Raw genomic sequence first — 72,089 nt, forward strand, 5'->3', positions numbered from 1 at the left:
CGACGGGTGGACGGACGGGCGGTGGGTGGCCGAACGGGCGGCAGCGGATCTAGCCAGGACAGAAGGGGTTAGCCAAAGCATGGGGCGGTGGAGCTCGGGACGGAGGGCGGCGGCGGGAGGAAGCGGGGGTCGTGCGGCAGCGGGTGGCGCCAGAGCCTCTGTCAACTCGTCCTCCTCCTGACACTCCTCTGACGGAGACGCGCGTTCATCTGTCGGACACCGGTGGCTTAGCAGGGATGCTCGATTTTGAGCCACATTAGATACATGCTGAGCTGGCTTGGTTGAGCCACTCGACACGTGCTCCAACTATGAGAGCCCTGAGAAATGAAGCATGACAGCAGCGCCTAGGACATGGGTGTCCATTGGCGGAGACAGAGGGTGGTACCGGAACCACTCAAAAAAAATCTTAACTTGATCTGTGCATGTATATATGTAGTAAATATAAAAGAAAATTATTATTATTAACATATGTAAAATACACTTTTGATTAATTTATATTTTTATTATATATATCGTATATTATATTTATGACAATTAAAAAATTACGTAAGTTGGACCACCCAAATAAAAATCCTAGATACGCCACCGTGGGTTCCTATCTGCTAGGTCCGTCACCACTAGCCAGGCGGCCACTGAGGCCGAGTGATCGAGCGGCGAGCGTCTACTGATATGCTTATGCACTTGTTCAGCTATGCCAGTCGTGCGCCTTCTGCCGCCCATGGAGAAGAGGACTAGCGTTGACCGATGTGTTGGGGGGGGAGAGCTAGCAGCCACGGGGCACAACCAATTGGGTAGGCACCAGTCGACAATACAGTTGTGTGTGGCCGCAAGACTAGCAGCACTCAGGGGATGGGGCGAGTATTGGGGCTAGCGATGTGCAGGCAACAGGCTTAGCGATGCAGCGAGGCAAGCGGCGAGCGCTGGCTGAAGCGGGGAACAGGGAGAGGTCACGTGAGTTAGAGGAAGGAGAGAGAGGAAAAATAATTATAATGTTTTCTGGATTCTAGGGTGTTGCATGTAAATTTTGGTACTTCAACATCATTCGATAAAATATAAGGAATAAAATAAATAATGGTCAATTGGTTACATGAAAAATTAAAGTCACTCACCAGACCAATTGCACTGTGGATGAAGACTCATATCTCCAGTCCACGTGGCACGATAGGATCACTTAAACGACTAGCTTGCACCGTGGGTGGCCTAACCAAACCCCATGTAATCCTCGACTGCGGTCAGTGCACAGCTAGCTTCCACACGCGCGTCACAGTAGTGCCGAGCGTACGTGCAACGTAGGAATTTTGGTCTTAAGAAAACATTTCTTCGATCTGTCTACGATCGAGAACGAAGGAAAACGTATGTACTGGTCAAGAGTAGGGGGAGATGTAATTAACATCGTGGCAAACGTGTCCAGCAGATGTAAAAAGCTCCATTTCTCGCTTACGTTGCTACACGCCACAGAAGCAGGTAGGTATCAAATAGTAAAACGCAAGAGAGAAGAAACGAGTTGTGGTCTTGTGGAAACAGCTTGCCCCTTCTCTTCAGCATATATATTAATTAGGCTTAGTCCTCAACTTTTGTTAGCACGTTTTTTAAAAAATAATAATAAACAGCATACTTCGTGAGCAAACTTTGTTGTTTTTTATAATAAAATATATATTTATTTATTTTAATTTTTAGTAATTAATACTTAATTAATTATATACTGATTATATTTATTATTGTTTTAATCGTGCCTAATTGGCTAATCGGAACCTCTCTTTGCAACGGGGCCAAAAGCCAACGGTGAATCATCCAGCCGGCGAGGGCGACCACGCAGATAATACTGACGCACACCTATGGATCGATCACCAGCGGCAGCATAGCAAACGGAAAAGGAGAGGTGAGGTATAGCAAGAGAGAGAGCCAGCGTCACGATTTGTCTCCAAGTCACTAACTATAGCAAAACATGTGTCCTCGAACAGTGCGCGGCGAGCGTGACACACGAGGCACCCGGCAATGAGGGCTGACCGGCTGAGCCTGAGCGGTTGAATGCTGTGTTAATTTGAAAATATTGCGTCACAGTATCGATCACATCTGCAGCGTATAGGAATTTTGTTGGGAAAAGTTATGTCTACGAGAAGGAAGGGAAGAGAAGAAACGTATGCATGTGATGGGAGGACACGATGCTGCACGCTGGTTCAACGTAAGGGCTGCGGGCTGCCCAAATTCACACTATTATACATGTTACTTCCTGTATTTGACGGCGATGTCTTCTTCGTGTTTCGTGTTGTACATGTTACTCTTGATTCGTTATTTTTTTGTTGGGTTTAGTCCCACGTACAACGATAAAGGTAATAGAGGATCCATGAATGAACCAATTTAAAAGTTAGATGTAGTCCTTACATATCATACTAGTATTTTGGGTTGAGCAAGCCTAGGACCTAAAGTTGAGGCTCCGATTCAGTCTATAGGAAGGTAGGCCCATGTGGCCCACGGATAGTGGGTAGACTATAAACTTGTTATAAGTAATATCAAAGCCAAGGTTTGAAAATCACATGAAACAATTTTCACGGTCCACACAATTGGGGAGCCCGATAAAAAGTCTTGTTGGAGCTTCGATTGGACCTATGGGACAATAGGCCCATGTGACATGGGTGGCCTATGGTTGGTGGGTCGAGCTATGCACTTTTTACAATTAGAGTTAAGCAGTGACTTGACATTGAAGAGAGACATCACATCCCCACTAGCCCTAACACCCCTATCCCATCATCATCCTCCTTCCCAGCCTCAGCAATGCCGAAAGACAGCAGTGGCCCACTAGACCACCACCCTCCCATTTGCACTCCATGTCTCTCCAAATCTACTCCCTAAGTCCGGTGGACGAAGGGTGACCCCGCCTTAACTGTCTTCCTGTCTTTAGCGACTCCCATCACTGGTAACGTCACCATAAACACCGTCTCATGACCAATATGACTTTCATGCCCTGAAGCGCTAACCCAACTCACCATCATTCTCCAGACCCACGGCTCCAACAACACACCCCGTCATTGTTTCCTCACCGCCTACCCACCCATGTCCGCCACCTAAGGCCATGCCTCTAAGTCCATTAGCATCGCCTCAACCCTCCTCCAACCCTAACCTCAAACCCTAAACCTTAGGTTCTTTGTTGGAGTTTTAGTGCCATTGCCATTGTTAGAAAGTCATTGTCGCCGGTGAGTTTTCTCCTCTCTCCCTACTTCTCCCTCTTCCTTGGCTCAAGCTTCAAGACCGTTCAAGGACAGATGAACTAGCAAGCCTCTCTTCAAATTGATCTGGTGTCAGTGGGAACATATAATGTTTCAATTCATCCATATTGATTATCACGACCGCAACACATCCACATAGTCATTTTATTATTACATGAAAGACATACACGCACAATACATGCATAGAGTGGTGTGGTGAGTGCACATCTAAACACACCCCTTAATGAGATGAAGGTCAACACAAAATATGTGTTAGCATCACTAAACTTCTACTAAACTACACTTATGTATAATTAATGTATGGTAGCACTAGGATTGAATTCATAGTTATTTATAGCCCTTTTCGTGCCTAAGGGTTTTGTGTATTATGTGTCTATGTCCATGTGTGAGTGGGGTTGGTTAGAGATAGATACTGACGATACAGAAATGTTGGTAGAGGATATGTGAGATACACTATTTTTGGTTTCCCATAAAACCGACCTCCTAGTTGCAATAACATGTGAAAGATACACTATTTCTGAAGCAGCTTCAGAAGTGTCGCACATGTGTGTGCGCGCACGTACTTTAGAATAATATTATGTGGAACTAATGTATATATTATAGCTATATGCATAATATTTTTATATATGTAGTTTAAAATATTACCACAGGTAGTGGCTTAAGAGGTCCACGTAGAGAAATCATTGCATAAGTGTCGTGCAAAATACTTTCCTGTAACTCATCCCTTGCAATTTGTAACCCCTATATCTTCAACCCGGTCTATAGTTGACGTTGGCTGGTCAACGTTGCCTCTCGCTGAGCTCATCATGCATGCCGTCGTCCGTTCCTGAGCCCACCAGAGTCGACCTGGCCGGACTCACCGTCGGCGTCCTCCAACATGCCACAAGCAAAATTTGTATATGCTAATTAATTACTTATGAATCTTCAAATTTGATTGGGAAAAAAACATAAATTGGTGGAAAGAAAATAAGATTTGGTACTCCCTCCATATTATTTTATATGACGCCGTTGACTTTTAGGTCCACGTTTGACCATTCGTCTTATTCAAAAAATTATATAATTATTAATTATTTTATTATAATATGATTTATTATTATAGGAACTTTAAGTATGCATTATAATTTTGTATATTTAGATATAAATTTTGAATAAGACGAATGTTTAAACGTAATCCTAAAAGTCAACGGTGTCATACGTAAAATATAAAGGGAGCAGTAAATTTCTACATATGGGTATCAAGTCGAGCATTCAAGATTAAGTCGATCTCAACCGCCTCTAAAAATATGGTTTCGTCGACGAGGAGATCATCCACGGGCTGCCCATATGGAAGCTCGATCATGGGAGCCTTGCCTTTCTCCGTGAAGGAGTGGGCGCTCGTCAGTTGGTCTTTCTTTCTTGTGTGCTTCGCGTGGTATTCACGGAAGTTATGGCACATATATACATATTGGCTTGATGTCCGTTTTTGGCTATAGATTTTAAATATATATATCTATAATAATGTCTAAATTAAATAATAATATATTTTATCAAATGTTTTGTATGTTAATCTGTTTTTCTTAATATTAAGAAGCTCAAGTAGTAATTTGTAAAGTCAAATGTTTTACACATTTTTAAATTAAATCCACCCTAATTTGATTTTATATGTGGCTAGCCACGTTGATATGTTCTATCTGGCTGCTATGTGAGTTTCTAATTAATTATCATGATTCCTGGAGCAAATGAGCAATAGCATAAACTTTTGGCCATAGTTGCATTTCCAATCCAAAAATAAAACTTATAGCGAGTACATCGATCAATTCCTAAAATATGGTTTGGTGATATATACTACTCAGATCTAAACATCAATTTCCCTAGCCTCCTTGCCACATCTAGCCTTCCAAAAGCTGATGGGTGCGCTGAGGATGGCGAGGCGGAGAACGGGATTAATCCCATGCTAATACTTCATCGGCAACATGACAGCGAGTGCATCAACAGTACCAGCTTCATCGAGCGTTAGCTACATTTGTCTTTTTTTTTTGGATTTTCCTTATTAATAATTGCTTGTAGCTAGGAGTTGTGGTGAATCTTAGGAACCAATCGCCACATCGGTGGTCAAAACTGTGTAACGGCAAGGTGACCTATTTAGAGGTAGTAGCTTTGAGCCGTTACAGAGAAAGAAGGTACTCCCTCTCTGTTTCGAAAAAAACCAATTCTCTGGTTTTTGTGTCTAACGTTTGATCATCCGTCTTATTTAAAAAATTAGAAAAAAAATTAGTCACACGTAAAGTACTATTCATAATTTATCATCTAATAAAAACAAAAATATCAATCATAAAAAAAATTTAAATAAGACGAAGAGTCAAAAAATATAGGTAAAAAGTGAAAAATTGGTTTATTTTGAGACGGAGGGAGTAGGATGTGCTAGCAGTGTTTTGAATAGTTGCTTTGAACATAAATATGCAAAATCGTCATAGAAAATCGTCGAACATCATGGTCGAATTTATTTTTTTATGAATCAACATAGTCGAGTTACTTTCTGTCACTTTACTCCTCACGTAGAAAAGTGGGGCCAAAAGCCGTCTTAACCCAAAAAAATGTAATACACACTTCTATCGTGTGTGAAATCAGGGGATCAAAACATTTAGAAGAAATATAACACATAGAGTGGAGTACACCAACGGTTTCTAAACTTGTGTGCATATGTCATCTAGGTCCTTGAACTCTTAAATACATTTTTGGTCCCCGAACTTGTCCGGGGGTGTCACATAGGTCTAATCGGGCTCCGACCCGCTCCATCCGTTGACGTGGATGCCATGGTAGCGCCTACGTGTTGTTGGGCCATGTGGGTCTCACATGTTATTATCTCTCTCATCCTTATTCTTTTCTCTCTCTTCTCGTAAGCGTCAGACATGCCACGTCAGCGGATGAAGCAGGTCGGAGCCTGATTGGACCTATAGTCAACCTCCGAATAAGTTCAGAGACCCAAAAATACATTTTGAAAGTTCAGTGACGTAGATGACACATGCACATAAGTTTAGAGACCGCTGGTACACTTTACTCTAACACATATATACAAACAACAAATTTTCATCCTCAAAAAAATCCCCGCAATGATCCACGGATCGATTACACAAACAAAAACCCCAGCAAGAAAATATATTACACGAACAAATAAATACAGCATCTATCTCTTCCTCGCTTGCCACAAAAATGTATTGCTAAGCTGCTCGATCGCTAGTTCACTGTTGAAGTGATGAATTGAATGAGCTAGGCTATGTCTTCTTTCGCTTCTACTTATCCTTATAAACTAAAATTTAAATTTTCAATATTAATTTAAAGTTGATTTTACGGTTTTTTCACCGAGGTTACTTTTTAGGCTTAGCTTATATATATATATATATATATATATATATATATATATATATATATATAATTTTTATTTATAAATTATTTTTCGTTCGCAGATACGTTGTTTGGATTTTTTCAGAAAAAAGCCAATAATCGCCCCCTGTATTCGTAGACCGGCCAAGACAGAGTGCTAACGCAATGAGTGACGTACAGTGACAATATTATTTTTCTTTATTATTTTGGGGAGAGAAACTGGCATTGCCTTTGACGATCCAGAGTGGCTAACACTTGTTATGGTGTTGGAGTGCACTCTAAACAAGAGTGGCTAACACACTCGTCATCATATGGACTGTGTTCATGGATATGGTCTGGAGGTTGGTGGCAAACGTGCGAAGGGCACATCGGGTGTCATATCAAACGTACTAGCTCAATTAGGATGTGGTCTACATAGTTCATGATTTCAGGGAAGCTCATTGCGCATGTTTAATTCCATCTTACTAGTTTATTAAGGATAGAACTAACTTATTAGATATTATCCTCCATCGATATCACTTCTGGAATGATACTTTTAGAAGAATCGAAAATAAAAGTGTAAGTGAGATAATACATATAAGTGGGTCCAAAGGCTATGTGGTTCTAGAGGCAGGTTACGGTCGCGTATACGGATTAGTGTATATTACGTCTACACATATTAACAAAAATATTTATGTGTGAGACATAAAAATGTAGTTTGTGTATGATTGTGTATTTGTGTTTTTATCATGATACGTAAATTAATACCAGCAAAGAAAGAATATTCCAATGATATTGGTATCAGAGATTCAGAATGCTCGACAAAGATCACCCATTTTCATTACTCCTATCTACTAACCGTCATCCTTCAACCAGATTATATGGGTGTTTCCATAAATTTGATGTCATCATCCGTATCGTACCCTTCCTTCATATCATATATTCATATATCATCAGTCTGACGTCAAATATCATTTTCACTCATCTTGTCATCAAAGTAAATTTAATTGAGCCGGCAAAGTACTTATCCGTCACAAAATACGTTGCACTCAAGTGCTAGTTTATTCCTAGTGTTAAGCCCATATGTGAACCTATTAAGCTGATCACCTGAAGACAAGCATTGAGCTAAACCGTGCATAACTATGGCACACTAATTTCCGTTGGTCATAATATATTGTCCATACTCAAGAGTTCACTTACTTGAATTTTGTGTTAATATAATTTTCTTTCATTTTCTTCTATCCGAAGGGTGGTCGCCATGTCCAATTAAGTAATAAAACTGAGATCAAATTGCCATAACCCGGAGGATACGAACAAAATCATCTCAAGAATATGAAAAATGACTCAGCTGCCAGCGGATGTGCATCGACCATGCAGACGAAACGGACGTACGCACCCCTAGCACTGCAGCTAGCGCAAATGGACAAAGGATGGAAGTGTGGTGAAGTGCACTGCCCACACGTAAGGTTAGACACATCGGCTCGCGGATAATTCATGGCCGACTAAATAAATAAGTTATAATAAAATTTAGTTTATTTATTTAAATTAGAGTTAGTTTGCTTCTCAGAATCTAAAAGCTCCTCTAACCAGGCCCTATATAGTAGGAAGTTTTTATTAAAAAGTTGGCTCAATCATATGAATTTAATATTTTTTTCAAGTGAAATTTCCAAAAAAAAATCTAGTGAATTATTTGTTTACATCTTCGGGTTAGACGTTGATGAGCAAAACTAGCGATTACTTCCCTCAATTCTCTACAGCTTCAAGGAGATAGATAGGTTCCCAACTCACCAAGCAAAACTAGTGATTACTTGGTCACGACTAGCTATTTCGAAAGTTACATTAAAGTGTGTTTCCATGTTGTCAAACCTCATTAGGGAATATTAGAATAAAATGTCTTTTGGGCAAACAAATTGACTTGTTGAATGTTTCTTATACCTCACCCGTGGTCGTTGTGGTTTGAATTCAGTAATTTGGTCAATATCATTTGAAGAGATATATCTCTTCTTTGGCTTATGGGTTTGAAGTTACACAAGTCGGCAAAAGTTCCCAAGGCTTTCCTCTCTTGGTAAGAGACTATAAAGTCAGCATATGTTCCTAAGCCATTCCTTTCTTGGTAAGGAATTGGAATAATGAGTCTTTTTTTTTCCAAAGGCATAGGGTTCGTGAGTAAATTCTACTTTCCTTATTTGTTTATTTGCTTATTTTCAACTACTCAAAGCATTCTGTCATTTGCTACACTCTTTCTCGTCTCAGGGTAACTAGGTATCCACCACAAGTCTTTCCTCTTTTAAACCTCGTCACTAACATTAAGGCTATCTCATGCTAACGTGCTACTAAATGAAAGGATGTCATCAATATCCATGAATAGAGAGAAGGGTGTTTTCTCTTCTTAACCTAAAATGAAATGGGTAGGGAGATGAAGGATCATTTTGGGGTACCCCAGAAGAGACCCAATGGAGACAGGATCAACTTGTAGCTCAAAGAATTGGAGCATGTGGCTATAAACTACGCTGTCAGGGATTCAAATCCCTCCTCGCCCCAACCTTTAAAAGTGGAAGGGTCTTTACTTTCCACATGAGGGTAGGTCAACCATCTGAAAGGCCTAATGAATCTATGAGAGGCAACCTAGTGAACTAAAACATCTTAATAGGAAAAGAAAGTAAAATTAATTCTCATAGTAGCGTGAGCAAAATTGGACCAACCAAAACAATGTGAAATATGATTGTGGATAAAATTAACAGTATTTTATTGCGGAGAAAAATGTCTTTATTCCAATACAAAGTTTTGTATTGGCATAAAGCTCCGAAGAAAATATCTATTTTATTTAACTTAAGAAAATTGATTGTTCTAAGAAATACTATTTAGATCTAAAGTTTTTTTTACATTCATGTATAAATCAACCAAACATAAAATTTATGTGCACAAAGGACTCGTTCACGACCGCTTATGACAAAAGTAAAGGTGGCAATGGGTATCACTCACTGGATATCACGACCTCGGACCCAGCTCCACAAAATTAAAATACACCCGGTAGATTATTCAATTACGTTATGGGTATAATTTTTTCTCATACACATACCTACATGGGTATTTCTTACCCACAGGTAATCCACACCTAATTATTATCCACGAATGAAATAAAAATAACAATACATGATCGATATTAATATGACTTATAAATTTAACGGTAAAGAATAAACATAACCAGAAGTTTCACCACATAACCAAATAATTTATTTTTATTTATTTTTAATGGGTACCATTGGGTAATACAATAATGTGTATAGATACTATCTACTCATACCCAAACCTAATAACCCATCAAGTGTAAAAATTTCTCATTAAAGTATCCATGTATATAAAATCTAACTCTTTTATCCACCCTAATGGGATAAATACCCATCAGGTTTTGGGTAATAAGTCTCCATTGCCATCTTTAGAGCAAGCTTAATAGTATAGCCAACTATTAACTCCAATTCATCTATAGTCAATCTAATAGCTAACAAATACAATAGTTACCTACAAAACATTAATATATGGTCTCACATGTCATTCACACTTTTTGTATTGAAACCCTGTACGACTGGCTACAAATTAGTAGCACACCTCTCTTCTCTAACGTCTCTTATCTTTTTAAAATATGTTTATAGGTTTATAGCCTACTATTGTACCTGCTCTTGGACAAAAGTCTCGTCAACGCACATAAAATAAAGAAAGTCATTACCACATGATTAATCAAATATTAACTTTTGTAAACTTCAAAACTAGATTAATCTAATTTTTTAAACAATTTTTATATAATTTTGCCACCGTTTAGCATTTTAAAAAGTGCGTGCATGGAAAAATACACCGTTTACTAACCGACTAGTGCACATCAAGAGCACATCAAGAGAGCGCGTACGCGGAGACCGTTTGTACATGGCTCCAATGCACGCGCAGGAGCTAGTAGATGCGTTCGCGCACGTCACGGATAAGCGAACATTCGCGTATTAGGGGTGCCCAAATATGTATATGTACATATGACCGAAATGATGGTTATAGTTTGGGAATGTAGAGATGGAATTTTCCATGGCATGAACGAATGTTAAGACATTCAAACGCTAAACCTCTGTAGGAGCATCTACTTGATACAGAAGACAACAGGGTAAGCTTGCAAAAATATTCCCTGCCAAAATTCTACAGCCACCTCCAGGGGCTTGACTACTAAAATTCTAGATGGCTAGACCCACCGCTTGCTCAAGTACTTTACCCTCTATCCCGATAATTGTAACCAGCGGGTTTGAGTGGCCCTTCAGGAAAACATCTGTGATCTGGAAAGTAACAGCAGCACATCAAGTTTGTTCCTTATTCTGCGTTAACTGCTTACAGATTGAAAGCATTCAACATGAACTAAAAATATTGAGCCTTTATATTAGCATCCTAGCAGTGTCTCAGGAAAAAAAACATCCTGGTAAGTATGAAACACACTCAGGATAGCAGAACATTAAGACGCATGAGTTTAGGTTTGGTGGAATGTGTGGAAGGAGAGCCATACTTTTCAAAACGAACACAGAAGTGGAGCCCAAGTAGGTTACTTCAATCACCTAGATTGGAATCTAAGAGGCAGCAATTTGTCTATCCACTAGCTTAATAGGAAGCCACTATAGCGTGTTGTACTAGTATAGCAGTCTAGACTTCTGTGTTTCTGCTTGCACCTGTTTTCCTTTAAAAATACTCCTGTGTTTTTTCTGCTCCCTTAATTTAATAGGCGGAGGTGCCATTTTGTTTCAGAAAATATTAACGCTCTAAACTTAATGTGCTGCATAAGTTAACGTACCTGGGTACACCCAAATAGTTTGACAATTCTCAATGATGAGCAGCTATCAACAATCAGCCCCAACGCTTCGTTTGTCAGTTCACGGCAAAAGGAAAGATCCAGAACCTCCAAGTGTGTGGAACAGTTGCGAGCAATTGCACATGCAGTAAGGTTTCCAGTCTAAAGTAAAAGCAGTAGGTATTATTGGTATATGTTAGAGGTGAAAGGCATCATGGAACAGTTCAAGAATGCATGAAACACTACCTAAGATACAGGTACAATGAAACAAACAAATCCATAGGAAATGAGGGAGCAATAGTATTAAATATAATAAATAATTTAGAAGTCAGCAATTATGTACTAACAGAGGGAATAAATGATTATACGTCAGAAGTAAAACATCAGTGACTCGGTAATAACTTTTGCATTATAGGTCAGAAGTAAAATAGCAGTTCAGTGAGTCAATAACACATTTCAACAAAGAGAATCTACTGTAGAGCAAGAATATTATCATATCCTAGGTTAAGCATGAAAAGAACTCATTAGATATCCTAATTTCTATCAGCACAATGCTTAGACAGGCAAACAAACATAGACAAGGAAGAATGGGCAGAGTACCTTCTCAACATTGTTCAGGCATAACTCAATTAGGTATCCTCCACACTGTTCCAAAAACTGAGATATAGCTTCATCACTGCGGTTACAATCGAGATGATTACAGCTCAGAAATAACTTCACATGAACACATTACGCAAAAAATCATGTTTCATGCAGATGAATACAAAATAGTAACACCAAGTATTAGTAAAGAGTCACGCTAAAATAAAACAAAGTTCCACAACATTCATCAGTGTTGACCTCTGCTAATAACTTTGGGATGAGGCAGCAAATACTCTGGAACTGTAAAAATATGTGGAGTCTCTTGTACAGATTGCTAAGCAGGGATCCATTCCTGCTGGTTTAGAAACCAAGGAGATTCTTTGAGACTGGAAACCAATCTGAGTTCCAGCTTGACTCAAGCGGGGTGTGTTATTCTTTGTATTCCATACTCCAGTCAGAAAAGAATGTTTATTTTAGGATGTATGCAGGCAATAAGTAAACTTTTGTTTATGCAAAAGAATTAGGTAGTCAAAGTCATATGTATTGTTCACTCTGAAAAGTCCAAAACAACTTTAGTTTGGTAGCCCAAAACAACAGTAGTAATTTAGATGTTTCCTTAATCTACAAAAGTACATAGCAGCTCAATTCTACCAAACAGAACAAAATGTCTCATGATTACAGATCTCACATTCTAGCAGAATTTCTGTTAAACGGGCATAGAGTCTTTAAGTCTTGACGGCATTATTATTAGAGCAAAGTAATCCACATTACATCACAAAACTATGTTATGTACTTGTTTCAAGCTGTAAGTAAAATCAGGGAGAGAAGCGTAAAAGGCTGTAAGCACTTCACACTACAGAGAAGAAATTCATTTGAAAAATGACAACAGAAAGAGAAAGAATCACAAGGCAAAAAACAAAATGATCCGTAGACATCACAGTTAAGTATGGGCAGAAGCAACCCCATGGCCAGGCTGTTCTAGACAGCTAGGTTCCAGTCAACACAGAAAACTGCGGATTTGTTTCAAAAGCAGTAAATTCAGGATATGAAAATGAGCACAACAAAAAAGAAAGGAGAAATATTTCAGCTGCCTTCTACACCAAACCAGGGTTGTAAACAACATTCTTTACATAGAGAAAGTGAAAAGTCATGCTATATTATGAAATAAATCTTATTGAGAAAGATAAGTGTAATGCAAGTGAAAAAGATAAAACTCAATTCGATGATCATTATCTGACAAAAAAGAATGAAGTCTTGGATGTCATATCAACAAGATTTGCACCACATCAACATGAATGTGATCCTGCTAAAGAATAAAACACTTCAAACAGCATCTGAGGAGAAATACCTAAATGTATTCCTTTGAAGCCTTAATTTCTTTATAAGCCGACAACCATTGCGAAGATGTGTCATTGCTGAATCACGCAACCTATTCAAGTTGCGAAGGTCTAATGAAGATAACTGTGGGCAGTTCCCCCCAATAGTCTTAATGGAAGATGATGTCAGTTTCCTACATTTAGACAACACAAACATAGTAAGTCAGAAATGTGCCCTGAATCATGCATCTACACCTGTATAGCATGTCATGGTTAATCATATCATGAGAACGCAAATTTATGGTATAAGACGATTGTGACAAACAGGGTCTATAGCATATACATAAAACTTTTTATCAATATGCTCTCAAATGTGACACTTAAATAACAATGATAAAGGCAGTAGCATGGCGACTCGAATTATCAAATAAATAGTTCAATGGGGTTGAAGTTTTCAAGAAGGCACCAAAGCTATTGGCAGCCTGCACTATCACGTTAAGGTTTCATTTTGAGCAGCACTCCCACCACATTAAAACGTGAAAAATCACATTTAAAATGTTGGCACCATATTACTACACTAAAAGATCAGAAATGCAAAAGCCCCTATATTATCCAGGCCCCTTCAATGAGAAAATGGGTGCTATATTAACAACATAGTGCAGTTGCCATGTACTGACCTTGAGATACATAATTGGCTTATTACTTTAATGTAGACCTTCCAGTTACATTAGAATCAGTGATTTCAGCTTTGGGCTTATGTTCTATACGGAAACTTGTTTTGTATATACCTGGATTTATGGTGTGGTTTTGGACATGAAAGTGTCAAATGCAAGTTGTAATCTAATACTGAGAAACCATAGTGCTGATAAAGTAATAATCGCTCCATCCAAAAATATAAGAATATATGGAGGCTTTGGGGTGGGGGATATTAAGGTTGAAGTTAGGGAATTAAATTATGAATGGTTATGACTGGTTGAGATGAGGAAGTAGGTGGTGATGTCCTAATATTACTGGACAAATTTAACTCTAGATGTCCTTATATTTCTGGATGAGGAAGTGATGTAAAGAAGATATTGCTCATATGTAGAAAGCCATGAAGACTTACAAGCAACCAGCAAATGCTAACTCCTTCAGATTTGAACAATGTACAGGAATGAGCTCCTTGACAAACTTATCACAGACAGATTGCACGCCAGACATCGATAAAACCTCTAAATGCTTAATCTTCTGTAGGGCAGGAAGAATCATCATGGCATCCACATTTAAGCAGTCATCAATATATAGTTCCGTAAGGACTGAATTCAACTTGTTAGCAAGATTCTCAATTCCAGTTGAAGTAAGAAGAGAGCACTCGCACAAATTTAGCGAACTCAGAGAAGGTGCTGCAGAGATTATTGTGTCTAACCCATTATCAGAAAGACGGTAATTTCCCTTCAGAGATAATCTTTTCAATAATGGCATGCAGTTAGGAACCCTTGCTAAGGTAGCAGGCAACATGTAGTCAGGCAGGCATCGCCCAGATAAGTCAAGCTGCAAAACCTTCAATAAGAGCAACAAGGAAAAAGAATAAATCCTCAATAGACAACTTAAACAACAAGGCCAAAAGTATGTTAGCAAAATATCAGTGATCAACCCAAAGTCCCAAACCCTATTATGATCACAATCTGAAGCCAACAAGTTTAACAACTTGTTTTCTAATGACAATGCAAAATATAACATGTATACTTATGAAATAGTGCTTGTACATATTAATATCTTATTCCACTCTAAAATAGTAGTCTATCATGGAAAAATCTATGGTAACGAAATCGTAAAATATACCTAGGACAAATGCTAACCTTATGATTAAAAATGTATAAAGGTGTCATATGCTCCCTACAAGAAAAATATGAAGGATTATTCAAAGTAGAAACTGTTCGTTTTTTTTCAAACATCACAACATGTAATTCCTTTTTTTGGAGCAAGTTTGCCCATTAACCTTGTCTGGCTTCCACGGCTTCTTGTCAATGTAACTTGTGACCTTTTATTCCTTCAATCTTAATGAAATTTGTTGGCCTCCTTTAGCCAGCCCAGAAAAATAAATAATACATTTTATTCATAGCAACACACAGCCAATTAGCGAACAAAGAGTAGAAACTCATTACCTGCAAGAATTCTGTCCTGCATTTCCCAAAAGTGGTCTCAAAGACTTCCTCACTCAACCATGAACACTCACAGAGCTCCACTTCCACAGGATTATCACACATCAATTCACCAAGAAGATGGGCATTCATCTTTCTAGAATGGCATAGACTAGTTAAGAGCCTATGTTTTAGCTCATCTGGAATGCCTGCAAGTGATTCAATAGCTTCAGCATTATTTGAGAGAGTTTGCAAGCACAAGCTTGTAAGCGATGGAGCAGGTCGCAGTGGAGATTTCCTATCTTTGGTAGGTGTCCACGAAATAACCTTATTAGCAGGCTTGTCCAAGTTAGAAGATTTCAATTCCCGAGCTTTCAGTTTAGATTCTCTGTCATCAATGATCCTAATTGCAGTAGAAACTGGACCTGGCCAGTGCTGAGGATTAGCAACTGGTTCCAGCTCTTCTTCAACATCGTCATCATCATCACTATGTCCATCTTCATCTGTTTTGAAGAATGCAAACCTAGGAGCCAATTCAATAGCTCTCTGTCTTGCTCTTTCTTTCCGACGAGGCTCCATATTATCTGTTGACAAACTCTGCATCCCTTCAGCAATCACTGGGTCCAAGTCCATTACATCACCTGAACTAACATACAATGGATTCTCTTCTGCATCCATCTTTGCCTTTCCTTTACTATCAGGACTAAACCTGCCGGTCATGGTACCAGCACCAGAATCATCGTTCCCCAAAACCAGTTTCCCTTTTCCTTTAACATCATATCTAGCCTTGTTCTTTATCTCCTCTTCTATGAAATACGTATCTGCATAGTTTTCACCTAATGCACTTCGCATAGGTGATGCTAATGGCTCAATAATCTCACCAATTGCTGCCTCTGCTGAATTCTGTCCATGCATATGCTCATCAATTGAGATGTCATTTTCCTGAATACTAACTCCTCTAGTTTCCTCTTTACCTGTCTTCAGAGAGTCGCACATTCTCCCTCCATCTCTCCTGCTGATGCTCGTTGTGAACATATTCGGTTCAATCCCATTAGGAGCAGTGCATAACTGTACCGGATTCCTCTTGCCATCCTCCCCCAGCAGTATGCAGCCACCATCATCATTGTAACTCTCTGAATCAGGCACGTATTGGATCTCCATTCCTCCATCTAGTACGCTCTTATGACGCTTTCCCGGACTATCCATATTCCAGTATGGCATTTCATCAGGCACCTGGCCACCAGCCTCGCCTCCTCCATCCAATCCAAACCCCATCCCCCCACTCATTTGAACACCCGGCTCCATCGACCGCTTCGCAACCCTAGACAACGATCGCAAGCATAACAACCTCCACACACGGCGACGATCACCGCCACCATCGCCGCCCCAATCCCTAGCATCCCCCACGCCGCCGCCATCGCTCCCCAACTCACCACCGCTGGTCGGAGCAGCAACAGGGGCGGAAGCAGGCCGGGGGCTTTCCTTCCTCTTCCCGGACGACCCGGAATCGGAGCCATGGGAAGCGCCACCCGGCCCCGGGGGAGCGGACGTCGGGGTGGTCGGGCTCGCGACGCCGGGCGCCGCCCCGGCGAGGCGCAGGCTGCGGCGGCGCGGCGCCGCGACGGGCGACTTGAGGGATCCGTCGGGGGCGGGGCCCTGGCCGAGGCCGAGCGAGACGGAGGTGGACGGCGACGGCCCCGGGGTCCCCGACGACGACCCGCCCGCCGTCTCCGGCGGCGGCGGCGACGGTGGGACCGCCGCGGGCGGGCTCCCGGTGTCGGCGCCCGAGCGGAGGCGAGGCATCGGGATGGAGGCGGAGGCGGCAGGGGTGCGGTTTGAGTGCGGCGTGAGCGGAAGAGGGTGGGGTGAGGGGGGAAGCTTGCAGGGGAAGGAGGCGCGGCGCGTTTGGGCGGGCGGCGGCGCAGTTTTTTTATGGTTTTTCCCGCGCGAGCGAGAGATGAGGTGTTGGGTTGGGTCGTTTGATGGTGGTGGTGGACGCGGGCGGGCTGCGGCGGCTGGCTGGTGGGTCGTGGGTGGTCGAGGCCCGAGGCGTCGTGGGGGGACGTGGGGCCGGGCCCAGGTCTGGTCAGGTGAGCCCGGTGCACCGTGCGCCCAGCCGTGACTCCTTCCGGCGTATGGGATGGGTCTATGGATGGTGTGACGAGATTTTGTTCGTGCCATTACCGGGAAACGGAATTGTTGCCGCTGTGTTTGTGTTTCTTGTTTGCTGCCGGGGAGGTTGTCCGTAGTATACGTCAATAGTTTCTCCGTTGGATTTTAATGAAGAACCTAAGTTATATTTCAGTTAAAAATCACAGCTATATTCAGAAGTACGACAATAAATTCACTGTTTCCTTTCCAATGTTTTTCTGACTCTATATTCTTTCGGATAATATTGGTTCTTAAAAGTTAGATTAGGTCATTCTCAGTGATCTTTTTTATTTCACAGTTTCTAAGTGTGACATGTCGGCATTCTAGTTTTATTCCCTGAAATGAGAGGACATATTTCGATGATCTCTTTCATTTTATAGTTTTATAGATCTGATAGACTATTAAATTCTTATATGAGAGTATGCTCAAATATGTTATGCAAATTGCTGCAGGAGAGGAAAATAGGAAGTGGACCCCGCGTGAGATCTAGATGAAAGAAGGGAAAGAAAGGTTTGGCCTCATTGGACTTTTATTCGGCTTTTATTTGTTTGAAAACAAACGCCACGAACCTTTCGCTGGGATGAAAGAGTTTTTTCTCTTTTCAAATTAAATCTTTGTCATCTCATCAAAAAATCTGATGTGTCACATAATTAATGTCAAGTGAAAGGGCCACTGATAATGGCCTTAATATAACCCCGGTCCATAGGGTAAGGTTTTTTGATTGATTTAGGAATCCTTTATTGTTAAATTGATAAGAGCATCTCCAAGAGATGTCTAAAATTGATTTCTAAAACTAAAATTTAGAAATTGAAAAAAAACATACCTCCAACAGGTTTCTAAAAACATTCATAATATTTACACATGCCTTAAATTAACTCACATGTGTACTAAATGGCTAAATTTGGGGCAAGAATACTTGTTTCTAATACAAGTTATTCATTTTTAGATTTCTGTCGAAGAAGTGCATAATTTTTATGCGTAATATTTTTTTTAAGATGAACCCAATACAAACTTTTAGAAATTAAAATATTAGTAATTTCTTGGAGATGCTCTAATGAAGATGTAAAAAATACAGCTAGAATTTTCTCAATAGCAAGATTAATATCCGGAGTCCCATGTGGGTGGAACCCTCTAGTCTTCCTCTCACTCGCCAAATTCAGAGAGTGGTGATAGAGAGTCCATTGGAGTACATGTTAGTTTTGGAGTTACCAAACCTGTTACGAATGTGTAAATTTAGATCTGGAAAGTCACAATTTAGCTATTCTCTTATAGATGCTCTTAGCTTATCATTAAATGTTAGGTCCAAGTGACCAATAGGAGTTGATTAAATAGGTAGAGATGAAATAAATTACTCTTAGTAGAGTTTTCAATCCAATTTCATAGTCTAGCTATCTTAATAGAGTTTTCAATCTAATTTTCTAGTCTAATAACTGTGTACAGAAAGTTTAATTCCCATCAAACGCTCATAGGCTGACGCGCATCAACTGTTCGGCGATATGCCTGCCCTGCAACCGGCAAGACAATGATCAGCTAACAGGTTATTCAGCTGCTTGAGCAGTTCATCAATCTATCATCCCAGCTGCGACGGCTGCTGGCTCAGCTGCTCATATCACAATCAAAAAACCACTCTATTTTGCTCCTGTCAATTGACGATATTCAGGACAAAATTCTCACGGTAAAGTTCTTTTTCTCCGGATGGACAAAGTCCTTTTCTGATCTGACCAAGTTCCATACTGATACAACAGAGCACTTGCTACACAAAGCTCATTCCATGGAAATGAGCATACGAATCCAAAGGATCTTACAAAGTTACAGTCTCAATTATTTTCCAAAGAGTACATTTATATAAATACACTATAAATACAACAGACGAACAGACCGCACAGGTAGTTCGTCTCATCATCTATAAGTGCAGAAAACAATGTTTCTTAATCCTGACAGAGTTCAGCTGCTAAGAGACAAAAGAATAGTGCGGCAGCAACAACAGAGTGTTCTACTGGTCTTCTGAAGCAAAATTCCAAACCAAGTCCAAGATGAGCAAAAGAATGGTGCAATGCAACAGGACATCTCTACTTTAAACTCACAAAGCCAAAGCACAAGCCGCAGAGAATAGTAGGGCAGCCACCAGTCTCCAGGTACCCACACCGATCGAGACTGCAGCATTGGCGCCCATGCAGTCGTCGTTGTTGCCGCTGAAGCATCCTGGACGGACGGACTTGGGCACCCCACCATCTACCTTGAAGCTGGTGTTTGGCTTCCCGCTGCTGAACAGGACACACCAGAAGTACGGCCCGCCACCGGAAGTGCCAGTGACAGCTGCTCCCACCTCAGTGTGGTTCTTGCTGTGCAGTACTTCGAGGCTCTTCGCATCATTAACCAGGAAGTCGAAGGCCTGGCCTGGCGTCGCGTAGTTAGACTGGCACGCCAGAAGCCTCCCGGTGATCTTGGAAAGCGTCGCGACCTGGACGCCACAGTTTGGGGCAAATGTTTCGGCGAAGCTGGACTCCATGGGCTTCTTGCTTTGCCCAACCTGGTTGCATTGACCCTCGTATGCTTTAATGTACTGCAGAGCAATGCATCCTAGGCCTTGGTTATCATCAAGAGAAGATGCCTTGCTGGCAGTGCGGTTGCTGTTGATCAATGACACAAGCTGGTCGGCAGGGTTGTCTGGAAAGGAGTTTAGTTAGAGGATGCCAGGATGGAATTGGTACAAAATTCAGGATTTAGGAGGCAGTGAAATACAAATACAAACACATTGGACTGTGATTGGGTGGTTATATGATTACAAGCGAAAATCACAACATTGGATCAACAAATGCATGCTAATAGCATAAATGTATTGCTAAAGTTGTCCACAAGCCTACAGTAAGACAAATTATATCTGCCATGGTCAATATTCCAGACATTTTCCAACCAGCGATGTGCAGGTGGAGCATGTTCATGTCATAATTAATGTGCCTATTTTTGGGACTTCTTTATTAACTACATTGCCAGACTGCATTATTGGCAGCAGTGTGTATTGACGAGCAACATTGTTTTACAACTAACCAGTGTTACTTGCAATAACATCTGTGATTAGCCCAATGGTGTATAGATGAGTGGCACAAGCACTACCTTGTGCTAATCAGATTGTACAACGCTGTCAAAAAAAAAATTAAAAGGTCACCGCAGAATCCACCATGCTGAAAGATCTACTGGTATGAGGGATAAATTTGATGATTTGATATTTTTTTCGTTGTCAAATTATTTATGTTGACACTTGTGGGTACGTACGTTGGAAGCAAGCATCTGTATATCTGAGTCAGAATCAATGACAGACAGTGAGCCAGGAATAATTGAAACACAATTTGTGGAGTAACAAAAAAGTTCAAATCTCTGAATAAGGCATCTCATGCCCCCCGCCCCCTGAAAAAGAAACAACTCCCGTACATGTCAAACAGAGAACTAGAGGAGCTCGCATCACTGGATGCTTCCACAGTGATCTCCAATTCTCCATGGCCCAAGGGCCAATTGCGCCAGATGGCAGGGAATCTGACCCCAGTCCCCCCAAGATCCCAATTCGAGCTACCCACACGCACTCAGGCCCCAGATCCAACCACCAGCGCGTTAGACAGCAAGCACCGGCCCCAAATCAGAGCACGCGCAGGTAAAATGCTCGGAAATGCAGCAACAGGAGGAGCACAAATATAATTTACTACTGTAGTAATTTGCAGAGAGTACGGAGAGAGAGAGAGAGAGGGCGGTGGCCGTACTTTTGCTGTCGGCGGCCGAGGCGGCGGAGAGGAGGAGCGCCGCCAGCAGGGAGGCCATCAGCGGCCGCGCGAGGGTCGCCATCACCGCCATTGTCCGCTAGCTCCGTCCGCCTCGCCGGTCGTCGCCGCAAGTACGTGCCGGATCGACGAGGAGAAGCTGGGGTGGTGTGAGGGTGGGGTGGGCCGCGCGCGCGCGTGTCGGCGGCGACAGCGAGAAAGAGAGAAGGATTTGGGGCTGAGCTGAGCGCTGGGTCGATCTGCCTCGAGGTCGATCTCGCTTTCTTTAAAGGCTTTTCTCTCCTTTCTTTTTTTTTTCCCTCTCTCTCTCTTCTCGTGTTGTGTGTTGAGTGTGTTGCGCCTTCGGTTGCCGTTGGTGGCGTGGATTGCCGGGAATGCCCCCGCCGACTAGTTTCGGTTAGAAGGCCGCCTTCCTTGGTTTTACGTGTGAATGGCTAATTTGTAAAATAAAATTTAGTTTATTTATTTGAATTAAGGCCGTTCATAGGGTATTTATAGGCAGAACTAGATCTGCATCTCCAGCTTTTTTTAAGTAGAAATAATGACTTTCGGTTGAGATGAAATTTATTGATATGTTGGAGTGTGGATAGGTGGAAGTATGAGAATTCGGCCAATAAGACAATAAACCATAGAAAAATAAAGCGATAAAAGTTTTAAACTTTTGTATTATCAACATTTAGTATTTTAAAAGTCAAGAATTACAAATAAATCTGGATGAAAAAGCCCTAGGTTTAATTCTAGGATTCACAGTAAAACCTTTTTTTATACTAACTGATCGAGCAATGAACGACGATGAGAACCTTTATTTTGTAAAATTGCACCTTCCACCGATTATGAAAATGGTTGGAGCATGTCCCTTACCATTTTCTTCTTAGAATTGGGAGTGAAACGGTGGAGCCAAAAAATGGTAACAATATTGCTACTATCAGAACATAGAAACATCAAAAACTTAATCACCCGAATAAAGTATCACAGAAACAACGTATTATGGGGCATGCAAATCAAGGTCATGTTGACATATTATAAATAACATCACCTTTCTGAAATTTTATAGTAGTAAATAATTAATCTGAATAATTCATAACAATGTTATAGAACCAACCCTTGCAACGCATAACGGTTATGGATAAAAAGTTACTTTGATGATGGTTTGTTGGTACTATACGATAATGTTTTTGAACGTATTTTCCCATAACGATCCGATACAACCAGTACGACATTGCAGTTCCATTTCTGCACAGTATGGAATTAATCGGAGGAAAGCAGTCGATAAAAACAACGAATTATTTAGCTTATTCAAAGAAAAAATTAAACGACAAATTTATAAATAAAAATATGAATAATATATATATATATTCTTAGTGCTTTAAAAGTTTAAAATAGAAAATAAATTATGATTAAAACCTTAAATCTATTTTAAATATAAGATTAAAAATTTAAATTTTAAATGGTAAGTCGATGCGAAAAGATAATAGATTCCGTAGCACTTTACCCCCATCATCATTATCCGGAAAAAGCACTTTTACCCCTGCCTACTACTACCAGAAAGGCCCAGACCGTTCTAAATCGTGGAAGATGGGTGGTAAATTATTTTGATTTTGACAAAATTCTTTAAAAATTAAAAACATGATGTTTAATAGCAGTAGTGCTGATAGACAGCCCTACAACTTGACGGAGCTAAAGTCAACCCATCTCATTTTTTAATTGTAATTATTATCTGTCACCTCGCCTACTCTTATTATAAATTTTGCATATTATCTTCCAAATTATTAATATTAAGAATCAATTAAATCCCAAATATAAGTGCGTACAAAATTAAGTCAGGATGAATATTCCCTAAAGATAGATGGAAAACATCTTTCATGAAAAAATATTTTTATTTATTTTACAAAATATTATAATTTATTTATCCATAGTAAAGTAGGGTGTTAGGCTAGTAAGTAAGCAAAACAATCTGTTAGTAATTAATAAAATAATTTATGCCTAGAAATTTTATATAGTGTTCTTACAAATATAAAAACAACCTATGTGACATAAAGTGCAATGAAATTTAAGTCTCAAAATCAACTTAAAATCAAGCTTTAAAGTTTAATTTTTCGCTTATGCTTAGAAGTTAGCAAAATGATGAGCGGATGGGGTAAATAAAACTAAGCATACTGTGTATATTCCAATTTTCAATTATTTAGTCTTTTCCGATGCCAATAAAGTGCATGGGAAAACTTTACTCGCTCAAGTTCCAATATTCATATGTTTTGGACAAGTTCCCAGTCCAACTTTTAAAAACTTGACCGTCAATACTTATAAATTTTAGTTTGAACATACTTAAAATAACATATATACATATATAGAGAGAGATTAGTCTTAAAAATACTTAAATAAAATCAAACATTTATTATTTTTTTATTATACTATAATAATAAAATATAGTGAAATATAGATTTAAACACGGTACAGCGCTGTCTAAAACTACACGAATTATCCAACCACAGTGAGTCGATCTGTGAGTACCTTGCTCCTGATTGCATGATTCCCACAGTTGTCGGTGAAATCTCACTAGTACTGATTTTAATTAGACTAATTAACTGCACTTTATGATGTGACGTACTGGCGTGTCTTCACCGAACGTTCAAGGATGCCAGCTCTTTTACATTGTTCTTATAATAGAAATAAAAGAATGATGGTATTTAATCACGGATTGTCGCACAATATATTAATTAATATGGTCGCGAGAATCATGAGGCATTTTTTGCTCTTCAGTTACACATCTTTAGAGGGGTTAGAACTTAGAACTTACGGAGTTACTTCCTCCGTTTCCTAACTAAAAATGTTTGACATTTTTCTTATAATGTTTGATTAGTTGTTTTATTTGAAAAATTATGAAAATATTATTTATTTTGTTTGTGACGTATTATCAAAAGAACTTTAAGCACAACTCGTCATTTTTAATATATATAATAAATTTTTAAATAAAACGAATGGTCAGACGTTATAATTAAAAAAGCCAAATATCTTATATTATAAAACGGAAGTAGTATTTCTCATGTTATATATCTGCATGGAGCTTACCTGCATCAGCTATAGTCAAATCCGTTATCCTCGTAGCATTTTGATGCAATTTGCAATCACCTGCCTTTAGCTATGATTTGAAACACACCGATATATATTTTTTTCAAAATAAGGACCAATTGTTAGGTGCATTGCCATGTGTCGGTTCTTAAAGAACTCAAGCACTGGAAAATTAAACGGCGACTATCTGCAGTAATCTCGCATGCAATTAATTATAAGCTTAGCACATGGCAGCAATAATAAGAGTTCTTTTTGTCATGTTTATGGTCTTACGGACTGCGAGATCCGAACAAACGTGGGCCTTTTATGAGGATTTAATTTGTCCGTGATGCTTGACACTTGACAGCCTAACCAATTTCACCGACGACGGTAATAAAGTAGCTGAACCGTACGTGTTTGCTGTTACCAGTTTGGCACTACGAGGGTGCAGTTAGGGAATCAAATAATAAATGACCAACCAACGGACGCTGTCATGTCACCTCTCAATCCTTCTTTGCAATGCAAGAAATTTGTAAAAACAATACATGGTAATTGAATCAATTTCTGTGAAAATCCTATAAATAAGTTTTTACATTGCAAAAGAACACTGAAGTCACTTGGAAGGTGATTGTTTTGTTTTTTGATGAAAAAAAGACAAGCGGCATGTAATTTGTCATGGAATGTCGCCACGAGCAGCATGTATGTCATTTGTGTCAAGAAAGTTGGTGCCACGAGTACAGCTAATTTACATGTTTCTATTCATGTTTAACACTCCGGACACCACCCATGGTTGTCGGCACCGATCTCGCCGTCGCCGGAGCAGCGCCGGCGCCCTGCCACAAATTAAACCCTGCGAGCATCAACATGTCGTCTTCCTGCGCAGAGCAATCACGTCCTTGGCTGCTGGGCGCGCTCCAGGAAGAAGCGGCTCGGCATCCACACGCGGCGGCGCCACCGCGCGGACCGCATGATTGAACAGGTGCCGCCCGCAGTCGGCGGACAGCTTGGGAACCCGAACCCAGCCCGCGCCGCCGTCCGGCATGACGCAGCCCTCCTGCTCCGACATCCACGACCGGAACGGCGCATCCTGGTGCAGCGCGCAGCCGGGTGAGCCAGGCTCGAGCTCCGGTCCGGCACTGGCACCGCAGGATCGTCGCCACATGCGATGGCTCCGGCGTGGTGAACCTCCGGTGCAAGATGCGGTTCGCCATCGTCTTGTGATCAGGCGGCGCCGCCGACGCCTTCGTCTTCTTGCCGCACCGCTTTTTGCTGGGGCGTGGTACATCGGGCACGTACGGGTGGCAGAGGCTGCGGCGTCATCTGGACCTCCGCATTCTCAGCCTCTTCACTGGGAGTGGGAGGTGGCGGCAGCGCTTTCCTCTTCTTGCTGGGGCGCGGTGCATCGGACGCGAGTGGTGGCGACGGCGGAGTCTGCGCCTCCACATTCTCGGCCTACGCGCCGGGACGAGGCGGCGCCGCCTTCCTTCTCTTGCTGCTCGCCATTTTACTGGGGCACGGTGTACCACGTTTGAACCGCGCCGCCGCCGCCGCCGCCTCATTCACCAGGCCATGGGAGAGCCGATACGCGTTCTTGGGCTTCATACTCGAGCATCAGCCACTGGACTTCCTCCTCGTTCAAGTACAGACTCGCGAGGTCGCAGCCGTACCTCGCGAGGAAAATCTCATTGAACGCATCCACGGAGAGCGTCGGCGCCGGCCGTGGCGACGTGGCGGCACCGGACGCAAGCGACAGAGAGGAAGCGGAGTGGCAGGAGGACGCCCTCCGGCAGATCGGCGACGGAAGCGGCATGTCGGAGACGCGTCCACTGCCGTCGCCATGCTGTCCCGCGCCCCGCCGGTTGCTGAGGAATAGCGCCAGCGCGTAGGTTCGCCCGCGAATGCATGCCATTTTTCTCTGCGAAACATTGTATGTAACTTGGAAGCACATGCCCAAACAGTAGACGAATGAAGAGATGATATCTAAGCTTTTGTTGAGTTAATGATGTCACATAGGATGATTAATCTGGCATGGATATATATATAGACAACTATCATCTCACTGTTGTACATGCTCTCATGCGAAGCCACATGGGAGACCGGCCAACTGCTTTCCTTTCCTCTTCTGGGTTTTAGATTTTCGTGAACATGTTTCTTAAACTTCTGAATTATGAATTTCAGGTAAAAATTGTATGTAAAAGTTTCCTATCAAGCATTTATAAAGTAAGATTATCTTAATTATATCATTTATTTTATATCTCAAATAGATCTAGAAAAATCATATAACTCTCGATCCTAAAATATTGCTCCCTCCATTTAAGGATATAAGTCGTTTTGACTTTGCTCTAAGTCAAATTGCTCTAAGTTTGACCAAGTTTATATAAAAAAGTAGTAACATTTATAACCCAAGACACATATTATGAAAATATGTTCAATTATAGATTAAAAAACTAATTTGTTGTTATATATGTTACTATATTTATCTATAAATTTAGTTAAATTTAGAGTTATTTGACTTTGAGAAAAGTCAAAACGGCTCATAACCTGAAACGGAGAGAGTGGCTATCTCAAACATCACTAGAGTTAGTGACTTAGGTTAGGGTTGGGGTGTGAGTAGGGTGGGTAAGCCTGTTCAAATCGGGCCTAGCCCAATCGACTTGACATGACCCGGTCCCATAATGCATCAGGTTGGGCCTAGATCTAGATATTGAAGCCCAAAAGCCCCGAAGACATGGAATTTATAAAAAGCCCAAAAAAATCTAGCCCAACCAAAGAAAACATAGGGGTAGGGTTGGGTCTGGTCTTTTTCTTTTGTTAATTGTTGAGCTTGAGCATGAGTTTTTTGGTCCGGCTTTTTCTAGGCCTAGTCTATAGCTTGACAAATAAAGGTTATTCATAAGAGTTGGTTGAAACATTTCTTACCTTTGATATATCCAGGTATTCCGTATTCGTCCCTCAGATTGCTCCAAGATTTGTGTTTTGATTGCCACTAGTTCTTTATGATGTCGTTGATGATTCCTATAATGAGATAGATTGCTATTCTGTTGCGGTGGTAGAAGATGGGCGGTTGACGGAATACTAACTTGTAGAGGAAGGGGATTTAGAGAAGATGAATCATCAATAGTGCCTATAAATTTGATGAGCTGGTGGAGATATGGTGGATAAATGGCTATAGTGGCGATAGTGGCAATGATTGCCACAATGCTAGGATGTAGAATTGATATTGTAAAGTGGAAAATATATACGCGATAGTTGCGAAATATATACACGATAGTCGGTGCAGGAAGAATGGATCATATATCGTTGTTAATGCTAATTAAATAATGCCCTACAAGATAGTGTTCATACGTGTCAGCCAATCATGTCTATAACATGTATTGCACTAAAGATTTTATTGGTATCTTTTTAAAACATTCCATACTTGAATGAGAATTGGCTGATGCTCGTAAAACCCCTACGTCGCCTGCGCATAGGGACCAAGGGGTGACAAAAACCCTAGCCACCATGCCCCCTCACCCCATCCTTCCCCTCCTCACCATCGAAGCTAGCCGCTGAAAGCCGCTTGTCTAGCTAGGAGGGTAGCGACGGGGCTTTGGTCAGCCTCCCATCTAGCACGTAGGAAGGATGGTAAAGACATGGCCATGGCCTGGTTCACGATGGTGATGTTAGTTTTTGCGATGGGGAAGCGGGAGGATATCCCACCTTGAGCTCAACGGACTTCCCAAACGTTCCCCTCTTGGCCACGTCCGTGTGTCTAGGCCCGGCCCAAGTGCTATGCCGTGTCCCCGCAGGGCCCACGCGCGCCCGTGAAACCGCGAGGGTTGTCTCTGATCCCCAACCCTAGGGTCCCTCACACATGTCTTTTCTGCGCACTTTGTGCTCCGGTTGGTCACCCATCCCAAGATTGCTTCAGGTCAAGCACACTTAACCTTAGAGTTCTCTCGAGATAAGCTTCCGGAAAAGAAGTTGCAACTTATTGGTATGCGTATCTATCAAATCCTATTAAGCCTTGGGCTGGGATGTTGCATGCTTGCATGGCATCTAAATAGTCATAAAAAAATATGAAAAAATTTGACAAGATAGATTAATATGATTTATATCATTTCACAAACATGCAAGTTTAAATTCAACTTCTACAAGTTGTAGCAAAAAAAACAAACAAAACTGAAACTAAGTATACGCATATTCATAATTATTTTTATTATTTTTGCTACAACTTGTAGAAGTTGAATTTAAACTTGCATGTTGGTGGAGTGATATAACTCATACTATAATATCTTATTAATTTTTTTCATAATTGTTTATGACTATTTAGATGACATGCAAATAACATGGGTATATAACCCGTGTGATAAAAAAACTGATTTCGATGGTTTAGGCCTCTGGATCTGACAACTCACTCCACCGTCTCCAAGAGGAGAAGAGGAGCACGCATGGGGAGAAATGCATTAGCAACATTGGAAGAGAAGACCGGGGAAACGAGAGGATAAGGTATTTAGGTTCGTCGTTAAGTATCCCGTCGCTGGGATGGAATACTGTACGATAGTATTTCACATCCAAACATGCCTATAAGTCATTTATACATAAAACCTTACCACACCAAGCAAGTGCCATGACATATGTAAAAACAAGATCATATCACCTCTATAAATATAATTAGTTTTCAACCGACCAAACATCATAATATGGAGCCAAACGATATATTTATAAATAAAAAATAATTTGTGAATAAGTTTTTATTTACGCATTTTTAGTGATCTAAAAATAAAAAAATAAACTTGGAAAGAAAACTCCAAAATACAATCCAAATTTAAATTTAAAATTTAATCTTAGCTCACAATCATAAAAAAGAAAAAGTATCTCACGGTATTATATTTTAGTGTAATTTTTTGGTACCTTATATATCTTGAGGTATCATAATTTTGTACTAAATTTTTGGTATCTCAAGATATAAAAAACCGAAATAAAAAAGATGGTCGTTTCGGACCGAACAAACCTCAGTCCTGGCCACACTAGAGCCTGTTTAGTTGTTAAAAACTTCACCCAAAAATATTACATTGAATGTTTGGATATCTAAATAAAGAATTAAATATACATGAATATGAAAACTAATTACACATTTATAGAGAAAACCGTGAGACAAATCTTTTAACCCTAATTAGTGCTACCTTTGTCCCATAATATATAAGATTCTGACTATTCACTTATAACTTTTGACCATTTATCTTATTTAAAAATTTACTACAAATATAAAAATTTATAAGTAATACTTAAACTATTTTTAATAATAAAGAATGAATAAACAAAATAAATAATACTTTTAAATTTTTTAATAAGACGAGTAGTCAAACATTATAAACAGAAAGTTAAAATCCCTTATAATCTGAAACGGAGAGAGTTTATGATTAGCTATAAATGCTACAGTAACCAACACGTGCTAATGATAGATTAATTAGACTCAAAAGATTTGTTTTGCGGTTTTCAGACGAAATCTAAAATTTATTTTATAATTAAACTATATTTACTATTTCAAATGTGTTACCATACACTTTAAATATAACCCCTCTCTCTCAAAAAAAAAATTAATTTTTGCAGACTGTACGCAGCCATATGCACGAGACTCACATGCCGAAATCGACCTCTCGGGGACGACCGGCCAACACAGTGGCGGGCCCCACCTCAGTTACGCGCACCTTTCCCCGATTCCCCTCTCGCCTAACTTCTTTTTTTTTTTTTTTCCATTTCCCTCCCCCTCCAACCAGCCCACGCAGCATCGCCATTCCTCCCGTCGTCTCGCACGCACTCGCACAGGCACAGCCGCCGCCACCACCCACCACCCTTCCCCCCTTCCCCGTCTCGATCCAGCGCGCGGGGAGATCGGAGATGGATCGGCCGCCGCCGGACAACCAGCAGCAGGCGCCGCTCCTCTCGCCGTACCAGATGCCCCGCTTCCGCCTCAGCCACCGGTGAGCCCGCCCGTGCGTCGGGGTCTCGCTCGCTATGAATTCGTTGGTCTGGTTGGTGTGGAGGCCTCTGCTTACGGGGTGTGTCTGTGTGTGTGTGGGCGCGTGGAACAGGGTGGTGCTGGCGCCGATGACGAGGTGCAGGGCGATCGGCGGGGTGCCCGGCCCGGCGCTGGCGGAGTACTACGCGCAGAGGACCACCCACGGCGGCCTGCTCATCTCCGAGGGCACCATCGTCTCGCCCGCTGGCCCGGGGTAATTTCGTCACTTCATCTATTTCCTCCTTTCTGCGCTTTTACGATCTGTTTGCACATGCTTGATGCTCATGCCATCGTGTAATTGAATATATGTTTTGTGACCCCTGCTGGGTCTTACTCAGATCGTAAAAATATAATGAGTATAGATCGTATTCTCGAACAAACTTAGCCTTTTTTGGATGATTTGGCACTGGTTAATTGGCAGGATATTGAGTTTTCATCCAGTAGAATTGGAATATTCTTATTTTTATCAGTGGGTGACCAGGTGGTGGGTATGGCCAACACAGAGGAGTGCGCTGATTATAGTTTTGATTTGATGTGGGTTATTTTTCACATGATACTCGGATGCTGGGCTGGGTATTACAAAATGCAAAATTTGATTCCTGTTGATCCCAACTCAAGAGCGTTGTTGGAGCATACGTATAATGTCATGATGAATGGCCAAATTGTCACAGATAGCAAAATCTAAATTGTAGTTAATCTGGGAAAGATGCACTAAATTCACTAGTAATATTAGGGTCCACAGCTGCAAACTTGAGACATATCCTAGACACATTCCTGAAAAATAAAATAAGATATCTCTCACCGTCTTAAGCCAATGGTAAGGTCCTATTTGTTTCTGCTTAGGATTATTGTAATATAGATTATTACAAATATCTAAAACAAACAAATATATTATTATGACAAATTTTTATAATCTAGATCCCAGATTATTGTAGTATGATAAGCTCATCGAAGAGTGTTTTTTTTTCTTTCAGATTATTGGGTGGCTAAATACTTACTACCCTAGGATACTTTAAAGTAATCATACACCTTACCACCCATTACCTACGTCAACTTATAATAATCTAGCTTATGTTAATCTGGCTTAATAATCTAGATTACAATAAGTGGAAACATGGCATAAGTATTTATACTAAACAAGATGTGATTATAGGATCAATTGACCAACCCATTAGTGTATATCTCTATGATATGTTGTCGTTCAGTATATGTGTAAAATTTTGTAGTTACTCTCCTTTAATAGAAGACATTATTGACTTTTGAACATACGTTTGACTATTCGTCTTATTCAAATAATTTGTGTAATTATCATTTTTTTTCGTTGTGATTTGGTTTATTATTAAATATATTTTAAGCATCTTTTACATTTTTTCATATTTACTCAATATTTTTTGATGAGACGAATGGTAGGTATGTCTAAAAGTTAACTACATCATCTATTAAAAGCCGTATAGAGTATTCTGTTAATACTGTGCTGCTGAACTTTTGAAGTATATGTCACTTTTAAAGTGTCAAATCAGAACCCAGAATTTGCATATTAAGTAGAGAATGTTGTTATTGAAGGTTTCCTCATGTACCTGGGATATACAATCAAGAGCAGACTAATGCATGGAAGAAGGTGGTGGATGCTGTTCATGCCAAGGGAGGCATCTTTTTCTGCCAGTTATGGCATGTAGGCAGAGCTTCTCACCAAGGTATGCTCCTTGTATGTTTGAATGATAAAGCAGTTCCACTAAATTAAATTGTCCTATGCCTTGGGGAGTTTTAGTACTACGTCCTACATTCGACATTGACAAGAGGCCAGTTTTCTACAAATTGTCATCATCTAACTCGGATTCTATAATTTGTAGAACCCGAGTTGGATGATATATATTTGTTGAACCAGTTGCTTGTTAATGGTAAAACCTAGAATTTCCTTACTACAATCTCCGTTTGATTTTTTTATGTAAGGTGTATATTTAATTTCAAAAAGTCTTCAAGATTAAATCTGACCATTGATTTTTAATAAAATGTACTCTCAATAACTATAAAACCAGTACTTTGTGAAGGCATTGGAAATAGGAATATCTTGGTATAATTTTTACACACTAGTTGTACTTTTAATTTGATTGTTGGTAAAATCCCACCTTATATAAATCAATGGAGGGAGTACAGTATTCTGAAATCTGAATTAATGCTTGCTTTGTCATGTGGGAAAGGGGTGTATTTTGTCCGTGAATCTGGAGTAACTTTGTTCCCTGTTCTTCTCTGAGATTCACTTCTTCTCAAAGGGTCAAGGAAGAAAGGAAGTCAATGCACTACCAAAAATAGTTATACTATTGCGTAATCAGATATATAAGATATGCTATTTCCCTTTTCATCTCCTTCAAAAAATAGTTACACTATTGTGTAATAAGATAGATAAGATATGCTATTACCCTTTTCATTTCCTTCAACAAATTACAGTCTACTAGGGGACAGCCAGTAATAGTATTTATTTATCTTTATCAGATTTCATATAAATAATATACACGGATTTGAATGTGTTATTCTTCACTTCAAATATTGTTTTTAGAACAATTTTCCCATCGTTGAGGAGGTACACTGTTTTCTATGTAAAATTTGGTATCTCTTGTTATCTTAGGTACTAGAAAATACCAAATTTTGTATAGAAAACAGTGGTACTAGAAGGTACTAAATTTTATATATAGAAAACAGCGGTACCTCATGTACCTCCTTAAAGATGAGAAAAATGCTCTTGTTTTTAACAAATTCACTTCAAATATTGACCAATGCTTTTCACCTTTCAGTATACCAGCCAAACGGTGCTGCACCAATATCTTCGACTGATAAGCCAATATCAACAAGGTGGAGAATACTGATGCCTGATGGCTCCTATGGCAAGTATCCTAAACCTAGGCGCCTGGCAACATCGGAAATACCTGAAATTGTTGAACAATATCGTCAAGCCGCCATTAATGCCATTGAAGCAGGTAATTAGATGCAACACATAAACTTGTTCTCCAACCATAATCCATCACAAATCCCACTGATTTTCTCATGTGGAGATGAACCACATCTGCAGGTTTCGATGGCATTGAGATCCATGGTGCTCATGGCTACATCATTGATCAATTCCTCAAGGATGGAATCAACGACCGGACTGACGAGTATGGTGGCTCACTTTCCAACCGCTGCCGGTTCCTACTTGAGGTAACCCGGGCCGTGGTTTCTGCCATTGGAGCAGACCGAGTCGCAGTGAGGATATCACCAGCCATCGATCACCTCGACGCCTACGATTCAGACCCCATGAAGCTCGGCATGGCTGTCGTCGAGCGGCTGAACGCCCTCCAGCAGGAAACCGGGCGGCTCGCCTACCTCCATGTCACCCAGCCGCGGTACACCGCCTACGGGCAGACCGAGTCCGGGCAGCACGGCAGCGCCGAGGAGGAGAGCCGCCTCATGCGCGCCCTGCGCGGCGCGTACCGTGGCACGTTCATGTGCAGCGGTGGCTACACGCGGGAGCTCGGGCTGGAGGCCGTGGAGAGCGGCGAAGCCGACCTGGTATCCTACGGGCGCCTGTTCATCTCCAACCCGGACCTGGTCGAGCGGTTCAGGCTGAACGCCGGGCTGAACAAGTACGTGCGCAAGACGTTCTACACGCCTGATCCCGTCGTGGGTTACACGGACTATCCGTTCCTTGGCCAGCCTAAATCTCGCATGTAATGTACTACGAGATTAGTAAATCAAGACTACGGTTCTGTATTGCATCTAGGAAAATAAAGAGAAACTGTGTGGGGGTGATTTAGCACATATATTCTTGGAACATAATTTATGGTAATTTATTTATTTTTGCTGTGTGTGATAGGAACTATTGCTGATTCAGTGGTTACAGTAAGCCTGTATAACCCTGATTCATAGTACAGATTTGTATCAGTGATCTCAAACTGGGAAAAAGGTGTATCTAGTTACGTATCACATATTGCTTGATATGAGGTTTCTAGCTCTATTCATCGGTACCAGTAACTACTCCCTCGATCCCACGTTATATGAGATTCTCATTATTCATTTATAATTTTTATTTATTCATCTTATTTAAAAATTTAGTCTAAGAATAATTTTATAGTCCTTGAGAAGATATCATGAGGTACCAAAAATTTAGTATAAAATTTTGGTACCTCATGATACCTAGGTACTATGAGATACCAAATTTTATACTAAAATTTTTGGTACCTCTCAATACCTAAGTACTATAAAATTGCTTTTAATGCAAATATAAAAATTTATAAGTAATACTTAAACTATTTTTAATAATAAACAAAATAATTAACAGAAAAATAATATTTTTAAATTTTTTAAATAAGACGAGTAATCAAACGTTATCAACATAAAGTTAAAATCCCATATAATATGAGACGGAAGGAGTACTAACTGTTGTTGTGATGGGCAAAATCAACCAAGCTTCAGGCTTCTTGGCCATGATTACAGCATGCTTATGTTTGTGATCACGATCTGATCACATCATGGTAGCAAACTCTGGAGCGAGTACTACTGTCACACACCGGGTTCGAATCATAAGCTCACAAAACGTACCGAGTCTCAAATTTACCTCTTCCATACTTGCATAATTTGTTCTTACATTTACATTATCTTACACTACTATACAGCACAAGTACCAGTAGAAAGCCAAGCACAAAATCAGCTCGGTTGATGAGTGGCGACTGATACAGCGATCAACAGGCAGGCCGCGTGGGAGCTGATGGAAAACGTGGCCCAATCACTGCAGCGACCTTTGCTGTTTTGCGCTACTTAATTCTGATATGTACTTGTGGCATGAAGAATTGAAGCATGCCCAATTACAGGATAAGCAGCTATAGCATGGCTCTATCCGTGCAGTACCGACATAGATGGCAAAAAATGCCGTTGTTAAACAGGAAAAAAAAGTCACATCTGATGATTTTTGTTTCCGTTCAGCTGAAATCTAGCCATCGAAATATTCGTCATCATTTAGTAATTGGAGGCCGTGGTACGTTCAAACGTACGCCATGGAATAGTTCAGCGGCAGGAGAGAGTAAGAATTCACGAATTGAAGTACTTGGTTTGAAAAGAGGAGGAATTGGAATACGTCCGTTTATCTCGTTTTTTCTCCCCTCTTAGCCCAGTTTATCTCGTTTTTCGTATGCACGCTTCGCGAACTGCTAAACGGTGTATTTTTTGCGAAAATTTTCTATAGGAAAGGTTCTTTAAAAATCACATTAATATATTTTATAATTTTTTATAACTAATAATTAATTAATCGTGTACTACTCTATTATGTGTCGGATTAAAAAACTTAAGCCGAGCGCGGCCGTAGGCACAAAAGAACCTTGCAGACTTGCAGTAGTGTTGCCCCGATCACTGGCCACCGATAATCGAAGGTAGCTTAGACTTGCAGATGTAGCGTTGCAAACAGTTCAGAAACTTTTTGGATTCTGATCAGTTTTCAAAACAGAAATCGCCGGCCGTTTTTATTTTCAAAAATTACTGGAAACGAAAATGGGTACATTAAGAACACTACCACCGATCAAGAATGAGAACTGGTCAAAAAGTTCCTAGAATTTTGTTTGACATTTCCATAGACCCATATATGATAAATCCATAACAGTAGTCCTAATAGCCCAGCCTACTTCATTAAATTAACCCTATGTTTTTAACTAATTCCTCCTTCCCATAATATAGGCAAAATTACCACTAACAGACAGACTATCTCCTCGTTTAGATTACCTAGATACATGTATGCATGTATGTAACGTGGTTGAACGTTTTGATGGTGAAGAATTTTAAATAAATCAAATTTAGAGAAAATATATGTGCTAGTTAATGTATGCTTGCATGCATGACTTATATTATGAGACTGAGAAAAAAAGTAGTTATTTATATTATAGGACGGAGAGAGTAGTTAACACTTATATACATAAATACTTTACTTTGCAATAACCCGTATGATGTGTGCTTAAACTTTGTAATAATCTGTGATATACTTTAATTTGTAATAATTTGTAAACGGTGACTTTTACTTGGTATTGAGACATCCGGTGACAAAGTGGTCAATGAACTGGTATTATTAGTTGCTAAAATTTGGATGTTTTTTTAAAAAAATTGGAAGCTCGGTTTGAAAGTTTTTTAATGCGATAAATTCATGTTATCGTATTCGATAATATTCGATTCCGTTTTCATATTTAGAGTTTTCAATTCTAATTCCGAAAAGTATATGGAAACCAAAAGATAGATATGGTTTCCGTCCGTTTCTGGATTATTTTCGTCCCTACTAAGATGTAGTACGTAGTGGATTTGTGAAGTACCCTTATGTTAATTTTTTTTTAGATAATAGATAATCCAGGCTTTATTAAATAACATGAAACTATTAAGTGGTCCGCTCTAAAAAATATCTTTGTATGTCATATATTATTATTTTTATCTATTTTGATATATAATGGTTACATATAATTGATGCTAGTATAATACGATCCGATACTACTCGGAGAAAACAATCCTAGCTAGCGACCTTGGTTATTGGTGCACTTAAAATTGTGGCTTATCTTTTGTTTCAATTTCTGTAGATACTACTCGGAGAAAAACAATCCTAACAATCCCAAGAGATATTCCATTCAAGTTGCATCATGCTCGATAACATTCTTATACAAAATTATGTTCGTTATTAATTATTTATTGGTACAATGTTTTCCAAATTTGTGTTTTTAAGGCAATTTTTGTTTGGCTGATATGGTATTTATGCTTTGTTGTGCTGTTCGTGATATATGGATGATATGCTTTTTCATTCTTGAGGAGATGGGTCAACATCATGTTTCTTGCATATAATTTAAATAGTTATATATTTTTAAGAAAAAAATAATAATATAGATCAATACGTTTATATCACTCCACGACCATGGAATTTCATATGATATCTACCCAAATTGAAACAAAAGATAACAAATTAAATTCTAGTACAAGCGTAGTACTAATCAGTATGTCCTCAATCGTTGCCAGTGCATGCCCCTGTCCACGCCACACCAAGTTACTAATTTTGCATGGCATATTTTAGCCTTGGTTTGCACCGAACAGCTTAATTAATTTGCATCAGGAGGCAATTTTGTTAAGTAACATATATATTATTGTCCACCGAAACATTCCGAGACGAAGTTAACCTGAACAAACACGCATTCATGACTACTCAGAAAGAAAATTATTGCCACACCAAATTAACCATGTCGATCTGTGTGTGAGATGAGAGTTAATTAATTAGCCGCTGCCGCCGAACCGAGCCTTGAGCTTCCTCACCTCGGCTTCGGCCAAGAACGTCCCCTTCACCACGTCGGGCGTCGGCAGGTTGTTCCCGAAGAGCGCGCTGTCGAGGATCTGCAGGCCGGGGTCCGGGCTGCTGTACGCGGCGAACCCCACCGCCGTCGTGTCGCCGGTGTTGTACTGGAAGTGGAGCAGGCCCTGGGGGAACAGGTACAGGTCGCCCTTGCTCAAAACCTTGGTGTAGACCTTGTTTGAGTTGGAGGAGATGAAGCCTGCCTTCATGGTGCCCTCGAGGACGTAGAGGAGCTCGGTGCCGGCCGGGTGGGTGTGCAGCGGCACGACACCGCCGGGGAGGATGTCGACGCGGGAGGCGGAGATGCCGAGCCCGTTCAGGGCGGGGTACTGCTTGACGAAGGCCGAGGCGAGGCTGGTGTTGAAGGGCTCGATGAGGATGCCCGGTTTGGCCAGGCCGCCGTTGTAGAAGTCCGCCGCGGTGACCGTCGCCGGCGGCCTGCAGATGTAGCCTGCCGGCGTGTCGCCGCCGCGGAGTAGGTCGGCGACGCAGAAGTCCTGCGTCAGCGCGGTGGTGGCGGTGGAGACGGACAGGAGCACGATCGAGAGGAGCACGGGGAGCAGCACCATCGTCCTGGTCGCCATGGTTACAGCAGCTCCTAGCTAGCTCAAGGCCTCAAGCCTCACTAGCTAGTAAAGCTTCTCGTGGTGATCAGTGATGTGCTCTTGGGCTATTTATACAGGAGAAGCTAAGCCTGTACAGGCCATGCAACGTGGGCGAAATTGACGATGCTTGCTGCTTGCATGCGCGGAGTAAAGCTTTCACCTTTTTTTCAGCCGGATGCACGGCACCCACTCGTGCTGGCCGGCGACTCGGCGGCGGCAAACCGAGGAAATTTTCGGTGGCCCGCGGCGGAGCCATGGATGATGATGATCAGGGGACGCTTGTTAATGTTAGCAAACTCGAACTGAGGGAGGATGGCTATAAGGAAGATATGGGCTCACAAGTTGGGCTGTCAGTAGGGAATCTCCCAGGATGACTCATCGGGCCAGAGACCTCACCTGAACCCCAAGCCCCAACATCAAAAAAAAAAGTCCACTGTAAGTCCCTTATTGTTGGTTGAGTTTTATTTGTGTCCCTCAGCTATAGAACCAGGTATAGATCATCCTTAACTTCTAAGAGCAATTTTACCATCCTTAAGTAGGTACCAAGAGATACCACTATTTTCTATATAAAATTTAGTACCTCTTGATACCTTAAGTACTAGAAGGTACCAAATTTTATATAGAAAATAGTGATAACTCTTGGTACCTCCTCAAGGATGGAAAAAAAGCTCAACTTCTAAAATGTATAAATGAAATCTTTTGGCAATAAATGTGGAGCCTACTTGGCTTCTTGGCTTGTTTGACTTGGTCTTAATGCTTTGTGGTGTTGACGCGCTTAGGTGGCAATAGTAGCAAAAATAGAAAAACACCAATAGGACCTACATGTAAGTTAGTACCCAATCAGAAAAATATACCACTTTGACCAACGTGCCATCACACCTCTCTTTCCTAACAGTGGAGGTAGATGGAGCGTAGGTGCCAACGCTGGCACGCCTTTTCTAGACATATCAAGCTATACTCTTCTCTCCCTCTCCTATGCTCGCTATTTACTTCTTGTCTCCATGACCGATTGACCTTCGCCTTGAGCTCTCCTCCACCATGCTCATCCACATAGGAAAAGGTGATTGGCTAACACACTGGCATTCCCCAAGCTCTGCCAATGCAGTCGTGCCCCACCTCATCCTGCTTGTTCGAGTGCGCCGCCAATACGGCTCCATGAATGATTGGCCGCCACCCTGAGTTCTCATCCACCGTGCTCGTTCATATAGGAAAAGGTGAGCGGCCAACAGATTGGCATCCCCCAAGCCTCGCCATATAGTAATCGTGCCTCTCCTCATCTTGGTTGCTCGAGTGTGTCACCAACAGGGCAAGCTAGATAGTCTGTCGGTGTCCTTCCTTGCCCGCATTTCCTCTTGGATTCTAATAAAATACAAGAAGTGTCATCAGCTTGGGTGAGCTAGATGGCAGAGCAGTGTTAGCAGATGTTGCTAGAGGAGATGTGGTGCCTTCTGGGCGCCAGTGAGGCCACCCGGTGGCATTGAGAAGGCTTGTCAGCAGAGGCAAAGGGCCTCAGTGAGTGGTAGTTCACAGAGATGACGGTGTTGGAGGAGTTGAACTAAGGCACTTCGCTGCCAATAGGTGAAGTGGTCATGGGCGAGGTCAAGGACAGCAGGGGTGAAGGCATTGGTGAGGTTGAGCGGGGGGGGGGGGGGGGGGGGGGGGCGCTCATGTGGCAGTGATGACAAACGTGACCCTATATCTCAAGTTCCTCCCCAGTGTTGTCGCTAAAGCAAGTAGGACCCAACTGCACAGTTGCCGCCTCCATTGTCTATGTCATGTCGCCGACTGCCCTGCCACCCTCCACTGCCCTTGTCTTCTAGATCACTCTGCCCATTTTCACCATCGGGTGATGGCCTCGAGAAACAACCTTCCAAAAGAGACTTGGAAGATAGTGCAGGAGGAGAGAGGGAATATAGGTCCCACCGTTCCATTATTTTTCTTAACTCATAGATGAGTCTTACTAGTTTTATAATTAATTTTGTTGATTGGATGGCCACATAGGATGAAAATGTTGTCCTTTGATGATTATAGTACCATGTAGTACAAAACCACTATTCAAACCACCAACGGATTTGATTTTCCCCATTAAAGCACAATGAGTTGTGATGAATTAATCAAAATGTCTGAATCACACGTTAGATATACAGCATGCATGCATGCGCAGTATATACCATTTCCTCATCAAATCTTCTATCAATGGTTGTGGTTTCTGATGGACTCGTTTAGCTGGAGTAGGGATAAGGAAGAAAGAGGATAGGATCTTCCTGGCCATAAGCAGATAAGCTGGAGTTTGCTTTTGCAGTGGCGTTCCTATCTGCAAATTGCCCTCGCCTGCTGCTTGCCTGCTTTGCTTCTGCCTTGTTGAGCCAGGCGTGTGCCGTGCCCAACTGCCTACTGGAGTACAACCAATTAATGTCTCATTACATTGTGCTGAACTAATCATTCCCGTATTTAAATATATTAAACTATTAATTTTCTATTTGGTCTTTGTGTATAACTTTGACCCCTGATTTTCAATTGTAATATAATGATGACATCTAGCAAAATTATATGTACTTATAAGAACAAGTTTAATACTCCTATTTAACAGTAGAGTCGGCTACTCACTACCAGCTTATATTAAAACTAACATGTATAATAGATTTAACTATAATGATCTAATGCTTTTCCATATCTCTTTCTATCACTATGTGTTGAATGCATCTCTGTACGTTGAAGCATGTATAGAGTTAACTGTGGCATTAAAATCAGTTCTCTTCACTTCTTATTTTATTTCTCGTTCACATAGGTTTATAGTCGGCTTACAATCTATTATCGTACTTTCTCTAACAAAATCTATCCATATATTCTTATGTTTTCAAACTAAATATTTTAAAAATTATTAATATTCTAACTATTAAAGTTTGACTGAATAAGCTAAAAAATATTATATATTTAAACACGGAGGGTGTACTAGTCTTTCTAGTAGACTATGAAGATCCAAATTGCACTACACTTATAAGATGAGCCCGTGTGTACTATTTTTGCAATTAATTTGGCCAAAATTGTTGGGGACAAAATATTGCGAAAAATCTAGTGTTCATTGCATTCATTAGAAAAATCGTGGTCACACTCAAAACGGTTTGAATTATGTTGCATCGAATGAGGAGATGTTCTAAGCTAATGGAGATTTGGATTATTCATGAAAGGACTGAATGACAACTCAGACCGAATTAAGTTAATTAATTAGTAAGATGCAATAGTCTTATGTTTCTTGTGTGGAGAACATTCCTCTGTCCTTTCCACATGTGGAATGCAACAGTTCTCGTTTGCAAAAGAACCACAACAACATTAGAATCCACTGTACTAGTATTCAATTGTCAAACGAAGCTTTCAACTGACAAAAAGAATGACCAATTGGATCGATGCACAGTTTTGTCTTTTCGTTCCAACAAATTACAGCGACACCTAGAGATTATCGAATCAACACTTAATCTGAATGAAATTGACACGAGCAAATTAAGCATAACATGAAAAAGAAAGCAGAAATTCACATGACAGGAGTGACGCGTTCGTGCATGCAAATTAATCACACGGGATGACCACGACGGCGAGACCACGACGACGCCGGCGACCAACTCGACGTCCGAAGAGAACTTAACCGCTGCCGCCGAGCACGGACTTGAGCTTCTTCACCTGCGCGTCGTCCAAGAAGGTGACCTTCTCGACGATGGCGGACGGCAGGTTGTTGGCGAAGAGGGCGTAGTCGGTGATCTGCAGTCCGGGGTTGGGGCCGCTGAAGGCGACGAGCGCCACCGCCGCCGACTGGCCGGCGTTGTATTGGTAGTGCAGCAGGCCCTGGGGGAACACCATGATGTCGCCGGCGTACAGCGTCCTGGTGTAGACGGTGTTGGACGAGGACGAGATGAAGCCGGCGGCGACGGTGCCCTGGGTGACGAAGAGGAGCTCGGAGGCGGCCGGGTGGGTGTGGAGCGGCACCACGCCACCGACGGCGATGTCGAGCCTCGCGGCGGAGATGCCGAGCCCGTTCACGCCGGGGAACTGGCCGACGAAGGCCGGGGTCACCGCGGCCTTGATGAGGTTGCTGGTGTTCCCAGCCGCGGCGAGGCCGTGGTACGCGAAGTCCCCGGCGCCGACGCCCGCCTTGCACGGGTACCCTGCCGGCGTGTCGCTGCAGGTCAGGTCCGCGACGCAGAAGTCCTGCGTCAGCGCCATGGAGGAGAATGGCAGGAGGAGGAAGGAGAGGAGCACAGGGAGCATCACTATCTTCGCCATGGCTAACACAGCTACGAGCTCAAAGCAAGCTAAGCTAAGCTAAGCTAAGGTGTACGTAGTACTAACTGCGTCTTCGTAGTACACATGCACGCCGGTGTTTATATAGGCGTTCCGGTGTAGTAACAGATTGGACAGTGTAACGTGGGTGAATCTGGTGGTGCATGCGGAGGTCGATCGAGTAGTTCACGTGCGAGCATGCGGCCGCTAGGGTTTAGCGGGAGGAGGCCGGCGAATGGACAAGCTTTGAGCAAGCTGTACTACGTGGTCCAATGAAGAGGACGGCTATGATGAAGAAAAGGTCTCGAATTGCTGCATTATTAGGGAATGCCGAGACAAGATGGGCTTTTTTTTTTAACAAGGGGACCTCGGCTAGCTGTACTTTAGAACACACTATCTATGCGGTGAAAATGGGCACCGTGCCGGAAGAAATAATCAGGGTCAGCGGAGATCGAGAAAAAAATATTAGAGGAGGCTGATGTCTTCTTCGGCTTTCATATAAACGGCTTTCTGATACTTTCAATCGTTCTTACCCTTAAGTAATGACAGAAATTTCATTGAGATAACTAAGGGGCTCCAATAGCGTGGATATGGTAGGAGGGGCTCTAGCCCATCGAGCATGGGTGGTAGATCTACCCATGACCAGGGTGCCAGACGTTCAATCAATTTCCCCATAGAAACAAAATGTCCATGTATGGAGGGACATCCCCACAGTATTGGAAAGTGGTTATAGAGAGGTTGTACATTAACCTAGTAGTAGCAACGTAATAAAAAATAGTCTTGAATACTGTTTAAAATTCGGAAGAATTGCGTAGATCAAGCATTGAGCTAGCTCAAAATTAAAAGATCAAATTCGATTACAGGGTTTGAGGGTTGAACTAAAGCGGGTGAGTATCAAATGAATGAGAAAAAGTAAAGTTGATTGATGCCACTTATATTAGTTTGGAGCAATTAAAAAAATCTAAAAGCAAAACATTTCATCAGTTTGGGGAAACAAAGGGCGATGAATCAGGTTTATAACAATGTGTTTTCTAACAAGCCATAAAAGGAGACAGAATTGTTTCAAACTTTCCATACCAAGTTATATCTCTTTCTGAGGCCACGTTCGGCACCCCGGTCTATTTATCCAGATTCTCTTGTTTTTCACACGCACGCTTTCGAACCGCTAAACTGTGTATTTTTTGCAAAAAAAAATTCTATACGAAAGTTGTTTTAAAAATCATATTAATATATTTTATAATTTTTTATAAGTAATAATTAATTAATCATGTACTAATCTATTACCATGTCTTTCTTACCGGATAACTAACCATCCTTTTTAAGCAGCCGAACGCAACCTGATTTGTGCTAATATTGACATTCTTAGGGCCATAGAATGGAAGAGATAATTAAACAATTTGTACCTTGAAGTTCTACTTTCCTTTAGAATTTTTTTGAGTGAACTTTCCTTTAGAATTTAGGCATTATTTTCCCTTGAGTCCTAGAAAATAGTTATGAAAAACATTTCACACTCTTGGTGTTGGTAGAATTAATATGTGTCGGGAAATTGTTTTCATCCCTCAAGGGGACCTCCTCTTGTTTTCTTAAGTAGTCATCAAAAAAATAAACAAAAATAATAAGATAGATTAATATGAGATATATTACTCCACAAACATAAAAGATCAGTGATTTCTATAAGTTATAACAAAAATAACAAATATAATTATGACGGTACAGTTGAATTTAAATTTGCATGTTTGTAGGGGTAATATATTTCATATTAGTCCATCTTGCCTTTTATTTTAAATTTTTGATAACTATTTAGGTCACATGCAAGAAACAAGGGGATGTCCCCTCGAGGAATGAAAATTCACTTCCATGTGTATATAATACCATAGAAATTTTAATGGTAAATTCCTTATACACCCTCAAAAACTTACTCAATTCCTTTTATATCTCTGAAATTTACATGATTCCTTCTGTACCTCTGAAATTTTAAGTTGATACCTTTACATTTTTCTTCATTTCGCTGTTAAGTTTGTTGGCAAATGTCTTTAACGACCTTAATGATTTAGTTTTGAATATAAGCTTAAAAACCAATTGAAAATTTTGTTTGAGTGCACGATATGTTCATTTTATGTAACTAATGAGACTAAATAATTAGTGCACAAATTTTTTCATAAAGTTTAAAAATAAAAATGTAATAAATTAAAATTTTTATTTGAAATTTAATAGGATAATAGATTTTTTATTTGGGAGAATTTTGAAAAAAATTATTGTGAGCATTGGTAGTCCTGCCTTTGCATGAATGCTCCTCATTTTCATGACTTTTTTAAAAATAAATAAATACATATTTTTATTTCATTATATAAAAATAAATTTTATCATAAACAATGTACCGCACAACAAACTCATAACTATTAAAAGTCATGCAAAAGGTAATTCTATATAAGAGATTAACAAAAATTTTACGGGTATACAAGGGATTTTTCTTAAAATTTAAAGTTTTAATCCAACCGGCACATGGAAAAACTAAAAGGCAATTCTATGTGAACAATGCACTTCAATTATTTACTACTGTAGTTGTCCTTTTTTGTTACTTAGTAGATCAAGAGTTTATAATTGTTTTTTTTTGCGGTAGGTGTCAATTTACTCTACATTGTCCTCGTTCTTTTTTTTTTCAAATTTTCCTCATAACTATTTCAATTGTATTTAAGAGGCAAAGGTACCTTCAAGGGGGTAAAAACCACCTCTAAGTGTAAGACCATTTTGCTAGTTTGTTGTTTCCTGTTAGTGCTAGTAAATTAAACTTAAACTTAAGAGCTTTTCTACTATTATTGAAAAATGCACTGAGGTACTAAAATATTTAATGCAAAATTCTGATACCTTAAGGTACTAAATTTTCACGCTAAAAAATTTGGTACCTTAAGATGCTTTTTCGAAGATGTTAAAAAAACTCTAAACTTAACAAATGCTTGGTAATTGTGTGGCAGGCTAGCTAAGTTAGTTTGGAATTTGGAACTCCTTTAAGTAATTTTCACAAAAGGATAGGTTTTGTGGCATCAGAGCTAGAAAGCCATAGTTTTGGTGGTTTGTCACAAAACACTGGGTTTGGGGATAAACTCTGACAAAAACCAACTGATCGGTCTTCCATCCTCTCATTATAATTCCTGTCAACTGACAGGGAGAGTGATAATTTACAGATAGGGTTTGCTCAGCCGTAACTCCGCAGTGCTGCGCGGGAGCCGGCACATCTTTATCAGCCTCATAGTTGATTAAAAATGAGAATCAAGTGTTGACAGGGAGAGTGAGAATTTGCACATACCCCTAATTGATAGGAGTACAAAATAAGAGGCTTTGCACGGTGGTTGGTGGGTCTCTTTCTTCCTAATCTAGAAAGATGTTACGTTGATGGAACAGTTGAGGCTTGAGACCAATAGGCTTCCATATACTTGAGAAAAATGGATATTTCGATGATCATGAGTATATATATTTGTTAGTTTTAATCCAGAGTAGGCATGCTTTAACCATTACTTATTAAATAAATTTGAAGTAAACAACTCTTATAGGGTATTTTGATAGAAATATAATGATACAACTTTCATGCTACATAATTAGATTAGAAAATATTGTTCATCAAATCTTCTTGTTAACTAAGTCAGAACTGACAACTGCAAACAGAGTCCATACCCAGCCCAAGCCAAATGTTTACAGCTGGGTTGGTTTGATATTAATGCCTGGAGTGACCAACTCTCTGCTTAAATTAACAGACTGACAAGAGTAATTGTTTGGATCTGATCAGGTTCGTGACAACTACACAACAATGTCCTCATTTTGGTTTTTATCATATTCTCTGTCATGACCAGTCAGGTTTGGGAAGCATAGAGCTGTATTTGTCTGTTCGTCCTGCACTCTGCGTGTGGCTACTAGTGCATGCGTTGGTACTCGTATATCCTATAGTTGGTTGTTGAAGACATTGCTTTGTTGTTTGCAGAAATGCAGGTGGTGTTGGCAGCTAATAATTAACCCTTTCTCTTATATTATTGAACAAACAAAGTCAAGAATAAACTTAAGGTTATGTGCCTAACGAAGGCATAGGCCTGCAGCTAGAGAGATGTCTCTCCGGGAGATATGAGAAAGGAAGAGGATGAAACTGAAGCCAATTCGTTCTGCATTCATGAAAGGATGTGGAGGACATCTGCAGGTAAGTCACAAGTGGCATATCCATGCACCGTCAATAATCTTCCGACATGGCTGGAGTTCATCCTCCCATCCTTTTCTTCAGAACCAAAAAGGAAATAATTAATGGAGTGATAACTATTAATAGTGTCGACGTCACTCAAATGGAAGCTAGCATATATATGAATAATGCTAAGGCTTGATGATATGATGTCTACGAGGGAAAGGAAAATCTGGAACCACCCAACTAATATATGTACAGATATAGTGCATATTCCATTGCTATCTCAATCTACCAGCTGCCTCCAGCATGTAGTACATTGTATGTGTATGTTTACATTTCTTGCATAATTCTTCAAATAGTTATGAAATATTTTTGTAAAGAATAGAAAATACAAATATAATGAATATCCTACATGCACAATAAATATGAGATACCTACCATACATGTGCGTACATATCCTGGGGAAATACCACATACCATATCCTATATGATCAAAATAAAACCTCCAAAAAATAGGAATAGCGTACAAAACAGATAATATAGTGGTCCCAAAAAGGAAAGAACGATATAATCATTTTGGACCTGACTAGGACTGCTCAGAGTCTATCCTAATTTCCATCTCAGTTAAACTTAAACAATAAGATATCCGAGCTTATAAATACAAGACCTCCTAGGAGGAGGGGAGGAACAAGCAGAGAAAAAACCAATTGAGAGATAATACGAGCTATATGTTTAATTTCACCGAGTCGATTGGATGAAGAGAATTTGCTTTACGTACGACGAAATCGTACGAGCAGTGTACAATTTCAGCCATCGTCGCCGTGATTTGCCGCTGCGCACAGATACGCGCCGCTACGTGCGCTGCTATGCGCCACTGCGCACCTGCGCTACCGTTAATCGTACGTACGATTGTCATACGGATAACACTGCTCGAGTCGATTTTGGAGGAGCGCGAAGACTTAGAGCAAGACTAATAATATAGCCAACAAGCTGGCTATAAGCCAGCTAAATGCTGATGTGGAAGAGAGAAGGGAGAAGAGAGAGGAGAAGTTGGCTATAAGCTTATAGCTAGCTCAGGCACAAGAACCAAGACACCATGTGAGAGACATGTGGGTCCTGTATTAAAGATGAAGAGCTAACCATTATATAAGTGGGCTATAAGAAGACTATAAGGAGTCTTATAGCCAACTTGTTGGCTATATTATTAGCCTTGCTCTTACAGTCCACTACTCCTCTCTCCTCCCCTCTCTCCACATAAGCATTTAGTCAACTTGTAGCCTGCTATTATACTTCTTAGTGGCAAACTAGACTAACTAGCCGCTAAGCACCATACTTGAGCTCTATGCTGACCTTAATTAATGGCAAACTAAATGAGGATTTAATTTCCATCTCTATGCTTTTACCAATGGGATTGATATAGCGAAAGTTAATGGCTTCTTGTCAAACAGGAGTATGCTATTAGAGATTTGCTCCGGTCTAACAAAAAGTATCTCGAGGTACCAAATCGTTTTCTATCATTGGATCGAGCTAAGTAGAATGTGTACTCTTAGATCCCATTATCAGAAATAATTTGTTATCGCGAGATACCGATACCTCGAGGTACTTTTTATTGGACCTATGCAAATCTCATGCTATTAACTATCAAGAGGCTCGAAAATTGAGTAGATACAGACGGATAATACCCGTGCCGTACTGCCATGTTCGTTTCATGTTGTAGATATACGGATACATAAACATATACATATAACTCAAATATGAAAATAAATACAGATTATTTCAAATATAAATACAAATTGAATAAGTTCGGACATGAATATGAAAACAAATGTTTCTCAAAACATGAAAACCACTCAATTGATCATTTATAATTAGCAAATTAGATACAAATATTTAGAACATGGACTAAATGATGTCAACTGATTTTAAAACATATGACATAGCGGATGTAAATATTGCTCTACAAACATACATGGTTAAATGCTTAACTCGATCTAAGTACATTCATATTTGAAGTTAAGTTTGTTATTTTGTACAAAGAATTTGATGTTATGAATTCAACAAAGGGTATCTAACCTATATAATAATCTCCATTTTTCAATTTTTATCAAAAAATTATAACTATTTAGAAGGCATAACGAGGACATATATACTCGGGCCTTAAAATCCATTGCCAACATTGTTATACTGCTAAAACAACTTGCTACCACAGAGAGCCAACCGCTGGCACATGTCAAGGCCGCGTTCGTCCGACCCGCTAAGTTAACTCTATAGGTTTTCGCGCGCACGCTTCCCTGACTGCTAAACGGTGTATTTTTTGCAAAAAAATTCTATAGAAAAGTTGTTTTTAAAAAACATATTAATACATTTTATATCTTTTTAATATTAATAATTAATCAAATATATATTAATATATTACTACGTTTTCCATACCGAGTAACCTATCCCCTCCTCTATCGAACGCGGCCTAAGTATATTGTGCATCGATCTTCGCTGCCATGCATACCCATCGAGATATGCATGCATTGCCGGAACGGATCATCAATTCCTGGAAGGAATATCCTCATGCAGGTTCGAGCCAAGCTAACCCTCTCTCCATCCGGCGTGGTGACAAGGGCATCGATCGGCTTCTGGTCCAGCAGCTAGCCCCCCGGCCGCGGTACCTTTCGCTGGGCGCCACCCCCATCACATGCACGCACACGCGCGCATCAACGCATGCCCCGCCCCGCCCGCCCGGCCGGGGTGAATCGAAAAAACCGGAGACATGCATACACCGCGCGGCCGGGGTACGTATAACGACGCGACGCGACGCGACACCGAGCGCGCGCGCGCTTAGCCGTGACAGCTAAAAACGAGCGCTTGCTGCAGCCGGGTCTCTCCGCGATTTCGGCAGCGAGGGGCGGGCGCTAACGTCCAGGCGTAGTTGCCGATCACCCACGGCAACGTACACGAGACGATCGATACGCGCCGCGCATCAGGGGAGGGGGGGCCGGGCGCCGGCGGTATCCAATGGCCGCCAATACGCGCGTGACGTGACAGCCGTCGGACGCGCGCGGCACACCAGCGGCAGGGGGTTCATCGTTCACAGGGACGGTTTCATTGGGTGTTTTATGGACAATAAATAGGTAAAGTGAAGAGAGAGGTAAAATGAGTTTTGAAGATAAAGTCATGCATGACAGTTACCTAGACAGCTTCTATCTTACCTGTAACCTAGAAAACAATAATAAATAAAACTATGCATTGAGAGATATGTTTTATCTTAGTTTTAAACATTTTAAATGACATGTCACTCTAGATAATTATGTCTATGAAACTTACATTGAGAATGACCTAAGGACATTTACGCTACGCTTATGTGGCATTTGGCCTCGCATGCCATGGTACCGATAGGAGGAGAGTTTTCGGTTTTTGCAAGTCCTGCCAAGCCCCGCGCGTCCTAGCCAACGTACGCGCGCCTCCACCTCAGGCCTGAGGCGCGTGGTCCCTGGGGAGAGAGATGAGCTCGGCATGGTCCCAGAGAAGAGAGAGGAGCTTCGGACTTCTGTCGCCGCCGTCACCCCATGCTCCGCCAGATCCCGCCAGAGGGAGGGAGATGCCGGCGTGGGAAAGGAGCTTCAGCTGATGGTGGAGAGAGTGCAGTGGGTTCTATTTAAAGCTGACGTGAATCCTATTTTATGTGACTTCTACTATAAAATGAGTGATTTCGTCTACGTGGTATAGGAGGGTATACCCCTAATGTGAATGGCCTAATTTATTTGGTGACGCACGCCTCATCGCTGCCTGTCTCGATATCTTTAGCTATCAGAACGGTACTGTGTTTTAAGCCGTGCTGTGGAAAACGGTTGCTAAGTAGGCCGTTTCTTTTGGATTCGGCGAGCAAACCACCACGTCGAAGCTAATTAATAATTTTGTTGGTCGTTTCCATTTAATGGACATCTTAGTTAATAAGCGTTTGATGATAATGACGTTGCACTTGTTGAGTTAGCTTAACCTGATTTTTGTCTCAGTACCTACCAAATATGTTGTACCCTCTCAAATAGGAGTAATGACCGTATTTAGTTACCAAAACAAAAATTTGATCGTTGTCACATTGAATATTTGACACATGCATGGAATATTAAATCTAGACAAAAAGAAATCAATTACACAGATTGAGTGTAAATTATGAGACAAATATTTTAAGCCTAATTACGTCATGACTTGACAATATGATGCTATAGTAAATATTTGCTAATGATGGATTAAAAAGGCTTAATAAATTTGTCTCGCAGTTTTCTAGCGAAATCTGTAATTTGTTTTGTTATTAAAATATATTTAGTATTTTAAATATGTGACCGTATATCCAATGTGACAACCAAACCTAAAAAGTTTTCCCAACTAAACAGGGCATATGTTTCCTTTGAATTGACCAGGTTAGTTCCAAAATACAAGTATCCGCACGATTTAAATCTTGTGTAATGATATAAGCTTTTATGACGTTATATTCATGGTACTACTCCCTGTTCGAATTCGTTTTATTTTATTTTCACATACCTTCTCATCCGCATTCACTTTTAATTCAAAAGAGGGTAAGATACTTTTTCTTCTCAAACTTAAGCCATACCCTTTCCAATACCTCTAGTTTTATAATTCTAGTCATTTTAGACAAGATCATTGTCAAACGTTTTAAACTTTTACTATTAATATTTTTAAAAAAAACACCAGGATAACATGTATAGATGAGTCTTGAAGAGTATTCTAATAAAAGTAAATATTTATTAGTTTTTATATATTTTAGTAGAAACTTATAGTCAAACGTATATAAATTTTTAAAACAACGATAATTATTAAACTAAAGGGAGTACAAAACAACCTATAAATATTTATATTGTGTAAAAGAGGTACAACGGTTTCGATCTGCATATTGATCTGGAGGACCATATGTATGTACACTATGACAGTTGGTACTTGCGTCCTCGCTTTACACGGAATGCGACCTTTGGGATGCTGCTCACCCTTGTGACACAAATCTGAACCACAATGAAAAGCCCAGAATCTAAAACCACTAGACCTATTAGGAAACAAAAAAGAAAAAAGTTTGTTATGCTTCCCTTAGTTATAGGCTAACTCAATTCACGTCAGTCAACCACAAAAGCATGCTTTCTTAAATATTACAATCGGGTTAATTACTCCCCTGCACATATCCTCTTCTGCTCCGTCAACCCCACCATTAGGATCAAGCTATAGCGTCCCCATCTCCTTCCGATCCCCCTCTGCTCCGCCCCTCTCAGTAGATGGTGAGGGAATCACCGTGGTCACAGGACGACAACACCAGATGGTGAGCTCATATTGTCAAGCGGTTGTGATTGAGTAGGAGCTTGAGTTGGCCTCTTTCACCAGGACTGACAGACAGGGGTAGAGAGGAGTGAGATATTCTTTTATGAGCTTTTTTAACATCTTTGATAAAAGTATTTCAAGGTATCATATTTCTCAGTGTAAAAATTTTGTACCTCGAGGTACAATATATCTGAAAGTACCAGAATTTCATACTAAAATTTTTTGGTACATCAAGATACTTTTCAGGGATGGTAAAAACACTTTTCTTTTATACTCTCATATGTCGGTCCACTAAATTTTTATTTTTATTTGCTGATTGTAAATGCCCCATAAACATCACGTCACACATACTACAAAGACGATGCAATGTTCCATATAAGTGCCATGTACGATAAAAACACTCTCTGTGCTGGAAAGCTTGACCACAACATATAAGGCCAAGGACCTCACCGGTGCTCTCGTTGAGCAGAGAGGCCATGAAAGGAGACGGAGTTAAAGAGCTAGGAAAGGAAGTGGAGGAGGCGACATGGATGGTGGTAAATTTACGTCGATTTGCTGAGCTCGCCTAGCATCACCGCCACCTCCACCATGCTCCACCATCCCAATTTGCCTTGCGGATGCCTGAGCTCAATAGTAGCGACATGGGCGATAGTGGAACCGCTGGTAATGGCGCCACCATCCACACCCTCTACCTATAGCGTGTGCAAGATGCACGGCGATACATAGCACCACACTTGGTCTCGAGCTCGAACTTTGGTGCCATCCCTTGCTCACACCTAATGCCCCCAATAGTGATGGTGAGCTCCCATTAGGCTATTGTCATCGTTGAAGGACCATCTTAGACTATTGTAGCCAAAAGCATCGCATGGCGTGGAGAAACTCATCACTGTTAGGGAGAACCTCCTCTAGATTCGCTGTGGTCCTGCTGACGAGCATGGTCCTATGCTCAGTCTAGCAATAGTGACAGCGGGTTGCTGGCCATGGTTTTTAGGAGATAGATGGAGATAAGATAGGAACATGGGTGGAAAGAGGGAGAGAAGAGGGGGAAGAAAAGAGACTTTTTTAATTAATTTTTGTTAACTGTTATGTAACATGAGCAACATGTAGGCGTCATGTAAAACGAAAACCAGGTCACCATATAAGCACTACGTAGGATAATATCGACTAACAAATGGCTATAGGAGACTGATTAACCTAATTTTGAATAACTGAGGAAGTATACATATATCTCGTTTTATGGTTAAGGGATACGAATCAGATTGAGATTATAGTCGAGGGAGTGAAGTGAACTTTTTCTAAACAATAAAGGAATGAACTCAGGGAGAGATGCTCAATTGCTGCTCATGGGCCAATCAACCGAAGACCTCCAATGGGCTACCATATAGGACAGCCCAGACTTCCGGCCGGTCAGTGAGAAGTCCATGGGCCGGAAGCCAACTTCTCCAACTGAAAGCATATTAGATGTTTGTCTCTCCTCTCTCTAAAAAAAGATGTTCACTCTGTCAGTAAAGCCTACAATTAGTATACACACAGCCGGTAAGAGCAGGTACAATAACATACTATAAGTCACCTATAAACGTAGGTTAAGGAGATATGAGAGAAGAGAAAAAGGTAGCGGGCTACAGATTTATAGTCACCTGCAACACGGACTCTAAGTCATAACGTGTGTATAATAGGTGAGACTATGTATTAAAAGTGTAGTATATATTTTGTATGTAACTATTGCATAAATTGACTATTAAATTGACTATAGATACTTTGGAACTAGTAGTTAGCTATACTATTGAACTTGCTCTAAGATGGCAGGGAGAAAAGAGTTACAGATCTTAGCAGGATGGAGCTGAGTCCAATTTATCTACAATCAATTTAATAGTCAATTCATATAATAGTTAACTACAAAACATCAATACATGGTCCCACATGTCATACACATATTTTGTCTTGGAGCCAGTATGCAGCTGGCTATAAATTAGTAGTCCATCTCTCTTCTCTTTTCTCTCTTATCTCTTTAAAATATACTTATAGCTGGCTTATAATCCTACGTATCGTGCACGAAAAAAGCGGAGGATTATGCGTGGGTTATGGCGCCAATGTGGAAAGAATGAAATCCTAAAGCCAAAACCGGGCTAACTGAACTGAACAGCTTTCGTTCTCCGCCTTAAAAAAACCGATCAACTCGGGGACTCGCGCGGGGGTGGGGCATCGTTTCCTGCTAATCCGGTGCAGAAATGCAATCCGGGCAGGAGGGGGAAAAAAGCTAGCAGCGGGGATACGATCTCGCCTTTGCCACCGGATAAAGTCGACCGCTATCTTCCGGCGAGCCACCCCGGGAGCTGTGCAGCGGCTTCTTTGCAAGATTCTGCATAAGCCAATGGGGTGGTTTTTTGCTGGTTTATCTTAGCAAAGAGATGCATGGGGGAGGGTGATTAATCTATGCTGCCCAACGGCACTATGGCATGCCCCCCCCCCCCCCCCCCCCCACATCATCTCTCAGCCCTTCTCCTCCTTGGTCTCTCGAGTCAAATTTGAGCTAGAGTTTCACCGAAAATTATTCATAGTGGGAATAAGAAATTTAAAGTCATCTCTGGTAACTAATTATAATAAAAAACAGGTTCTACCATGGGTCGAACGCATATTAGCAATAGGTTTCCAAAACCCTGTATAATTAGATAAGGTTGAAAAGTATATGATTAGTAAGTAGAAATTCGCACAAAGGGCAGAGCTTGATCCTTGATTGCATAGTTGAAATCAATAGCGTTACCAGGGAACATGCCATGCAGAAAAGTTTTTGTGGAAGAGACATTTCGACCGGTGTCTATATATCAGAAAAATAATATTTGATTTCAATATGGTTTATGACTGAAATGTCTGTTCTTTTGGATAATATACTAAGGCCCCATTTGATTTGAAGGAAAAGCATAAGAATTTTAGAGAATTCAATTCCTATATAATTTTTTGCCTAAATGGCTCTTTGAAACAAATGAATGGACATTATGGAATCCTACCAATGCTTCATTCCATATAAGTTTTAGAGAAAATTTAACACAAGGTTCGGTCTCATACTCCAGTGAAAAATTTCTTTCAATCTTTATCTCTTCTCAAATCTTCGTGTTTTTTTTTGTCCAAACAAATGGCCATTTATGTTTTCCCCCCTTGTTTTATAATCATCTGCTTTATAGTTGCAATTTCCTATTAACCTATGTTTTCCTATTATTTTGTTTTCTCGATCATACTATGTTTCAATGAAGTCTTGAAAATTGGCATGAAAGATGAACCGAAGATGTAGTGTAACTTTACCTGAATAGGGTTTGTATTGATGGGGAATAGAATTAACTTTTGTGTGCTTTGCATGGGGTGCATATACCCAGCTGCAGAAGCCAGCAGTGCAGTGCAGAAGGAAGGAAAGAAAAGAACCAGACTGAGATCCGCCTCGTGCCAAGAGCAAGACAAGTGTTATTCGGGCAACAACAGCCTAACCTTTTGGACACAAACAATGAAACAACACACACTCTCTCTTAACATAAACAAAAGCAAAAGAATTAGCACTAGTAGGATACTGTTGCTGTGTTGTTGGGAAGTGAAATCATGGGGCTATAATTGCATGGGGAACCTCGTCAGACACACACACACAGAGGGAGAGAATCCAATAGGGGTTTCTTCCTTTTGCAGCAATCCTGGCTACCCTCCTTTTAAGGAGAGGATCTGCTCTGTTTGGACTTGTTTACATTCCCCTTCTTTTGCAAACCTGCTTGCAACTTTTGCAGTGCAGGGTATCTCTTTCAGTCTTTCTGCATCTATGTGCAGCATCTCAACTGCTCAAAGCCTCCTGAGCCTAAAATCTTAAAATCTTCATCTGCCTTCAGAGCATATAGGCAGTCAAAGTATTATGCAACTTAATTATGCTGGATTTGATGCAAACCAAAAGATCCTTTCTTTGTTATTTTTTGTTTTGCAAATCCTTTTGTTTAACTATTTATTTATGCAGTTTTTTTTGGTCGGAGAAACCAGCCAAAAAAAGGATTTGCAGACTTGCAGCTGTGGGCGCGCACAGATTCAAGTACTATGTGGCATTGCGTTGCATGCATGGAGAATCAGATGCTCTGGCCATGAAAAGACTCTAGCCTAATCTATCTTTTCCTTTCTTTTGCATATTCCATGTGGGTGAAAGAAAGCATAGGGTGTTGAGTTGACATTTGACTTTGACCCTTTTGACCCAGGTTCATAGCAAATGTTCTGAAGAAAAAGAAAAGAATGTGCCACATTGGCCCAGAAAAAGGCATCTTTGTTTATCTTAGATTTTGCACAAGTATAGTAGGGATAGATGCTCTAAGGTACGCATGAAGACAAACACATTGTACCAGTAGTGTTTTAACTCCTTTAATTTGTGTCAGATTTACAAACAGCAACTGAGCAAACCTGGCCCTCATCTTTAACTATCGTGCTGTTCCCATAAAAAGTGCATGTATGTATCCTATCTTTAAGCTTCTACTTAGGTTTGTAAGCCAAAATTTAAATTTTCAATCTTAATTTTTTTGTTATAGTTGATTTTGGTTTTTTCACTAAAGTTTCTTTTTCAACATTGACTTTTAGACGATTAACAATACGTATAATATTCACAACTTATTTTTTCTCTGCAAATATGTCGTTTTACCTTTTTCATGAAAATCCAAACAATCGCATCCATAGTTACTTAAAATTAATTGTAAACACCCCTATCTTTTCTCTTATGCTTATGCTCATAAGCCAAAATTTGAATTTTTAACCTTAAATTTGGAGTTTATTTTTTAGCCAAAGTTTGGGATTTTTACCAAAATTTATTTTTCAGCATTGACTTTAAAATCACTAAAAATACGTATATAACATTTTTACTCATAAATTATTTTTATTTATAAATATGTCGTTTGGATTTTTCTATAAACAACCAAACAATCACCGAGGAAAACAATTTATCATGATATACTTGATACTTTTGTTTAGAGTGATACCATACCAACTAATACTGTCTCAAAAAGACTTCATTTTTAGCTTCTATTGTTTATCCTATAATCTTTTCTATTTTGAGTAATTATGTATCAAAGTTTGGTTAAGTAGAAGATAAATGTTTTGAAATTTGAACAAAATGGAAGACAAATGCATTAGGGTTTGAAAAGGTGAAGGGTTTTCTATAGTTATATGTGAGATAGCTAAAAATAAAATCTTTTTGGGATGAATGAAGAATAACTGATACGGTACAATTATTCATTCAAGGCCATTTTAAGGTGCACTACCTTACCTTGGGGGGGGGGGGGGTAAGAGTTAACGACGAATCATAACCATTGATTTATTTTATTTAATTATCTACTACTAAATATAATTCCATCTTTTAATCGATAAATCATAGCAATAAAGGATAACATGAATGCCTATAATTTTTAAATTTAATCACATATGCAAAGGAATGTACATAAGAAATTTTGTAGTTTTCAAAACAAATATGCTGAAGATTTCAAATTTTCTAAAATTTCAAATTCTTAATAGAAAATTAATTAGAAAAATATTTGAAATTTTGAATTGTCCCAAGCATCGAAGGGATCCTTTGGAACAAAGGAATTTTAGAGAAAATTTTTAGGGTACGAATCCTTTGGAAAAATTCTAGATATTCTCCTTTGGATCGAAGGAATGATCCCATTCCATTATAATTTCTATGGAATGAGTTAAAACATATGAATTTGGAGGAAATTTACCATGAACTCAACCGATTGAAAAATTTCCTAGCTGTCACTCTCTCTCTCTCTCTAAAATTCTGTATGATTTTGGCATTCGATATGATCAAGTTGACATGACATCTTAAATAATGTGTTTTTACTATTCCTGTATTTTCCTAATCCTACGTTCCAAAAGAGCCCTAAATGCATATAGCCTAAATATTGACATTATTGTAGTATCGGATTTGAATTTTGCAAATTTAAACATACATTTTTCATTTTTTATCCAGATTGTACATACATATGGTGTTGAAGATTTCGAAGTAATTACAAATTCTGATTTGTAAAGAAAATGACAAGCAATATCGTGCATTTATTACCTACTTTGTTGGCACCAATAGTTTTTACACCAGGTTAAATAATTTTATTTCTTTCCTCTTTTACCAGGTATTAACGGTAAAATTAATGATATCCGTTGGATTAGTCTCAAATGGACGGTCTAAACTAAATTGGGCAACTCTCGAATGCATTTTACTGGTAGTATTATACTACTAGTAAAAAAAGAGTATTTTTATACTTTGTTAATTATTTGATTAGCAGTATTTTGTAATATTGCTTTTTCTGCAATAAAGATCACAACAAAAATAACGATACTATCCCTTCAAATTCCTACTACATGTAATATTTTTGAAAGTATAATTTAATCGCACTGTCCGATAAAAATAAATCAACGGTATGAATTAAATTCTATTACCATTAAAATGCACCGGAGTCGCTCTGAAACTAAATTTGATGCCCTGTAAAAGAAGTCCAAAACAGAGAAAGCTCTTTCTACACAACCATGAAAAGAAACAGTCCACCTGAACTCTGGAATCTGAAATGAACAGAGAAAGCTCAATGCCTACTGTGAAAAATTAAACTCTCTCTGAGTATCACGAGAGGGGGGGGGGGGGGGGGGAGAGGGAGAGCTGGGGAGACGGGAAAAGCGCGCATCTTTGATATGAAAAAGCTTTGATCTTTCTGAGAATCACATACATATCCATCCATCTGCACCCACAACAGCACAGCTGAGCACATCAACTTTGAACGGCCAAAAGGAAATCTGTGTAGGCTTCGCAGCTAGCGCAAAGCCGGCACTGTCAGCACCATATTCGCCATGCCATCCCCGGGGACTTTGAAGAAGTGGCAGGGAATAACAATGTTATCCAGGGAAAGGCCTCACAATACACTTGTTACAGTTGTACTACTACTGCTACTCTCCTCCTCCTCCATGGCAATTGGCAACAGGCAGCAGCAGCAGTCACTGCAATAGTATCAATGCATGCATGGCAAGGCATGGCCGGGGCCAGGGCTGCATATCGGACTCGATCTGCCGCGGAATCTTTGCTTTATTGACATCGCTGCCCGGTTTGTTCTGTACTCAAAACCCAAAAGCATTTTGACAGAGAGAGAGAGAGGAGAGCAGAGTGAAACACTGAACAGTAGCACCAAAGCAAGCAAAGCAGCAGCCATGGCATGGCAACAATGGCACGCAGGAACCAGACGAGCTTTTGCTTTGCTTTGCCGAACAGCCTTTCCTTGCATGCATGCGTGCGTGGTTTATCTTCTCTCCGGCTCCGATCACATGCAAGCTATGTATGAAGCAAACAATGGCGACGGCAGTGGCAACATTGCTCGCCTGTACGCCGGCACATGGATGCTGTGCGTATTCTATTGCCTGACGATTTAACTATGACCAACAGCCCAACACAGCATGTCTAGCTGCGTGCCTGCCGAGATCAATCCAACAGCGTACTGCTGCTGATATCTAGGACCTGTACCCGTCCATGCTGCAGGAGTATCTACTGGAAATTTTTAACCTCTGCGTGCATGTGGGCCGTCTGCATGGCGACCGAGCACAGAATCTCTCTTGTGTGTTTTCTTCTTAACAAAAGAACAATTTGATTGCACAGAGCAGAATCTACTACTAAACTGGCCATCTTAAAGTGCTAAAGCGAGATTTACAGCCACCGTGCATGCCATGGCTGCATTCGCTTGTGGTAAAGTTTCAGCGGCGAATCTCCTTGGAAGGAGTGACCTAACGTTTTGCTGCGACGAGAGAGATACGGTGGAAAGCTTGGCTACTTCGATCCTCTCACCCTTTCCGGAGGGCAGAAACCTTTGGTTTTGAGCTCAGTTGGGTGCTCATGCAGTCATGCTCGATCAATTGCTTGTGCACCCAACTAGCCTGCCTCTTCAAGGTCATTCACAATACAGCCACTCCAAGTACTACAATTCTTGGAGAAGAGAAAATGTGTGCCAGGTAAAGTGCAGACCATACATCCTCTTCCATAGAGTAAAGTGGCTTATGGTAGCTTCAATTTTCCATGTTAGACCCTAACATTTTATATTTTAGTCCTTATTTTTTTCATCTTATATTTTAGACTGAACACCCAAATCTAGATACATGATAAAAGACCACCACACCTGCCTCCCCTCTCAATCGTTGTTAGACCATCTCCAAGAGTTCAGTTAAATTCAACTAGCCAAATGATTTTATGTCCGACCAGCTAGAAAAAAATTAACTAGCCATATTTCTTATATAGTCCAAGAGACAAGCCAAATATTCATACTATCCATTATTCATATCTATGAGTTGGTCCCTATAACAAATTAAGTGAGTGGAGGTGGAGGATGACTAGATAGTTTGGTTAGCCAAACTTATAACATCTCTAAGAGCATGACTAAATTTTGCCTCTTCAAATATGAATTTAGTCCTTTATGTCAAAATATTGTATCTCCAAATTAGTATGCACTCCAACAAACTTGTCATCCCCACCCTCCAAATCATAATAGTTAATTTCACTATATATCCAAAATTTGGAAACTCCCAACACCTACAATGGACTCTCCATATCCACTTTCTATTAAGTACACGCCCATCTATATGGGGCCCATAGATAGCCATCCAACTTAGTGAGTGTGAGGCTTGCCAGATTTAGCCATTAAGGGGATAAATTTAGCCATTCAAATGACATGACAAGTCATATAAATAATCTCTTGGAGGTCATTTTTTAATATAATTACTAAAAAATAGTATACATAGTCATTTGATCATTCTACTAGACATGCTCTTAGCTAGCTAGCTAGCCCGCTCATTTGACTAGTGGAATAGCTTGTTGGGTCAAATGGCCAGTCTCTAGGAGTATGTTTTCTACTAGGTTAGCAATAGTCTTGGATGACTAACATGATAACTAGTCTCTTGGAGACACTCTTACGTCATCGCACCCCTCGCTGTACGTTGATGTGGCCTATCTTCCCCGCAGGCATTGCCTTCCTCCGCTCTATCGGCACCTTCTCACCCTCCTGGCCTCCTCTCCTATGCAAATTAAGTGGAGCAGCCTATGAGCTTGAGGGAAGACACAGATTCAAACAAGTCGAGGTGGGGGTTGTTGCCGCCCTTTCCTCCTTTCTCCAACAGACGGTGCAATCGCGTTAGCACACCACTGCTACCTCCTCTTCATCGCTTGGATATCCTCGTTTGCAGTGGAATACCCGTGCTTTCACAGAGATGTGAGAAGCTTCATAAGGGCACGACCAATATCCACATGGAGGGAAATCTCCTAATTGACTCCATGAAACCATATCATAGATCAAGGTCACCACATCGTAAATGCTCTATGTCTGGTTGCTTGTATGAGCTACCAAATATGTGAATATTTGTCAGGGGAGGATTCAATGTGGTTGCCAGTGGAGCTCAAGCCGCCTACCTGCTGGATCTCCACAGAAAATAAGAGAGAGATAGGGGAGAAAAGGAGGGAAGTAAGAAGAGTAGGGGGCTGAAAGAGAAAGTAGACAATTACCCCCTCTTTTACCCGGTTAGATCCACTCCTGATATCTGTGATGTGTATTCAACTGGCACCAGTTTAATTTGCTGTTTGTAATACTGCAGGTGAGAGATACCAAGCCAGGAATTTTTGTCTTTGCGTTGAGGAGGCATGCTGGAAGATGTGTGTATCATCTATTCAGATTTTCTTTTTCAGACGCGATAAACCATCAGCGATCTCTTGAAAAATCATTAAAAACTCTGCTCTTTTGGGCTTTTTTTAGACGTACAGCACTTGTGAAATTGGCCCGCTTGATATGACGATGTTGGGCTATAATTAAGCCTGAGCCCGGTTTTATTTGTCAGAGGAAAACTATTATTTAGAACAAAATTATCTCCAGGATTGTTTGAAATAATAAAATTCCGAGCACTAATTTTTACGGTCGTCGGTGATAGAACTGCTCTACAATTTATAATACCACACGATGAGATATGAGAATATAATTCACAAATACCTCCTGGTTAAATGGATAGGTTGCTAGATAAATAATAAGGGTCTCTTTAGAACACATGAATTTTAAAAATTTTTAGAGAAAACCGTTCAATTCCTATAAGTTTTCCTCGAAAATCCTTCCGGCCAAAGAGGCACTAAGAGAGAAGATTGAGCTCTTTTTATGAATGACATAGACTTTTTTCCACCGGAATGTCATCAACTCTGCTTTAACTTACAGTGATCTATGCTCTACAGTAGAAACGGTACTCTCTGGTTCTGACGCCGACCGTTCAATTTATTTAAGAAATTATTTAATTAGCAATTATTTTGTTGCAATTTTATTTATTACTAAAGGAACTTCAGGGGCATGACTTATAACTTTCATATTTGCATAAAAATTTAAATGGTGAAACGTACGTATCAAAGTCAATTACATCTAGAAGAAACGCATTAATACACAACAATACAATGTTACTGGATACTTATACCTCTTGATTCTACTACCAGCAATTGATTTAAGTAGTACAAATATAAGTGCCACATATTTTACATATGTTCATACTTATAAGCTAAAATTTCAATCATAAAGTTAATTTTAGTGTTGTTTTTGATGTTTATTCATCAATCATAATTTATTCTCCCGCATTTGAATTTAGATCACCAAGAACATATATATAAAAGTTTTACTCATAAATTATTTTTAATCATTAATAAGTTGTTTCGCTTATGCTTATAATCAGCGAAAAGATGGGGCTGATACTCCCTCCGTCCATAACTTGTCACTGTTGACTGCTAATGTTTCAACTTTGATCATTAATTAATTTTAAGCAATTAACTTTTGGTTAACGAAATTTGAATTGCCGTTATGTCACAAATGACAAACCACAATGCTAATAAGGATATTTTTAAGAATATATAAACTTTTGAAAAAAAAAGAACATTTAAAACTAGCAAGTGAATAGTAACTAACGACAACAAGTATGTAAAACTGAAAAAGCAGAGAGAGTATACAAATTTCTATCCGACGGAGATCATCGTAAAAGTAGATGGTATTGGAGTGATGTTGCTCTTTGTTTAAATGGAGGTTGTCACCTATATTGTTTACGGTGACAATGCTACTCCCCGTCTCTAAATATTTAACGCAGTTGATTTTTTGACACATGTTTAACCATTTATTTTATTCAAACTTTTTGTAAAAATATGTAAAACTAGATATATGCATAAAAGTATATTTAAAAATAAACGAAATGATATAAAATAATTAATAATTATATAAATTTTGTTAATAAGACGAATAGTCAAACATGTATTAAAAAGTCAACGGTATCAAATATTTATGGATGGAGGGAGTACTAGTTAGGTTTTCGGAGGATATATGGATTTTTCACACCCTTTAAGAGACTAATTTATTTTCTTCGCAACATTTGTCGAGAACATCAAATTTCTGCTGCTGATTGTTTTGTTGATGGAGAACATGACACAATAAACGACATTTATAGATCTAGAAGGGATCAGTAATTGTGTAAAATTTCTATCGTTGATTGCTCCACACAAATTACATGGTGCTATATTGTCAAAGTGTGAACTACTCGAGACGGAGATCATAGGGTTTGGGGTTCAGCCAAAGGAGCGCAGGAGAGATCACTGGTTCAAATGCGGTGAGTAGTGTAGTAAATGCGTGGAAAAATCATACAGACAACGCAAGTATACAAGTTTAGGCCACATGAAGCCATAATACCTTGCTCTTGTGGATGTTCTTATTGATTGTATGTGTATGACACAAGCGATGAGAATAACAGGAGCTCTCTAACGATGAATGAAAGTTTAATTTTGTAGCTCCTTAATACTCTTGACGAGGGGTTACTACTCGCTATATCATCTTCTATGCATTTTGATTATCTTTGGTTGGTTTTTTTTCATCAATCAAGCTTGGCACTCCTTTTGCCAAGGGGATACCACAGTAGCTCGGTTATAAAAAAGAAACATGTCACTGTAGGGACCTATCTACTTTACCTTACACTTTCTAGGGTAACCATTTAGTACACGTGTTTCATCCCTTTTGATAGGACATTTGACATGACTGGCAATCCTAGAAGTTAGTGGGTACCCATAAGGACCTACAACCCTCCACACGCCACATAGCTGAGGTGGAAACAGAGTTGATAGTCCGTAGGTCACACCATCGGGCCTTGACTGGTGGGTCCACCAATCGATGAAGGGGGCGGCAGGTGGCCATCATCCAACCTGTCGGCATTTGACAACCATCGTCAGTGGGGATGATGAAGATGACGAGATTGATATGACCAAATAGGGGGCACATCTATTTTTTCACGCCTGCCCAAGGAAAACAAGCATCCTTCTATCGCTTTTCAGTACTGTTGCATGGAACATACAATACCAGGCGTGCCCGACATCGTGCGTGCCAGACATTAAATGTGGCCGATGAGGGGTTCCTTCACCTCACAATGTTCTCCTGACCCCCCCCCCCGACCGGTCTTTGGTGGTATGCCATGCAGGCGGTCATTGGGTATCGGACTGTCTAGGCACCTACTTGCTCTCTGAGAGGAGGGGTTGGAGTGGCTTGACCCTTCTACAGGGAGCACGTCCTAGGTCCTGAGACATCGCGACCACTATGAGGAAGCTCTAGTTTCTATAACACTAATAGTAGCCCACCTTTACGCAAGACCGCCATCAATTTGGAGGCGGTCGGGGTGAAGGCCCATTAATTTTGGCAAACTGGTGCTCAAGGGATGTCATGGTATCGCGTGTGCCTGATTTTAAATGTGATTGATGAGGGGTTTCTTTGTCTCACAGTATTCTCGTGATGGCCCTCCACCGGTGTTTGGTGGTATGCCACGTGAGTGGGTGTTTGGCACCACGTTGTCTAGACAATGGTTTGCTCTCCAAGAGAAGGGGTTGGGGTGGCTCGACTCCCAGCAAGAGGCATGTACCAGATCCTGAGGCACCGCGAATCATTGGTGAGGAACCTTAATTCCTATGGCACCGATATATATCTCTCTAAAACAAATATAACCACCCAAATATATAGACAATCCTGGTAAGTTTAGGAAGTCGGATGGTTCCAATGAGGTGTTGGAATGGAATTTTTTTCAAGTATGCTAGAAAACGTTCACTTAATATGTTCAAGCTTGCATGCTGCTCTCTGTGAACGCTTAATTTGATGCATATCGATGAACAGCTGGGAATCCACACATGAGCCACGGAAATACGACAGTGTGCCTTCATTCCAATAGTTTATCACGCACTAGAGCGAGAACCAACCATGCATTTTTTTTCTTTCGGGAAAAATCATGCATGGCATCTCCCTCCACAAAGAATACTGCTCCTGTCGGAATTATTCTTAATTTGACAAATCCCACTTTCTTTTTACTAACTAATGAGCACACTACAAGTGATCGAATGGGATGCCCAAGAGCTAGCAGAGGTCAACTCCACAAAAGGCAGCTGGCCCCTTAGTGGTGTAGGACAGGGTACGAATTTACCAGATGAGAAGTTATGCTAGCTTTAGTCTTGTCATAAGCCCTCCTAGACCAGGATTGGAGTGTTTGTGTCATGTATTCCATTTGTCACAAAACAAACCAATCTTTTACTTTTTATCTATAATGTTTGACCCTTTATCTTATTTAAAAGAAAATTGTGATTAATATTTTTGTTTTTATTAGATGATAAATCATGAATAATACTTTACGTATAACTAATTTTTTTATTTTCTTAAAACTTTTAAATAAGACAGATGATCAAACGCTGGATACGAAAACCGAAAGATTGGTTTGTTTTGAGACAGGGTGGAGTACATATGGTTCATGATTGCATTGTCATTGCTAAAAGTTAGTGGTAGTAAAGTAGTGCTGGTTCTTTTATTTACTGTGTAGAACATCAATAAGAGACTTTTCAATACCCACCTTGGACCATTAATTTTTTCTAGTCGCATTCATTCTCATATAAAGGAAATCTTTTGTGAGTACAATGACATGCTTGAAAGCATTTTACATGGAAATTCTATTAATGTCACTTCCAAACGACAGAGCTTGATATTTCTGCTTGTACTTAATTAGCCATTAGCACGTGCATTTTCACGGCCTGGATTATTCTTTCGTGTTAAACGCTGTGTTGAAAATCCACCGCTTTGATATGATAAATCATGAAGGGCCACTAGACATTAATTAATCCGCCAAATACCCCCATAACCCACATATTAAGTATTAAATGTTTTTACAGTAATACCTTTAATAATTGAAATTGGTATACATCCATAAATATAATGGATATTATCCTCTTTTAGAGAAATCAAGGATGAAGAGGAAACATTATGATGGTCCTATTAAATAAGGGGTGGTTTAGGGTGGGAGGATGTTTGGGATAAGTTAGAAAGAAAATAAAATTAAAATTGATCGATGGAACAACACTAAAATCACTTATATTTGTGGATAATAAGTAAGAGGGGATAAAATCTTTTATATTTGTGGATAAAGGGAGTAATGTAAGAATATTTTTATGGTTGTCCCATGCATGGTGGCATTGTTAGACAATATTCACGGTCAAATAAGAAATCATGCATTCTAACGTTTTGGAATGAATGGCCACACCTTGCACTCCAATTACACCATTAAAGCGGTGTTACAACCTACAAATATGCTACATCTCTGTTTTTTTACTTATTGTTTGGGACATCCACATACACTATCTTTTTGCTAGTTCTTATGTTGATAGGCAAAAATTTGAATTTTTAACCTTAAAGTTGGAGTAGATTTTAGGGGGTTTTCATCGGAGTTTATTTTCAACTTTGGTTTTAGATCGCTAAGAACACGCATATAGAGTTTTATTTATAAATTATATGTTTACAGAAGTTGTTGAAAATATAACTAAGAAAGTTATTTTCATAACAAATATTCTAATACCATTTTCTCATATCGAATTATAAAATTTAGGTATTAATTAATTGTTTAAGGTTTTGAGGTTTGACTGCACCCATTTTAGAAGGGCATCTATTTAAGAACCCATTTTAGTGGCTTGCACCCCAACAGATCAAGGTGGTGCCACCAACTAGATGGTTTATTTTCAAATGTAAGTTACTGGATTTTTTTATGTGTTACTAGATTCTATTTGTTTTAACAAAATCTTCACAAAGAAAAAATAAAAAATCCACGGTACAGTGAATGTTTCAATTGTGCGCGAGGGAAAAGCACAGAACTGAATGGGTAGGGCATGATCTGACTTTTTCCTAGGTACCTGAACACCAGCTCTCAGGGTCCAAGCATGTGTAGGGGCCAAAGCAATGCTTCCATGCTTATCAAACTACTGTGCACTATAATTGATTGATGCAAGTAGAACTGCTGCTAGTGAAAGCGTCCCTGCGCTCTATGTGGTTCTAATATTCCCACTACTTGCATTTTTTTTTTGCCAGGTTGAAATTCCTCGACATATCTTTGTGCCAGCTACAAGAGGGAATATAAATCTTTAAAATATCACCAACATAATGTTTATGTATTGCAAGTCAGATAGAATTTACGAAATGCAATTTTATATATTTATTTATTTAGCTAGCTAATACTAGCCTAGGTTTGGCTGTGTAAAAGGCAAAAGTTGGAGATGTAAATCATTTCCATTGTTAGATCATGTTGAACAGTCCATCCCTCTCGTACTCCATCTATAAAATAGAGGATGATGGGTACGGTAAAGGATATAGTCCAACAGTTCATCCAACACATTCAGTCATCATCCATATGGGGAGAGAAAAATTCTAAATTTAGAGTTTCTGTCTCCTTGCTCCAAATGGGGATGTAAGACTATTCTCAAGTAAAATATGCTTATGTGTAGTTGATATATATTAATAAATATAATTGGATGTGGTATGAAGGAATCTCTTTGGATGTTTATTCAAATATAGATATAGAGGACAAAATTTGAATGAGATGTTAAGCATGCTCTTAAAAACACTAATGATAGCATAGTACCTTACGGCAAGGTCACGCTTTATTTGAAAGCATGAATGATAAAATACAAGAATAAGAAAATATGGGATTTTTGTATGATATAAGATAGAAAATTATGAAGTGTAAGGAAAAAAAATGAAGGAATGATTGGATAAACTAAAAGGAAAATGTTCAAAATAGTGAATATCATGTTAACTTTCCTCTAAAATCTCTATGCAATGAACCTACATATAGAATTTTATGGGATTTGGATAGTTCTAACCTTTCGTTGCAAAGAGTCAAATATAAATTTGTTCTGCGAATTGATCTGAATCTAAAAGTTTAGTCTACAAATCGGCCTTTATTCTAAGGAAAATTTACAACCATGTCATTATAATTTTATAAAGTTAGAGATATGTCATTGGTATTTCACTAATATATGAGATACACATGAGTCAATGACATGTGGGTCAGAATGAAGTATCTCTAATTTAGTAAAATTATAATGACAACCTTATAATTTTCCCTTATTCTAAAGGGTCCTCAGTGGTTAGGCCTGGTTTGAAATCTAAAATTCTTCTCATCTTCCAGAGCCACCACCAGTCTAGTATTTAAAGAACATTGAACCTACATAATTGATACAAGTATTACTTCTTATTTATCCTCTGCCCATAGTCCTCTCCTCAATTCTTATGTTACCCACGTCTTGTATCGACTCATCATGAAAAGTTGATGTTTCTCTTTACACATATTCTCTCTCCTCCACGTCAACATCACAATTATATAACAGTATTATATACCGGTTTATTTATTCTATTTATAGATGTTCTTATACAACTCTATTTAATGTATAGACAAATTATCAACGTAGAGCCACGTTAAAAGTTGGAGGAGGCACTGAAATATAGCTGCAGGAAGACACGCAGGTACAGAACTCTGGTCATGACATGATAAGAATCTGAATCTGTAGCATTAGTAAAAGGAAGCACAGAGAAGACTTGGGAGTTGGGGACTTGGGGTTCATTGGTTCAATCAATTAGGCCATCCACCACACATGCCGGAAAGAAAAGCCGGACGAGAGGACGAAATTAAAGGGCAAGATAAAGATATTTCAGGCATTGTGCAGTTTGTAAAATCTTTTTATAAAAACATCACATCAGATATACGGATATACATTTGAAGTATTAAATATGGTCTGCTTAAAAAAAATTACAGATTCCACCAAGAAACTACGAGACGAATCTTTTGAGCATAATTAATCCATTATTAACACATGTAGGTTATTATAGCACTTATGGTTAATCACGTACTAATTAGGCTCAAAATATTCTTCTCACGATTTTCCACATAACTGTGTAATTAGTTTTAATATTTATATATATTTAATGCTTCATTTATATGTCTGAAAATTCGATGTGATGTTTTTGGAAAAACTTTTAGGAACTAAACATGGAGTTGATACGCCTGCTAATTCAGCTAGCTGGCCGTCTCCCAGCGATCCAGCGATCGATTTCACGATCGACAGGTATACGACGACACTACTAGAGCAGAATTGCATCGATCGATCGCTGCACTGACTACAATCATCGTATCATCTCGTCCTGCGACAGGATGAATTATTTGGCGCGTTACGCTGCCACTGTCGATAGATCACTAGCTTAATAGCTTAGCTAGCTCACTCACTCAGAGCTCGGACATTTCAGTTGCTAGCTCCACTCTCCGGTGAATGGCCGAATGACACGTACCCTGCAGGCCACTGGGCCAGGGCATATGTGGTATGTCTCTCTCATCACTTTCGCAAAAGCTGTGGATGTGCATCGCTCTAGCTCAACTCTTGCTGGGACTGAACGGGGCTGATCGATGGTCGTCGATCGTCGAAAATGGGGTTCATGGTCCTTCAGTTTTTGTAACGTGCGAGTGAACGGCTGCTTGCCATTTGTCGCCGCGAACATTGCACACGAAAAGGGCCTTGCAAGAAAACAGTTCCATCGATCTTTTTTTAGTGGGGTTTCGCTTGGAACGGGAACTACTGTGCGCAAGCTGGATTTATCGCTGGCATATGTGCTCGGTGTGATCTTTATTTCGCATCGATGCATCTTATCAATTTTTTTTTATGCTCGTAGACCAAAATTTATATTTTGAACCTTAAACTTAAAGTTGATTTTGTGGTTTATTATCCAAGTTTATTTTTTCAGTATTAGCTTTTAGATCGCTGTGAGTATATATATATATATATATATATATATATATATATATATATATATATATATATATATATTATTGGTAAATTATTTTTCGTTTGAAAATATGTCGTTTAACTTTTTCCATAAAAACCCAAACAATCACCCCTATTGCACCCCTATTGCACTTGTGCTTCTGGTTAGAGGTGAAAACAAAGCTGTCTGGCTCGTATTGGACTTGGTTTGAAGTCATAACTATAATGATTGGGGCCAGACACAAATGATTGTTTGCGTTTTTTATGCTAAAAGCCAAACGATATATTTGTAAATGAAAAATAATTTATCAATAAAATTTTTATATATGTATTCTTAGTTATCTAAAAGCCAAAGTTGGAAAATAAACTTCGACGGAAAAACCTTAAAATCAATTTTAAATTTAAGGTTAAAAATTCACTTTTTGGCATATAAGCATAAGCAAAATGATGGGAAATGGTTCATCAGTGTAATTTGTGTCTGAATACACTGGTATAGTTTTACATACTCCTTCCGGTTTTTTATTTGACGTCATTGATTTTTGAATCTACATTTGACCATTTGTTTTATTCATTTTTTCAAAGATGCAAAATTATAAGTCACTCTTAAAATTCCTTTAGTTATAAATCAAATCATAACAAAATATTTAGTAATTATATAACTTTTTAAATAAGAAAAAATGTTCAAACCTAAACCCAAAAGCCAATGACGTCAATTAAAAAGTGGGGGAATATTTTTAGTGTCATCTTCCTTTTCTAAATTAACTATGGATTTTATTGGAGGTGGTCCAGATCGTCTAACTCCAACGGAACATTGTATCTCCCTCCCTGAAATCGAATTGAGAGCTGAGGTTTTAACTCATAATCTTAACAAATCAGCTTGCGAGCTAGACATTTTACTCGCTAGTACAAATGAACCCCCTACCTTTCTTTATATACTTAGTGTTGTTAACTCGTGTTTATTCATTTAATTACATCTAACTATTTGTATTTACTAGCTAGTATTTATTGTTATGAATTATACGATAAAATGATAAATTTAAAATTATAAAGTTGATGTAATGAGATATAGCTTATTAACGAGTCTAAATGAACTAGTTTACAAATCAAATCAAGTTAAGTTAGCTCATCAAGATAATGATGCTTAACGGGCCAAGCCTTAATGATTTGAGCTAGCTTATTATCCAGCACTATCCCTGATGCTGCAATTTTTACATTTTGGACCTTTTCAAAAATTTATTTTACAAATAGACTCCTAAAAAACTTATTGCACGAATGAACTTTTTTGACTACGTCAATATCATTGACACCGTCGTTGAATAGGACGGCGCCAATATCGTTGGTGTCGTTTTCCGGCCACGTGAGCATAACATAATGACTTTGAGGATGGCGCCAATAATACTGACGCAGTCTAAATAGTTTATTTAGGAGTTTATTTGTAAAATAAATTTTCAAAAAAGACCAAAATATCAAAATTGTAGATCCTTGTTGACTGAAAGGTTTTGTGCAAGGCAAATGCCAAAGCATGTAAAATATGCCTAAACAAATTGTAGCCCTAAGGTATCTGGTGGATATCGCTGGGACCTTGGTCAGTTAGGATACTCGGATGGTTTTGTGTAAGTAGAGCATTTGTTGATGCATGCGTGTCGGATACTCGGATGGTTCTTTTACCCTTTTATGTTATAAAAAAAGGATATTTTGCATACATCTGAGTCTTCCATTGAGAGAAGAAATATCTAGATAGCATATTGTGGATTATTAATTGCTTTGATATTGTAATCCATGCGACTTCACTCATATCATTTTATTTCTGGTTATACTTATAAGTCAAAATTTAAATTTACCGTTAAATTTAGAGTTGATTTTTAGGTTTTTTAACGAAATTTATTTTTCTTTCTTGGCTTTTAGATCGC

At 39.7% G+C, this 72,089-nt stretch overlaps 5 protein-coding genes across 5 annotated transcripts; 1 reads left to right on the top strand and 4 right to left on the bottom strand.

Annotated features, from left to right (window-relative positions):
• Window positions 1-10,554: 10,554 nt before the first annotated feature.
• On the bottom strand, window positions 10,555-17,197 carry LOC102715604. The gene is made up of 6 exons (XM_006660125.3): window positions 15,419-17,197; window positions 14,380-14,813; window positions 13,307-13,468; window positions 11,977-12,052; window positions 11,380-11,538; window positions 10,555-10,873 (listed from the first exon to the last, which is right to left on the bottom strand). The coding sequence occupies exons 1-6, from the start codon at window positions 17,195-17,197 to the stop codon at window positions 10,775-10,777; spliced, it is 2,709 nt and encodes a 902-aa protein (XP_006660188.2). The 3' UTR covers window positions 10,555-10,774.
• Window positions 17,198-19,344: 2,147 nt separating this feature from the next.
• LOC102704354 lies at window positions 19,345-21,616 on the bottom strand. Its single transcript, XM_006659411.3, has 2 exons — window positions 21,298-21,616; window positions 19,345-20,212 (listed from the first exon to the last, which is right to left on the bottom strand). The coding sequence occupies exons 1-2, from the start codon at window positions 21,386-21,388 to the stop codon at window positions 19,626-19,628; spliced, it is 678 nt and encodes a 225-aa protein (XP_006659474.1). The 5' UTR covers window positions 21,389-21,616; the 3' UTR covers window positions 19,345-19,625.
• Window positions 21,617-30,108: 8,492 nt separating this feature from the next.
• On the top strand, window positions 30,109-34,362 carry LOC102704634 (12-oxophytodienoate reductase 7). Its single transcript, XM_006659412.3, has 5 exons — window positions 30,109-30,323; window positions 30,435-30,575; window positions 31,925-32,055; window positions 33,151-33,333; window positions 33,426-34,362. The coding sequence occupies exons 1-5, from the start codon at window positions 30,241-30,243 to the stop codon at window positions 34,064-34,066; spliced, it is 1,179 nt and encodes a 392-aa protein (XP_006659475.1). The 5' UTR covers window positions 30,109-30,240; the 3' UTR covers window positions 34,067-34,362.
• A 2,912-nt stretch (window positions 34,363-37,274) lies between these two features.
• LOC102704908 (germin-like protein 8-13) lies at window positions 37,275-38,330 on the bottom strand. Its single transcript, XM_006659413.2, has one exon. The coding sequence runs from the start codon at window positions 38,279-38,281 to the stop codon at window positions 37,622-37,624; it is 660 nt and encodes a 219-aa protein (XP_006659476.2). The 5' UTR covers window positions 38,282-38,330; the 3' UTR covers window positions 37,275-37,621.
• A 3,347-nt stretch (window positions 38,331-41,677) lies between these two features.
• On the bottom strand, window positions 41,678-42,662 carry LOC102705181 (germin-like protein 8-14). The gene has a single exon (XM_040526643.1). It carries the CDS (start codon window positions 42,575-42,577, stop codon window positions 41,939-41,941), a length of 639 nt encoding a protein of 212 aa, XP_040382577.1. The 5' UTR covers window positions 42,578-42,662; the 3' UTR covers window positions 41,678-41,938.
• Window positions 42,663-72,089: the final 29,427 nt, after the last annotated feature.

The sequence above is a fragment of the Oryza brachyantha genome, chromosome 8 (genome assembly GCF_000231095.2).
Source record: "Oryza brachyantha chromosome 8, ObraRS2, whole genome shotgun sequence".
NCBI lineage: Eukaryota > Viridiplantae > Streptophyta > Magnoliopsida > Poales > Poaceae > Oryza > Oryza brachyantha.

Excerpts from the sequence above, each read along its gene's own strand:
- LOC102704354 (XM_006659411.3), bottom strand. The coding sequence starts at position 21,388 with ATGGCGGTGATGGCGACCCTCGCGCGGCCGCTGATGGCCTCCCTGCTG. Across the intron at positions 20,213-21,297 it reads CTCGGCCGCCGACAGCAAAA|ACAACCCTGCCGACCAGCTT; the intron begins GTACGGCCACCG and ends ACTCCTTTCCAG.
- LOC102704908 (XM_006659413.2), bottom strand. The coding sequence starts at position 38,281 with ATGGCGACCAGGACGATGGTGCTGCTCCCCGTGCTCCTCTCGATCGTG.
- LOC102704634 (XM_006659412.3), top strand. The coding sequence starts at position 30,241 with ATGGATCGGCCGCCGCCGGACAACCAGCAGCAGGCGCCGCTCCTCTCG. Across the intron at positions 32,056-33,150 it reads AGGCAGAGCTTCTCACCAAG|TATACCAGCCAAACGGTGCT; the intron begins GTATGCTCCTTG and ends TTCACCTTTCAG. Across the intron at positions 33,334-33,425 it reads CATTAATGCCATTGAAGCAG|GTTTCGATGGCATTGAGATC; the intron begins GTAATTAGATGC and ends CCACATCTGCAG.
- LOC102715604 (XM_006660125.3), bottom strand. The coding sequence starts at position 17,197 with ATGCCTCGCCTCCGCTCGGGCGCCGACACCGGGAGCCCGCCCGCGGCG. Across the intron at positions 14,814-15,418 it reads GCAGGACAGAATTCTTGCAG|GTTTTGCAGCTTGACTTATC; the intron begins GTAATGAGTTTC and ends CTCTTATTGAAG. Across the intron at positions 12,053-13,306 it reads CTTCAAAGGAATACATTTAG|TGATGAAGCTATATCTCAGT; the intron begins GTATTTCTCCTC and ends TTGTAACCGCAG.
- LOC102705181 (XM_040526643.1), bottom strand. The coding sequence starts at position 42,577 with ATGGCGAAGATAGTGATGCTCCCTGTGCTCCTCTCCTTCCTCCTCCTG.